The 72,089-nt window shown below is 36.2% G+C and overlaps 2 protein-coding genes and 1 long non-coding RNA gene across 4 annotated transcripts; 1 reads left to right on the forward strand and 2 right to left on the reverse strand.

The window, feature by feature from the left end:
- Nucleotides 1–3,250: 3,250 nt before the first annotated feature.
- LOC141679591 (uncharacterized) lies at nucleotides 3,251–5,085 on the reverse strand. Its single transcript, XM_074486054.1, has 4 exons — nucleotides 5,029–5,085; nucleotides 4,428–4,598; nucleotides 4,055–4,148; nucleotides 3,251–3,678 (listed from the first exon to the last, which is right to left on the reverse strand). The coding sequence occupies exons 1-4, from the start codon at nucleotides 5,083–5,085 to the stop codon at nucleotides 3,311–3,313; spliced, it is 690 nt and encodes a 229-aa protein (XP_074342155.1). The 3' UTR covers nucleotides 3,251–3,310.
- Nucleotides 5,086–7,853: 2,768 nt separating this feature from the next.
- LOC141679593 (uncharacterized) lies at nucleotides 7,854–8,396 on the forward strand. The gene has a single exon (XM_074486055.1). It carries the CDS (start codon nucleotides 7,854–7,856, stop codon nucleotides 8,394–8,396), a length of 543 nt encoding a protein of 180 aa, XP_074342156.1.
- Nucleotides 8,397–27,676: 19,280 nt separating this feature from the next.
- LOC141678909 (uncharacterized) lies at nucleotides 27,677–30,079 on the reverse strand. 2 transcript variants are annotated; one of them, XR_012557958.1, is made up of 5 exons: nucleotides 29,941–30,079; nucleotides 29,794–29,837; nucleotides 28,708–28,846; nucleotides 28,512–28,577; nucleotides 27,677–28,336 (listed from the first exon to the last, which is right to left on the reverse strand). It is a non-coding gene; the product is annotated as an uncharacterized LOC141678909 (long non-coding RNA). The 2 variants fall into 2 exon arrangements; XR_012557959.1 differs by lacking the exons at nucleotides 29,794–29,837; nucleotides 29,941–30,079 and adding an exon at nucleotides 28,965–29,063.
- Nucleotides 30,080–72,089: the final 42,010 nt, after the last annotated feature.

The raw sequence follows: 72,089 nt of genomic DNA on the forward strand, positions 1-72,089 counted from the left end.
TGGAATTCGAAGTCCGGTGAGCTCGATTTGGTGTCAAAACAGAACCGTTTGGTTCGATCCAAGCACCCATTCCATTCAAAATTTCCCCAGGAATTCAACCATAGCAATAACCCATCCTAACAAACTCTACATCGAATTCTCCGGCAAAATTCAAATATTTTCCGGCAAAAATCACAAGTATCAATTTCGTACATGAAAAATTGTAAATAATATCTCAAAATAAAGCTCATAACTTGTATAATATAACCCCTATCAACAAAGTAACCTCAGATTCTTGCAACTTTAAAAATGAATTAAAATAAAATTACATAAACTTGAAACTAAGAACTAACACTTAGAACATTAATTTGATGAGTTGAATAACATAAATCAATTGTAAACAAGTATATGAAACTATACCAAACATCAAATTCAACCCAGAACCCCACAATAAAAAATCCCCAAATTCAATTCATGAACCCTAAACTATGAATTGAAAATCGAAGCAACAAAATATAAATTGATGATATGAATAGAAAGTAGAGATCAAGAGGATCATTTTGCGTACTCACATGAAAGATTTGAGCAACATAATCACTATGAAATCGAAGGTTTAATTCTCTGCTTGTTCTTCACCAACACTTCTATTTCTTGATTTTTCTGATTTTTTTATAATTAATAATAATTAGCAAATAAATCAGCTATTTATACGATGGAAAATAATACCCCTAAATAAAATTAAGGGCCCAATTACACATCTAATAAAATTATTTGGGCCCAATTTTTATAATTTTTGGGTATTAATTATGAATTTTTAAGAATCCAGTAAATACAAAATATATGCCAAAAATTCCAAAAAATTGTGAATATTACAAAAATGCAAAGCAAAATGATGTTTGATAATTTCATGATCATATAAAAATAAAAATGTGATTTTGTGGGATTTCTGACTCCTGAAGGGGTCCGAAAAAGTCATTTTTCGCGAAAGAGGTAAATTTGTAAAACGTCTAGATGTTCAGAATAACACTACTAGAAATATGGGATCAGACATCGGTTCAAAACCGATGTTAAAAAAAATCTGAACCGATGTCTTCGCGTGTGATGTTAAATGTCATCAGCCTTTGACATCGGTTAACAACCGATGTCTATTACAGTGCTATACATCGGTTTTAAGATTAAATGTGATGTCTTTGCAACAAATTTCAGCTTATATTACAGTATTTTTATGTGAATATGAGTATATTATGAGGTATTTATCCATTAAAATATGAAACCTACAAGCTCTAAAAGCCATTTATTAAAATTCTTTTGAACAAACCGATGTGAAATGCTAGATCAGACATCGGTTAGATTAGTTGCCCGATGTGAAATGTTTGATCAGACATCGGTTAAATTAGACCCCCCGATGTGAAATTATGGATAAGACACGGGTTTTCTTCACGAGTCCGATGTTAAATCTTTTTGTTTAACATCAGCAAATTTCTCTAACCGATGTTATTTGACTTAAAATACATTGAGTTTTTTTCCAGAACCGATGTCAAATGACTATTTCACATCGGTTTTTTTAGTTCTTTTTCATTTAATATTATTTTGTATGATGTCTTTTGTACATTTTTTACATCGATTTACATGTACCATTGTGATGTTAATGTTCTGTAAATTGCATGTCATCCTGGTACTATTTATAGCCACAGGGAACCAAAATAATGCGACATCCCAACAAAAAACATCCAAACAGAAAAATAAAGCTACTCATCCATATTACAAATCTAATATCAAAATGTTACTCATATACCATACTATACATACATTTCAAATAAAATACAAGCATTCCCATAACCAACTCATACTATACTAATTTTTAAGTACTAAAAGCAAAAGCAACTTGCTCTGTGCTGCTGCCAGAAACTCACAGCCTCCTTCCTCTTCGACCACCCTTTATGCGAGTGCAGTAGGGATTGGAGTAACATCCTATGAGAAAAGGCAAATAGAAAGTCAATTATCAACTCCTTACATGGCTATAGTCTACTCATTTCCAAGTTCATACGCTAATCAGAAAAAAAGAATTACCAAAAATGTAGCACTATACCCAAAAATCTTATTATAATGCACATTATAATAAGAACACAAGAACTAGCACTTATCTTATTATAATGCACTGAAAATAAATGACCAATTTGTTCAGATTTAGCACATTACCTGGGCACACAGAGCAAATTACATCTGCAAACCGGGATATGGATTTAACTGGTTAGAGCCCATTTAGTGCTGGATCAACCATCTTAGCCAAAACATCAATATCATGGAGCTGGAGTGTCGCCCGCCGAATAAAAGACTGCTCTGACCTTGGCCTTGAGCTACATCAAAATCACAAGTTGCATTACATTCAAGCAACTTAAACACTCGTCAACATTTACAAGAATCTTTAGCATAAACAAGAAACCTGTCAAATGATTTTCGTCCGCTAAGAAGCTCCAACATGGACACTCCAAAACTGTATACATCTTTTTTTATAGTGTATTGGGCAGACATTGCAACCTCAGGTGTACTGTATCCAGAACCTGCATTGTTGTTCTAGCATAGGTATAACAGCAATCCTAGACATGTGCCTAATTACTCAAGAATAGCTCCTGTAGAAGACATGGTTCTTTTCAGGATCTAAATTTTGCAGAACCCATAATTTCCATGTTGTCAGGGACCTTTGAAATGCTTCTGTGATATTCATTGTCATGTTAATACTCTCGTTCTCTTAAAAATAGAATCCCCTGAAAATCCACACAAAAATCAGCAAAGTGCGACAGTCTTCTTCTATTCTATGACACGTTATAGCAGAGAATTATCGTCATCTAAGTTACATTTGATCATATATGATACTAATTTTATGTTTATTTAAATATCATTCATTTAACAGATTGAAGAAAAAAAGAGTTATATCAGATTGTGTTATAACGCATATCATGCAAAAGAGTTATATGCACCAACTCCATCTTTCTAAGCTTTCACTTGATTTACAATTTAGCCACTATGGAATCCCCTACCTAGCCTTAGCTATATTATCAAGCTTTCCATATTCCATCTCCTTAATTTTCATTACGAGGAATAAAGATGGTCAACTAACTACTACAAGACCCGCATATATGATTTTCAAGTGGTAACTCAAATTAAAAGAATAAGAAATGAGGATACTCCAAATCGCATAAGTGAATCATCTTTTCAAAATAAAACTGATAGCAGTTGCACATTGCCGAAAATAAAAAAAACATACGAGGAAGCGAACATAATATTTTGAAAATGACAAAAGCCTTAGTTTATCAAATGACTAACCCAGACTTCATCTACACTCAATGCCTACTTCAGCAGCCCTCTGAGGTTTATTTTTCCGCCTGCTTCCGTTTTGCCTGAACCCAACAGGCTTTACAGAATCATTACCATGGATTTTAATCTCACTGCCACTTTCGTCCTCAACCGTTCCATTATTTCCATTGATCTCTGAAGCTCTTCCCCTTTTTCTACCACTCTCCACACCAGATTCCGTGTTAGTATTCTCAGAGAGAACACCATTCATATTTTCCCCGTCATCAAAATTTTCAGCTTCTTCTTTATTCTTAGTTTCACTCTTGGATATCTTCAGTGGCCTTCCTCTTTTTTTAGCCGACATCTTTTCCTCCTCACCACTACCATGATCTTCATGAGCTGCTACTAGGGGTTATTTCTTCGCTTTCCCTCTGTTTCTGCCCATAGTACAACTGAAAAGAAAAACAACAAAAACACCTAACAAAAGTGATCTGCAACAGGTAATTAACACATAAATCAAGGCCTTAGCTTTAAACTAATCACATCCATACAACAAACAAGAAATGAAGCAAAAACAATACGAAAACAATCCATTCACCCTAAATACAAATTCAATCCTCCTATCAAGCATCCTAGAAAGATAGAATAACGGCTAATCAAAAGTCTCCATTATATAAATAGGAAACATAATCAGATTATGTCAAGCTAACTTAGTGAAAAGGTATATCCTAGAAAGTACTAATTAGGAATACAATTTGCCAACATGAATACTAATACATACAGAGCTCAAAAATCAAATCTTTATTTAACCACACTAATCCAAATACAGTGAAATGGTTAAATAAAACAAGGGTCCCTTTAATCAAATCTAAATACTAAATAAAAAAACAAAGAAAACTAAAATTAAGCATTAGTATCAATCTATCTAAACAATAAAGAATTAAATCCAAACATACTTAAAAGAACACTAGATAAACATAAATTCAAATAACTTATCTAAACAATTTAGATTTTTTAAAAAACAAGAAGAACATAAAACAAAATTTGATTTTTATAATGAATCTGTTGAGAAAGCAGATAAAATAAGATAAAGGGGTAGCATTAAACATAAAAAAGAAGAGATTTAAAACATACCCAAATGAAGCTAATCAAACACTAGTTGAAGGAGCGTAATGGAGTGCTGCACTTGGACCATCAGCTTTCACCACCTCGCCCAACTGTTTAGCTGCAACTGATAGTTTAATGACCACAGATTTCGCTTGCCCGAGAAATTGTTTCACCAAAGGAGGAGCGAGCTTGTCATATCCTTGTGCCGCTTCATCCACCTGCAATCGGCAAATCAACATATACATAAACCATTTAATCCGAAAAGAAAGGCCAAGAGGTTGAAGTTAGAAATATATACATATACATATGTGCTTCATAAATTTGTAATAGGCTCATGGAATAAACAAGGTCGCTAAAATTGTCAAAAAAAAAACAAACAGACATTTAACTATGTGTTCTGACTATTGGACTATAGACATTTCTTCCTTTTGAAACATAATTTAACTAGTTACAAGTCCTGCTATTTCAATAAGAACTCCCAGGGACTGAAATTAAATGTAAAGGCAGTCTCCATAAGTTGCACGAACAATAGATAATAGGTTAATTAATCACAATAGCATAATAAAAAAGAACAGTTTTGAAGTAAGAAACAAATTAAATATAGGATAGAGTTAGTGATCTTATAAGGGTCCCCGTAAATGATAGTACCAATCTCATTACATTCTTTATATTCTCTGTAATAGGTATCAAGACACCAAGATCCATGACCTCTTGGTGTGTTTGGGTCATAACAGTCTCCCCGGGCTATATGAAATGAAAATCTATCTTTCCTCCGCATGCGAAGTCTATGAATCTCTGAAGCTATGCATCTATTGCTGCAGCTGAAGCTACACACCATGTCGGAGGCGGAATCTGTATCGCCAAACAATCTAAATAGTTTAATTTGAATGCGTACTCATATTTTCAGGTGCATTTCAAATAATTCATGTTTTAGTATCAAGTAAAAGGAGCAAAAACTAAAAGGGAAAGATTGTTAACTTACATCACCATCTCTTTTTTTAGTCAATGTAGATTATTCACAAGTAGACCGTGCAAAGAGACCGAGTAAATTTCTATTTAGTCAATATTAAAAGAATGAAATATTAATACTCTAAAAAACCAAAAACTTGAGAAGATTGATAAAAAATCTTGTCTCTAACTCCGTCCCATCGAAACATCAGCTTTAAAAGTTTCCCCAACCTAAAAATATAAACAATTTCTTAGTATAATAAATTACATCTACAATAAACTAAAAAGTAAAGCATCCATCTACAATTAATAAACATAACTAACACAAACTCCTTACCTTTCATCAAAATATCCTCAATCGCTTTCATCAAGGCCCGAATCAGGGTTTATGGATTAAATTTGTGAAACTGTGAGTACTAAATTGTTAGAATACGGTAAATCAGTGTTTAAGATGTGTTGATAGGGAGATGGGAGAGGGAGAGTGAGATGCTGAGAGAGACGAAAGAAAAAAGAGAGAGAAAGATAAAACACAGAGAAAAAGCTCGATTTGGAGCTTAATTAGGTCCCTATATCTGAATAAGGGGGTTTATGGGAGGGAGGGTGAAAAAGGAAAGAAAGAGATGAAAGATGAGGGGGATGAAGTCGAGGCTTGAAAGGAACAGCCATGGTGTTTAAGATGGAGTCGATGTTTGTGAGAGAAAGCTATAATAGTGATTTGAGAAGAGAGAGAGAGTCGGGTGTGAGTAAAGGGGGCAAAGGGGGTGATATTCTAAAAGAAGGGGGAAATGAAAAATGAGTTGAAGGGGAGAAATTTTTAGTTAAGGGGGGAAATTGTATAATGAACTGGGGAAAAAATCATAACTTAAATTTTATTTTTTTAGAATTGGTTATAAACAACGACTTGTAAAAATAACCGATGTCAAAGTTCAAAACGTTTATTTGGTAATTCTAATATTTGAATATAGACAACGGTTACTATACGAAACCGATGTCAAAATTCTTATAAACATAGCTTAATTGCAAACTGATGTTAAAAAACCTTTTAACATCGGGTGCATTACGTGCCGATGTCTAAGTACCGATGTCGTATCCACTATTTTTAGTAGTATAACGATGTGGTATAGGCCATATTTGGAAAAATAAGGCCAATGATTTTATTTGAAATACGGGCTTTTAAAACACTGTTTGAGCTGTACGGATTTTGATAAAAACCTATAATTTATAATAAAACACTCAATAAATACCCGAAACACATTCCGATCAAAACATACAACACGTTACACATAAAAGTTAGGGTTTTACAACTCAACACGCTTAATCACATAATAATACACATAAATTATCTTTATTAAGATATAATACAAGCGTTATTTCTTGATCGTTACAGACCCTGTTGAGGACGTTATCCCATTTGAGCGCGACCCTACTCCCGAGCCGGAAGACCCACCTATTGATGACTCAGAGGATGACCCTACCGAGGATCCCCAGAGGATGAGACAGACTTTTCTACCCATATAGAAGACGATGTTGAGGAGCCCCAGGATGATGGTGTAGACTGGAAAGACATAGAGATGTACCATTTCCCTATTGTTCGCCCTCCTACCCCTCATCCAAGGATACTGAAACCCTTACCCTCCGCTAATGAATATGGGGATGATGAGATGGAGGCACGAACTTACGAAATCCATGACATATCCTCCAGTAACTCGAACTCCCACTGGCACCCCCGGTGACCATATAGGCAGTTCATGATTGGATTGTGGCTCAGCTGAATGTTAAGATCACTGTGGTATTTGCCCGCATTGTTAGGTTATGTTAGGCATTACTCGCTGAGAGAGCTACTAGACATGGATTCCCCGAGGACTTTAGGACTGCTTCCCTGACCCTAGCTCACCAAGAGATCGATGAGATTGAGATCCACACTCGGGTGCAGATGAGGACTACTACATTAGGCGGATACATTCCAGTAGTCGATATTGAGTTGATGCTGGTTGGAGCGATGGGGAGGGTCAGAGATCTCACCCGCCGTGACATAGATTGAGGAGAGCAATAGCTGTATATGGACCTTCTGAAGGTTGGGTGAGTTGTCACCAATGTTTTTAGGATAGCTGGTAATAGATAGCATTCCTAGCCCTCCAGGGTGCCCGATTTATGTATCTGATGTTCATTATTCAGGAATTATGTATCTGGTAATTTGTATTCAGGACATATGTATTTCACCCCAAGACATAGTCTGGGAGACCTTGTTATATGTTATCTAGAAATTATTAAAAAATTGTTTTACTTTATTATTGCACCCTCGAAGAAAGCATGCCAAATATTTAAATGTATGCGTACTTACCAATGAATTAATCAAAGTATATATATGCGTAACTGTATTAACACCACTTTCATTATCAGAACGATGCCACCCCGTAGGAGAGGAACTAGGGCTCAGTCCGCATAATCTGTTAATCAGAGGCAGGACGAACCTTCCCATATTGTAAATGAGGAAAATGAAGAAGACTTAGGTCTCAATAAATTCGATGAAGAAAAATATATGTAAAAAGAGGCTGAGGATACCCACCAAGGGGAACACCATAAATGAATTTATGGATCTCTTAAGGGCAAATATGAACCAACAAACCCTTCCACCATTACCACATGCTGCTTCGCAAACTACTGCTACCGCCTTCAGAGCATTTAAGTCCCTCAAACCCCCAGAGTTTCTAGAATCTGCCGACCTCGTTCAGGCACATGCTTGGCTTAAGGAGATAGAGAAGTCTTTCGAGATACTAGGTGTCGAAGAGCGACACAAGACCATCTTCACCTCCTACATGCTGAAGGGAGAAGCTAACTATTGGTGGGAGTCTAAGCGTAACCTCAAGACTGATGCTGTGATCCCATTAGTCAGATTCACACGATTGTTTCTAGAAAAGTACTTCCCTAAGTTTATGGAAACTCAGATGGAGATAAAATTCCTAGAGTTGAAACAGGATAAAATGACAACGGCGGAGTACGTGGCCAAGTTTACTGAGTTATCATGGTTTGTACCTGAATTCATGAATATGGAAGCGAAAAAAGCGTGAAGCTTTCAACTTGGTCTGAAAAATGGATTCAGAAATGAGTAGCGATGTTAGAACTGATAGATTATGCCACCCTAGTGTAGAAGGCCTCGATTATTGAAGCAGGCAGTGATCAGATTTTAAAAGAGAAGGAAAGTAGGAAAAGAAAGATAGATAGTCAAGGAGGAGGAGGAACCGGGAATAAGAGCCTTTCGAGCAGGTTTGTCAGGGGAGTTGTGTCCCAACCTGTGAGAGGCCCCGGGTTTAGGAAGGCCTCGAGTGAGAGCGTCGGCCAGGGCGGCCGATAATCTAGAGCGACGTTTCATAGTCAACCTCGCGCCCCTATACCAGATTGCGGAATATGCGGGAAGAGAGACCTCAGAGTGTGTGTCCAGGCAAGAGTCCCTCTAAAGTGTTTGAAATACAACCAACCAGGACACCTTGCCCCAAGTTTCCTACAACCAGGAATGACATGTTTCCATTACGAAAAGATAGGGAATGAAAGGAAGGATTGCCTCACAACAAGGCCTCCGGCCTCAGGGATGAGAAGAGCTGCTTCCAAACAGCCTCCAACTGCTAGGACTTTTAACATACCCATTTAGGACACTGTCTCGAACACAGATGTGATAGCAGGTACCCTTCTGTTAAATTCAAAATGTGCAAATGTCTTGTTTGATTCTAGAGCGACCAAGTCATTTATATCTTGAAATTTTGCTAAGAAGATAAATCTTAATGTTATACCTTTACGTGAAGTATTATAAGTAGAAATAGTGAACCAGGAGATCATTCATGTTAATCAAGTACATCCCAGATGCGAGTTAAAAGTAGAAGGGAAAGTCTTTGAGGTTGAATTAATCCCATTTATGTTAGAAGAATTCAATATGATCCTAGGAATGGATTGGTTATCCAGTAATGGAACGTAGATAGACTGTGAGAAAAAGAAAATAAAAATAAGAGTGCAAGATAGAAAATAGATAGTGTTTAAAGGGCAACGGCAGACCCAAAAATTTCTAACCATGGTCCAGACCAAGAGGTTGTTAAAAAAATATAGTGAGGCCTATTTGGCCTATGTGATGGACACCGGGAAGGAATTCCCTGACATACATAACATACCCATAGTGAATGAATTCGAGGATATTTTTCCGAAGGACTTACCAGGGTTACCATCCGACAGAGAGATAGAATTTGCTATAGAATTTTCTATAGAATTAGCACCAGGAACGACACCAGTATCTAAGGCCCCATATAGGATGACCCCAGTCAAGATGAAGGAACTAGCTTCTCAACTACAAGAATTACTAGACAAGGGGATGATAAGACCAAGTGTATCACCATAGGGAGCACCAGTGCTGTTTGTAAAGAAGAAGGATGGTAGCATGAGGCCATGGATAGACTATCGAGAGTTGAACAAACTAAACATCAAGAATAGGTACCCTCTCCATAGGATTGACAACCTATTCGATTCGACCAACTTAAAGGTACAGTGCACTTGTCCAAGATAAACTTGAGGATATGATAACACCAGTTAAAAATCAAGATCGAAGATATACAAAAGACTGCCTTTCGTACTAGGTATGGACACTGTGAGTTCTAAGTCATGTCATTCGGGTTAACCAATGCACCCACAACCTTTATGGATTTGATGAACAGAGTTTTCAAAAAGTCCCTAAATATATATGTCATAGTCTTCATAGATAATATTCTAATCTACACAAAGACAGGGAAAGAACACGCGGAATATTTGAGGATAGCCGTGGAGATCTTGAAGAATGAGAGGTCGTATGCCAAGTTCTCAAAGTGTGAGTTCTGGTAAAAGATATTCAGTTCTTAGGATATGTGGTAAGTAGCGAAGGAGTTCTATCCAACCACGCCACAATAGAGGCGGTATCCAATAGGGAAAGACCGACTACCCCAACCGAGGTTTGGAGTTTTGTGGACTTAGCTGGATATTACCGAAGATTTGTGCAAGACTTTGCCAAGATAGCTGGCCCACTGATAAGGCTTACCCGTAAGAAAGAGAAGTTTGTATGGACGGAGAAATATGAGGCAAGTTTTGAAGAGTTGAAAAAGAGACTAGTGTCAGCACCAGTAGTCGCTCTTCCCGATGGAAAGGGAAAGTTTGTGATATACAGCGATGGGTCGCACAAAGGGTTATGACATGGAAAAGGGATTGCATATGTCTCTTGGAAGTTGAAGGAAAACAAGATAAGGTACACTACCCATGACCTAGAACTAGCAGCCATAGTGTTTGCCCTGAATATCTTGAGGCATTAAGAGCCTCAATATATTTTCACCCAAAAGGAGTTGAACATGAGATAGAGGAGACGACTAGAGCTGATTAAGGACTATAATTATGAAATCATGTACCACCCGGGTAAAGCCAATGTGATGGTTGACGCCCTCAGTAGGAAGGAGAGACTTAAAATTTTAATGATATCTAAGGAGTTGGTTAAGGAATTTGAAAAGATGAAGATCGAAGTGAGGATAACCCGTAAGGGATCTGAAGGACTATTAGAAATCAGGTTATTCCCGGAACTAGCCGAGAAAATACGAGTGTGTCAGGAGAAAAAAATGAGTGAAGAAAGATAGGCACTGACCGCTGAAGAGGTCAGATGTGAGAGGAATCATGAGGTATGCATCACGAATTTGGACTTCGAATATGCAAGAACTGAAAGATGAGCTGTTGCACGAAGAACACATCTCCAGGTATTCCATCCACCCAGGAAGTATGAAAATGTACCGCGATCTAAAGGAATATTATTTATGGCCTAACATAAAGAGAGATTTAGCAGAGTGGGTCAGTAAGTGCTTGACTTGTCAGAGGGTAAAGGCTGAACAACAGCGACCGAGTGGATTATTACGGCCCCTGGAAATTCCGGAATGGAAGTGGGAGCATATAGCCATGGATTTTGTGATAGGCCTTCCAAGGACTAAAACCAATCACGATGCCATATGGGTTATCATATATAGGTTGACCAAGTCCGCGCACTTCCGACCAATTAATGAAAGGTACACCGTAGACAAGTTAGTGGAAATTTACATGAGAGAGATCCTAGTGAGGCGCTACCAAGGACTAAAATAAATCACGAGGTCATATGGGTCATCATAGATAGATTGACCAAGTTCACGCACTTCCTTCCAATTAACGAAAGGTACACCGTAGAAAATGGATATTTACCTGATAGAGATCATAGTAAGGCACGGGGTTCCCGTTGCTATAGTGTCAGATAGGGATCCAAGGTTTAACTCCCAATTTTGGAGGAGCTTTCAGGAATGCGTAGGCACCAGACTGAACATGAGTACAACTTACCACCCCAAAATAGATGGGCAAAGTGAAAGGACCATTCAGACCATAGAGGATATGGTAGGGGTCTGGGCCGTTGACTTTAAGGGAAGTTGGAATGATCACTTACCCCTGATCGAGTTTGCCTACAATAATAGCTATCACACTAGCTTAAAAATTCCATCGTAAGAAGCTCTTTACAGAAGAAAATGTTGCTCTTCCTTATGTTGGGATAAAGTTGGAGAACATAATATTCTATGGCACGAATTGGTCCAGCAGACACGAGAGATGGTGGGACTCATCAGGAAGAAGCTGGTAGCGGCTCAAGACAGACAGAAGAAGTACGCCGACCAGACCGGGAAAGATAGAGAGTATGAAGTAGGAGTTTCAATATGCTTGAAGTTATCCACGTGGAAAGGAGAGATGAGGGTCGGAAAGAAAGGGAAACTAAGTCCAAGATTCATTGGACCCTTTGAAATCCTGAGAAGGATAGGACCTTTAGCTTATGAGCTCGCCTTACCTCCTAACTTGAAATAAGTGCACAATGTATTCCATATGTCAATGCTAAGGAAATACCATGCTGATGAGAGACACGTGATAGAATATGAACATGTAGACTTTCAACCGGACCTGACCTATATTGAGCAACTGGTGAGAGTGATGGACCAGACGGAACAAGTGCTGAGGAACAAGACTGTCAAGTTGGTCAGAATCTTGTGGAGAAACCAGAATATCAAAGAATCAAATTGGGAACTAGAGGATACGATGAAAGAAAAATATCGCCATCTATTTTCTGTTTGATTCTGGAATAGAATCCTTTTAAGAGGGGAAGACTGAAATAACCCGAATTTCTGGGACTTTGTAAAACATTCGATGAATAGTAACCCCGACGATAGAGGAAAACATTTTATCCCACACTATGTTATACATGGAAAATTTAGTTTTCGAGTCGGTATTATGATTATACATACCAAATAAGTGTATGTAAAAGTCATTAGTTTCCAAAGAAAACCAACTTCGTAAAATGACATTATCTTACGAACTATCAAGGAATACGACAAACCATGTTACCCTCAAGAATATAGAGTTCAACAAATTAAAACCGAAGTACAAGATTAAAAATCATAAAGGACTTATAAGAAAATGATTTACCCAGCGAATCGCTTACGAGGATTTATCATAATAACGAATAAGCGACCAAACAAATACATAAGCGAATAAATAAATGTATCAAGCCCAAGAAACTTCCCATGCAAGAAATTCAAACTAATTAGTATGAAATGAAACCAAGGATTGGTAATCAAATAGTAACCATCTAAGAAGTATAATAACCTAGTTGTAATGAATAGTAAGAAGCATGTAGTAGTACTAGTACTTGGCAAGGTTTTTAGCCTTTGACAAAGGCCATGCTACTTGATTTGATTCAAATATATGTATATCTAGTGATATACACCAAATCAACCAACACTTATCCAAGAATCAAACAAGAAACACAAAAATTTTCTCCCCCTCTCCCCCTTCAAGCTTCATTCATCTTTTTAAGAAAAAAGGAAACCCAAATTCAAATCTCAACTTATAGCCATGGATAAATGCTACAAATAATTTCCAACCCTCCTCATCATCAAACTAAGGTAAGATAAATCTTTCAAAGCATTTCTTTGAGGTTTTGATGGTCAAATAAAATGGTGAAAGTGATGATGAATAGTGTCAAATAGTGACTTTTGTTGATTTTTTAAATTTCTTGGAAAGATCTAGGTTTCTTAAGCACACCAAGGACTCACCAAGCATCATCCATCAAGAATAGAACCTCCCAAGCTATCGAGAAAGATATAAACCTTCATCCAAATGTTTTTTAAGTTTTAAGTTACAAAAAAAGTAAGGATCTTGGATGTAAACCTAGTTTTGATTATTGTTTTGTGATTTCTTGAATATTAGTTTGTTAGATTCTAATGTTAATGATTTCAACCTCAAGAACTTTATGTTCTTGAGATGATTAAGTAGTTGAAGGTTGGAATTATAATTTTTGGTTGGTAATTAGTAGTTTAGAGTAAAAATGAAACACGGATCGTAAACGTAACGACGATAAAATGATCGAATAATGACATTAAGTTTCTGTAGAAAAAAAAAGATAAATTAAGACTTTATAATGATAAAGCTTGATGTAAGGATCATTTATGCGCTTGAATCGCATAATTTCAATTTACGGTTCAAAACTTAGGTCCGTATTAGTGAAAACGATTTATACGACAAAAATTGCTACAAATTATTCAAAACTCATGAAACCTTTGTAGAGAGTAGAAAATTGATATACTAACTTCCATAAAAATTTAAAGTGAAATTATGGATTTTTCAATTTTATAAAAATGCCGGAGCCTAGATCGCGCGTGTAGAAATCTTTAAGAATCGCGAGACGAGCCGAGTGGTAAAAAGAAAACGAGAATAATGGACATAAAGGATCATGAAAAGAATACGAAGTTAATGAATACTCATACATTATTAAAATGATGAGAGTAAAGCGAGTCGTGTAACTAATTATAAGCATTGCATATTTACCAAGTAATGATAAATACGATTAGAAGCTAACATATCGATAATGTTCTTAATTATAGATTACCGGACTAACTCGAGAGCGCCCTCCACCTCAAAATACCCAGACAAGTTTATGAACCCTACACCATATACTATTGCGTTGTGAAGATTGTTTTACTGTTTCATAGAAATGCCATATTTTCCATGATAGTAAAATACAATCGATATTGATTGAGATTATGATGCATATATCGTAAAATATATTAACGCTACTAAATAAGCGTGATGTATTAGTTATAAGACCGAGAATCGGTCAACTTTTATAAAATACAAACCCGAGAAATATTCTAGAGATATTTTGGATGATTAAAAGTCCGTTATTATAATATTCAAGGGGGCTCGATGTCCTCTTGCGAAGTATTAGTTACCTGGAATTTATTTTTAAACGATTTCCAAATATCGTATTCCCTCAACTATATTTAATTACTCAAAAAAAGAATATTATTACAGATATTCATTTAAGAAGGGAGAAGTATTCTCCAACGGTTATTTTATTTTAAAACTAATTATTTTATATTTATTAAAGATTAATTTAATCACTTAAACATGAAGTAGTTGCAGAATATTAATTTAAATAATCTTTTAAAAATAGAATTATTCAAGATTTAATTATTTAATAATTATTATTTAATTAATAAATATTTACTAAATGATTTAATATGATTTAAAAACCATAAAACCTATTTTAAATATTTTTTGAGTTCCAGAAAATCATTCTAATACTTTCGGATCATCGAATTTTTTTATTTTGGCATATTTTTAATATTTTGACTATAGTGTCAAAAACAACTCCCCCTTAAATACTTATATGTTTACAATGATGAACTCATATTATCTTAGTACTTTCTCTGAAAATTCTCGGAAGTACACACACACACACACATATATATATGTATGTACATATATATATATATATGTACATATGAGATGATCGGTGCCTATCAACAAGCGTAACACTTAGGGAACTTTGATGCAGTTCGAGTTCTTGGGATACGATAGGATTCTTCAAAGGAAAAGTAGGGGTAAACTCTAGTACTTTTTGTAGTGGAGCAACTACTGGTGTGCCACATGTAAACATGTGAATTATGTGGAAATCCTGGATGTATGGGCCACACATAATATGCCCGAATGCGTCAAGGTTGAAAACTAGATGTATGAGAGTCGTCCTTCTACATGTAGAGAATAATAAATATTTAATGTTATACAACCGATCATCATATATCGGGGGCTCCATTGAATGTCCTATTCTTCCAATTGGAATTGAGATGCAATACCGTAACACAAGCATAGGTGTTGGGTTTACCATTAAGGTATTTATAGACTAATAAGTCAATCAAAAATTGTTTTAAAAATAGGTGGGTATCACCAAGAAAAAAATCGCTTTAACGAAATATATATCCATAAACAGATTCAGATATAAATTCTTGTATAGTCTTTTCATACTGTAAATTAATATGTTGGGCATTATAGGTTACACTTGCTTTCTTACAATGACACAACACAACAGTGAACCAAGATGCCGGTCAGAATGCTCACAGCTCAGATGTGAGTAGGAAATGGCCAGCTTTTTCGTAGTTTATTTGGTGCAGTGCCACAAGTAGACCGTATGAGTTAGATTATTTTTTAGTTATTTTTAGTCGGGCTTATATATAAGTATGACTTATGTAAGGTAGTAATGAAGAAACATATATTTGGACACCGGTCTAATCTTAAGTAAAACTTACACCCGTGGTAAGACATAATTACTTTTGGTCTGTAATAACTATCATCTTGCGGATTTAATAACTCTAGTAATGTTTTGTTCATTTCCAAGACCATAACCTGTAAGTGTGTATGTGTGCATTGATAAGTGTGGGGTTGTAGATGCATGAGTATTTATAATTTTATGCAAATATAAATGTTTAAACATAATTCAAGATGGCGTGGCCTCCTAAATCCCCGACCCCGGATTTGGGGACGTCACACCCACCCCTCTACAAATTAACCTAAGTTGATTGTTAGTGAATAACAACGCATTCCATTATGGTAAATTGGAAGAAGAAGTCAATATACAACATCCTTCTGGCTTGAGGATCCAGAATTTCTAGATTTTATTTACACACTTCTAAAGGCTTTTTATGGTTTGAAGCAAGCTCCAAGAGCATGGTACGATACTTTGTCAGAATTTTTGATCAAGAATGGTTTCGCTATAGGAAAAATGGATAAAACTCTCTTCTTCAAGCAATATGGTAATGATATTATCCTAGTTCAAATTTATGTGGATGGTATCATTTTTGGTTATACTATTGAGAAGTTATGTTAAAATTCTCAAAATTCAAAGTGAATATGAGATGGGCATGATGGGGGGATAAAGTTACTTCCTTGGCGTACAAGTTAGTCAAAGAAGTGATGGAATTTTTGATCAGTCAAACTAAGTATGTTAAAGATCTTCTGAAGAAGTTTGGAATTATGGATTGCTCACTTGCATCAACTCCTATGTCTACAGCTACCAAATTCGATGAAGATAAGAAAGGGAAAAGTGTTGACATTTCAAGTTATAGGGGAATGATCGGATCTCTAATTTATTTGACTGCAATTAGACCAGACATCATGTTTTCTACATGTCTGTGTGTAAGATTTTAAGCTAATTCTAGAGAATTACACTTAATGGATGTCAAAAGGATTTTCAGATAGGGAAAAATCTCAAATTGGTCACTGAAGTGAAGCTGTATTATTAAAATTTGATTTAACTTAACGGGGTCTCAAGCGTACCACTCTAGTAACTGATAATGACATGTCCATTAGTTTGACCGGTTGACCAGACGGAAAGGTGACGTGGCCAACATTTCTTGGACAGAGTGGCTCGGTGGTGTTATGTGGATTGTGAGTCAAACCTGACAATTATAAATAAAACAAAAGAAAAATGAAATAAAAAAATCATAAATAAAACCCATTAAATAGACCCGATACATTCCAAATTAGGTATTAATTTGTCTTATCGGGGTGTGAGAGAAACCCTAAATATCAAATCCAGTGCGGAAACTTGTCCGGAGTTGGTTCAAATCATCTAAAACGAAAGAGGTATGTTCAATTGAATCTTAACAACACTTAAGTATGCATATTGAACTTTGATTGTTGTGTTTTCTGGGTATGTATGTATAGTATCATTTTGATATTTGATTTATTATGTTCGTATATGTAAGTTATGTTATTGTATTTAATCTAATTATGTATGTTGTAAGTTATGTGTTGTATCATTTTGATTAATCCGAAATTATGTGTTTCGTGCTTAGTTGTTGTATTTATTTGCAAGTTACAGTTCAATGTTGAAGGTTTCTTTATACATACACCACCATGGTGATTTTACGCATATTCCTGATGTCAAGTATGTGGGTGGTGAATTTGATGTTCTAGAGGATTTTGACACTGATTTGCTGTCTTTTAGACATTTGGATGAGTTTGCGGGTAAATTTAGGTATCACTCTAGTGAGTTAGTGTAGTTCAAAATAGATAGAAAAACATGGGAAAATGGTACAAGATTGTTATTTAATGATAATTCAGTGAGAGAGATCATTTAGTGGATCATTATGAGCTATATGAGGTGATCTATGGCAATGATAATGGGGGATGAGAGAAACAGTATAGTGATGACAATGATCCATCTGATCCTGAATATGATGTAAAAATAAAGAGGTCTATGTTAGGCCTCAATGATACTATAGAAGGGGGTTGAATATAGTATTTACAATCAATTCGATTATAAACAAAAGCATGTAATAGAAAACAAGTTTATTCAATATATCAAACTCTGTTACAGTAGGTTTAATCTACTCTCTCAGTGATGTATGATATCACCAAGAGCTGTTAGGGTTACAATGAATAATATTCTCGAGAATGATAACACTTATAGTGTAAACCCTAAGCTATGTTTATATAGTACACAGTTACAAGATATCTTCTAATTGATATGAAATATATCTCTTCCTAAAATATATCAATCATATATTATCTTCTCTGGTCCTTTAGCTGTCCAACTCTCCATGTATATCTTTATTTATTTAATCCAGATCCTCTCCTGTAAATCATCCGCTTTTCATCCCTGAAGTGTATCCGCACTTAAGTTTTGATATAAGTTCTGACGCCTTAAGTTCTGATAACTTCCTGTCTTCAGTAAGTTCTGATTTCCAGTTAAGTTCTGATATTCTGATAATAAGTTCTGAAACTAAACAAATCAGATTAGATATGACATCACAAATATATCTAACAATCTTCCCCAACTTGTAAATTATGAAAAATATACAAGTTAATAGATTTGATGATGTCAAAAACATTTAAGTACAAATGCAATGCGATATTATTTAAAACAGCTAAATACAACTTACAGTACATGTAGCTTTATCAATATCACTGGATCAATCTGAATCCAAAGTGATTTCTTGTAAAGTCTGTTACCAGCTTGTCCTCAGCATTTCTCAGAACTTCAACTAATCGTGCTTTGACTTGCATCAGTTCTTCATCTTCATTATCACCAATCTGATAAATGGCTGCTCTGAGTGCAGGAATTGATGTTCTTTCAAGTCCATCTCCAAGTCTGATAACTCTAGGATATGAAGAGTCTTTATTGTAGCATAAACATCTTCCTTTTAGAATTACTCCTACCTTAGCAGAATTCTTTCTCATAGGAATTTCTCGTCCATCATCCTCAGTGATTTTTGGAATGTATTCAGAGGCTTTTGACCCAGAAATTCTGAGAAGATCTCTTATAGCCTTCAAAATGTAATTGGACCACCTTCTTGTAACACCAAATTTTACTTCCAGAAGGTAGTGAATATGTTGAAGCTCTTTGACAGACTTCTTTAGCACATCAGAATCTGCTAATTTGTAAGTTCTGCCATCATTGAGAAACAGGATCAATTTTTCTTTAACTTCTGATTCATCATGAGTATCCATGACAATTTGAGCAGACAACACTTTGTCAAGGTGCTTTTGTTTGATTTCTTCATATGGTTTGTCTGTCAAAATGAAAGGATCACTGAGAGTAACTTCTACTCCTATTTGTATCTTTTCTTTGTCAGAACCTAATCCAGACTTGTCTCTAGCTTGCCTGGCTTTTAACCCAAATGTTGTAAATTGATTCAAGATTAGATTGGTCTTAGGTTCCACTGGAGTAGCTTTGTTCTATAACAGCTTCTTCTTATCAGCAATTGTCATCTTGCCCAAATCAACTTGAGCTCTGTCAGAGGTTGATGTCTTGATGACTTGTTCAGGATTTGCAGATTCTTCTGTAGCTTGCTGTTCTGAAATTTTCTCAGGATTTGTCAAGTTCTGAACTTCTTCACCCTGAACAACTTGAGCTATTTCAGAGGTTGTCTTAGATTTTTCTGTCATATTTCTTCTTTTCAGAGTTTCAACAGTTTCATCTTCTGTAGCAGCAGCATCAAAGACTTGAACCATCTTGCACACATGATTCATCAGAATTTGAGGAATTCTTATCTTCTGTTTCTTGACTATCTCCCCAACTTTTCCTTTTCCCTTGTCTTTGGGATCAATAGTAGTTTGAGATCTAGTACTTGATCTAGGAATCTCTGTGGCAGACCTTTCTTTTATCACAATCCCCTTTTATTTTGGCCTTGGTGGCTTTTTAGCATCAGAAGCTTTTTACTTTGGTTTGCTCTTTTCAGCAGCAAATTTATCTTCTTCTTCTCTTAATTCCTCTAAATCCACTCCTGGATTATCCTTAAGGAATAGTCTCTTGGCCAGTTCTTCATCAATAGTTTAAATTTTGGGATCCTCATAATTTGTGATCAACAAAGGAACATCCTGATTTGTAGGCTTCTTTCCTTCATTATTCCTCCTTTGAGTAGAACCAAAAAATCTCTGATGAGAACCTGTCTGTTGAGAAGGAATCCTGCTCAATTGTTCTCCTTGACTGTGACCTCTTCTCTTATCATAGTTTCCTTGGTCATCACCATGATCATCCTTTTTCTTCAGTGTCTTGATTGGTGAGCATTTGGACTTAACTACCTTCTCCCCCTTTTTGGCATCATCTATCAGGAGTAGAGAAAGAAGGAGTTCCACTGAAGATTGGATTTCATTGAGCTGTGTTTGTTGAGAGGCTTGATTCTGCAATACCTCATCCAGTTGGGCCTGCTGCTGGGATTGAACAAGCTCAATAGCCTCTACTTTTTCATGAATAGGTCTGATAAACCTGTTCTTGTCTAGTTTGAGTATCAGGTCTAGCTTATCAGCTGCTTCCTGAAGTTTATCAACCTTTTCATGAGTCTTGAAGTGTAGACCTTGAAGATTTTTAGTACTGAGAGCAGTGACTTTAAGTTGTGTTTTGAAGTCAGAATTTATCAGCAACTCATCAGCTTTTGAAACATGTTCAGACAGAACAGTTGAGCTAGGAATGAAGTCAGGTTCATTCCACTTCTTTGTACATTCAACTCCTCTAAAGGTTTCCTCCCATGGAACAAGAGCATCTTTTTCAAAAAATTTAAGCAGTGCCTCCTTGCCAAGAATTGGAGCATTAACTGGAGCACTTGCTGGAGCACTGTCTCCAGAATTTGTTAAAATCTCATCATCTTCTGATAACACCAAAGTGTGTGTAACTGAAGGAGATTCTGGAGCTTCTGTTTCCAAATTCTGATCTTCAGGTTCTAAATCCAGAATTGGTGTAGTAGGAATTTCAGCATTTAATATTGACTCCTTTGCTGGTGGTGCTTCCAGATACAAAACAATTGGAATATTCAACCTGTGAATATCAATTTCAGGACTTAACCTTGAATCTCCAACTGAGGTAGGTTCTTTGAATGGAGAGATAGGAGGTGTGATCACAGTGTCTTAAACAGTGTCTTCAGGTTGAGGTAGAGCTGTCAAAGCTTCAATGACTGTAAGTTCTGATGAGATCAGAGATTCCTGACCCCCTTCCTCAGCATCTTCAGTATCCTCAAATTGAATTTGTGCAATATGCACACCAGCTCTAGTCTTCCTTGATCTTCTAGATGGTGGAGTGATATGATCTGTATCAGAATTTGAAGATCTTTTCCTTTTCAAAATCCCAGAACCCTCAGCTTCATTCTCCTTCTGAAGAGTTGACTCTTCAGCTTCTAATGTCACAGGTTCTGATGCAGGAACCTGGACTTGTTCTTCTTCATCATATTTATCTCTCAGAATCATCCTTCTTCTTCTCCTTGGTGGAGATTTAGGCACAGAGGTAGTTCTTTTGGTTTTGGGCCTTAAGGATGTGTCAGATTTTACAACTAGCACCTTTTGAGAAGTACCAGAGGTTGGTTTGGTTTTGGATTTGAGAGGTGAGGTTCTGATAGTAGGTGCTGATGGTTGTGGTTGAGCGGATTGTACTGATTGATAGTAGGTTCTGATAGTAGGCTGTTGTTCAGTATTGGAAGGCTGGGTTGGTGGAGGTTGAGAAGTAGTAGGCTGTGTAGGTGCAACATCAGGATATATGGTTGTGTATGTGTGAGGATCAGAATTTACTAAGAACTGTTTGACAGATTGGGGAATTTGGAGGGGTCTTAGTATATCCTTTTTATTGTCAGCAGATAATAAGTCTGTGAAAGCCCTTTTGTGAAGTTTAAAGGGTTCAATTAACTCACTAAAGTTTTGAGGTGCATCAGAACAACAAAAACTATATATAAGCTGACAAAATCTAGCAAAATATACTATGTTGCTATCTTCTTTCATCCTATCACCTATAAAACCCAAAATAGCAGTAGCATAATCAAAATGAGTTTGATTAAGAAGTGCATACCCTATTTGCAGACTCATGATTGGAATACATCAAAATTTGAGCATTTGTTGGCAAAGGCTTTGGTAATACAATCGAAAAAGAAGCTCCACTCCCACCTGATGTAGGGCCTCTTCAGTTGTCCCAGCTTGGACAAAGACTTCTCATAGCCAAGATTTGCCATCATGTTTTGAAGAACTTACTCCCTAACTTGTGAATTGTGAGTACAGTTCTCTGGCAGATGCAATGCTTGTCAAATAGTTGACAAGGTAACCAAGTGCTCATCTTCCCCTGTTGTAAAAATTATGCTTGGAGACCCATCTTCACCACCATCATCATAGACTCCAGACCTCCAAAACTCCAGAATTTGCTTGCCTGAGAGAGTTTGTGGTTGGGTCAGAGCATACCCAATTTCACTTCGAGCAAGAAAATCTTGAATGAAGTGAAGTTCTGAAGGAGCCTCATCCTTGTTGAGAATAGCCATATAGTTGTTGGGGACAAACTTGGCTCCATCATAGATAAGATCCTTAGGTGCCATTTCTATGAAAATTAAGTGAAAATTGTGTGTTTGCAAAGTGTTTGATAAAATGCCTGTAAGAAAGTCCGTCAGAAAATAGAGAGAAAAAGAGAGAGAGAGTAAAAGAAATAAGAGATAAAGTAAGAGAGAAGGTAAAAGATTTGTATAATCTTTTACTCTAATATATATACTCTTTCCACTCAGCGGCTCTTTTGGAAGTAAAATCGGCATAGTTACACCTGTCACGCAGTAAATGGTCAAGGCAGTAATTAGTGGGCACGGGAAATGTGCAGTAATTATTGCACACATGCATATGAAAAAATCAACACGCAACCCATTAATCAAATGATTATTACTGTTTTTATCTCACTTAATTATTTTTTGATAAAATGATCGTTACAGTAAAAACTAATAATGAATCAACCAATTAAAATGTGACACGTAAGCATCAGAGTTTGTATCAGAACTTGACTAATATCAGAATTTAACGGTCATTAGAGCATGGCTTCTGTACTAAAAAAGTGAATGACTGTTTCTGTGTTTCTTCACACAAATACTGACTGGTTTCTTCAGAGTTTAATCATCAGAACATAATCAGAACTTGTCCTCAGAAACAACTTAATCACTATAGAAATTTTCATTACTCAAATGATCAGATAAAGATTAAAGTCTGATAAACTTCAGTATCTCTTAGAAATAAGGCATAACTAAGAAAAATGCTTAAAATATGTCTTGAATTGTGAAGTCTACTATAAAATAAAGTTATGGAAGAATCCAGCTCAACTGTTTATGCTTATTTTATGCATCTTTTGAAATTCTTTTGAATATGGCTTCTCAGTGTAAATGAGTTACAACTGTCATCCAAATTTATGCTGTTATCAGAATATTTCTCCAGTAATCAGAGAATGTGAAAAGTCACCAAGAAAAATCAATTTGCTTTTCTAATGCATATAACTTAATACCAGCAATGCACTTGGATCTTCCCTTTCACATATTTACTCTAGATCACAAAGGAGTACCTGATTTCAATTTTTCTTTTCTTTTATTTTCTTCAGATAAGTGAGGCTTATCAAGCATGTAGTTCATCCTTAGGATTTACTTACATCAGAATTTGACAGATAAGAAGCAATAATCTAGTTTGTGACTTAGTAATAAGATACACAAAGTAAATTTGACTAAGATCAAAATCAGAATTTGCTTGTGTTATTGATTTCCACGTAAATAACTAATTCAAGCATGGGATACATAGTTTGTTAAAGACTACTAAGTCAGCATCTAACACAATAATACTCATTGGATTGAATAGTCACAGAACATTCAAAACACTTTCAAAGTTTATAGAATCACATCAGATAATAGGCAGTGTTTAATATGTTACAATTTAAGCACATATTACATTGAGATAATAAAATCTGTGAACACTGATCATAAAGTCTGATGTATGAGGACAAAAACTAAACATATTTTAAGAAAGAACCTGAAACAATTCCAAGTTCATTTACTAGTCTTGTAAAAGTAGCTTCATATATTGTTTTTGTGAAGATATCTGCTAGTTGTTGATCAGTTGGAACAAAATGCAATTCCACTGTACCTTCCATCACATGTTCCCTTATGAAATGGTACCTAATCCTGATGTGCTTTATCATTGAGTGTTGAACTGGATTTCCTGTCATAGCAATAGTACTTTGATTATCACAGTAAATAGGTATTTTAGAAAATTCTAACCCATAGTCCAGTAACTGATTCTTCATCCAAAGAATTTGTGCACAACAGTTCCTGCAACAATATATTCTGCTTCTGCAGTTGATGTGGAAATTGGTTTCTGTTTCTTGCTAAACCAAGAAACTAATCTGCCTCCAAGAAATTGGCAACTTCCATTAGTGCTTTTCCTGTCTATTTTGCATCTTGTAAAATATGCATTTGAGTAACATATTAGCTTAAAATATGATTCCCTAGGATACCACAATCCTAGATCAGCTGTACCCTTGAGGTACTTGAAAATTCTTTTCACAGCTATTAGATGAGGTTCTCTTGGATCAGCCTGAAATCTTGCATAAAGATAGGTAGCATACATGATATCTGGTCTACTTGCAGTTAAATAGAGTAAAGAGCCAATCATACCTATGTAGTTAGTAATATCTACTGATGCTCCAGTATCTTTATCTAACTTGGTGGCAGTGGCCATGAGAGTTGATGCAGTAGAACTGTCTTGCATTCCAAATTTCTTGAGTAAGTTTCTGGTGTACTTGGATTGACAGATAAAAGTACCTTCTTCATTTTGTTTGACTTGAAATCCCAGAAAATAACTCAAATCTCCCATCATACCCTGTTAGATATATTTGTGATGTCATGTCTAATTTGATTTATTTAGTTTTAGAACATAATATCAGGACTTATCAGGACTTACTAGAAATCAGGATTTACTGAAGACAGGAAGATATCGGAACTTAAGATATCGGAACTTGTGATATCAGAACTTAAGGAAGGATATGCTTCAGAAGTAAAGTGCGGCTGATTTCTACGAGAGGATTGGGACTAAAACAAAGGATGATATGCTTTAGGAGTTGGACGACTAGAAGACTTGTAGAAGATAATATCTGATTGATATATTTTAGGAATAGATATATTTCATATCAATTAGAAGATATCTTGTAACTGTGTACTATATAAACACAGCTTAGGGTTTACACTATAAATGTTATCATTCACGAGAATATTATTCATTGTAACCCTAGCAGCTCTTAGTGATATTGTTCATCACTGAGAGAGTAGTTTAACCTACTGTAACAGAGTTTATTACGATTGAATAAACAATTACTTTGTGTTCTAAATCGATTTGATTGTATAAACACTATATTCAACTTCCTTCTCTAGTGTTGTGTGACCTAACAAGTGGTATCTGAGCCTCTCTGTTGATATACTAACAGTGAGATCCAGTTTACAATCATGTCTGATGAAACACAAACTCCACCTAAGCCCACCAAAACTCAAGATACTCAAAACAATCAAACCCACAGTCGATATGAGAGTATTAGGGTTCCCATACTGAGAGCATCTGAGTATCCTATATGGAAGGTAAAGATGGCCATGTTTCTGGAAGCCACAGATCTAGAATACCTTGATAGAATTAATCATGGACCATATAAGCCTACCAAGCTTTCTGTTGCAGTTGCTGATCAACCAGTAAAGACCATACTAAAGAAGAAAGGTGATTACACACCTGAAGACATCTCATCTATTGCCAAGGATGCAAGGGTAAGGCATTTACTTCATATTGCAATTGACAATGTCATGTCAAACAGGGTAATTGGATGCAAGACTGCAAAGGAAATATGGGATGCTTTGGAGACAAGATGGCAGGGAACTGAAGCCATCAAAAAGAACAGGAAGACAATACTCACACAGGAGTATAAGCACTTTGACTCAAAATCTGATGAGTCACTAACTGATTTATATGATAGATTTGCCAAACTCTTGATTGATCTATCACTGGTGGACAAATAATATGATCTTAAAGATTCAAATTTAAAATTCCTTTTAGCTCTTCCTGAAAATTGGGATTTAAATCTACTACCATAAGAGACAACTATGACCTTGATGAAACTACCCTGGATGAAATTTATGGTATGCTCAAGACTCATGAACTTGAGATTGATCAAAGGAGCAAAAGGAATGGAAGAAAGTCGAAGACAATTGCACTTAAAGCTGAGGAGGAATCTCCTAAAGTGGTTATCTCAAAGAGGGGCAAAGGAGATGCTCGCATCATACAGTCTGATTCAGATTCATCATATTCTGATGATGATGATTCAGAATCTGAAAATTTATCTAAAGTGGATGTTGATGCAGAGATGATGCAACTGTGTACTCTTATGGTGAAGGGTATCACAAAGATAACTTACAAGAAATTCAAAAAGGGTAAGAAGTTTTCCAGCAAAGGTGGAAGTTCTGGAAAGAAAGGGTTCAGAAAGACTGAAGGCAAAGGAGGAAAGTCTGACAGAGGAGACAACTCAAATGTCAAATGCTACAATTGTGGTGAAAGAGGCCACATCTCTCCTGAGTGCAAAAAAGGAAAAGGTGATAAAGGCCAGATACTTATCACAAAGAAGAAAAACTGGGCAGACACTTCAGATTCTGAAGAAGAGGTGAACTATCAATACACCATATTTGACCTGTAGCAACATCAAAAAAAGTGTTAAAATGACCAAAAAATAAGGGGGTGTTGGATTTGAGCCTGCTACAATAGGGGTCTATGGTTACTTTTTTAGAAATTTTGGTAACACCTCTCAATGTGTTACAATAGAGTACCTATAGTTATATTTTCTATTTCTATGGTAACAAGTCAAAAATGTAACCACAGTTATATTGCAACATACCTAACCCTTTAGTAACACCTAAATATGTGTTAGAATAGACTCTGTTGCAACACCATATTAGCTATTGTAACACTCAATTTAATTTTTTGGTAACATTTTTATATCTTATTATAACATTCTTTTTTAACACTCTGATATTATTATTTTTGGGTAAATGAGGTCTAAGCCTCGTAAAATATATAAAAGTGAAAGAATTTACACGAGTCACTTCTCAAAATTTCTCTTAGAACGGGCTCTAAGAAAAACAAAGAGAAAATACAAAAAACAAAAACAAATTACATAAAAAATCAAACCTAACTTAAAATAAGAAAGACAAAGCTAAAAGACTTAACCAAAAAGCCCACTAGCTAGCAATCTAAAAACAAACACCAGCCCGCCATCTCCAAAAAAGGGAGCCCAAACAAACATTTAAACAAAATCAGTATTGCAGGAAGGCTGAGAAACCAACTACATCAGCAAAACAAGATAAAAAAGCAAGCCAGTACAACATGGCGTCGGTGTGCTCTCCTTTGCTATGACCTACGTTAAGATCTTATTTCGTTTGATCTATCTTCAGTTGTACAAAGAGTCTAAGACTTAATTTCTAAGCACATGAAAAGAATTACTAATCTAATGGAAAAACATGCCAAAATGCCAAAACTTAGCCAATGCAATAAGGCAGCAAGGCTACCCAAGTAATTCTGATTTAAGACTAACATAAATCAAGTCTTAATCAGAAGACCAGCATAACAAACTTCAACCTTGCATAGATTCTACACTAAATTAATACTTTTGGATATGTCATCTATCTATATATAATGTTGTATATTATGTGAACACCACATGTACATAACATACAAGTTCTCACATGTAGATCGCTCAAATTTCCTCCCATTAAATAAATATATGACACAGACTCCTGGTGAAAAGGAAACTGGAGTACTATGTGCTTGATAATATAAACCTATTTAAACTATAAGGTACTCACTACATAAGAAATAGTATCCACGGGACACATAATTGTAAATAGTAGAATCCATAAACAGAAACTGATAATTACCTTGCATGGAAATTAACTAGATGATACGCCAATCTGATAAAATCCAAGACAACAACACAATCCGAATCCAGTTGTAACATCACAGCTTCAACCTTCCAAAATTACAAGATATGGTAGGTCAGTAAAAAACAAGTATAAGAACATGTAGAAATTATGCCAGCCATTGCATCATCTCCTTGAAGGCTTGCGAAAGAATGCAATGCAATTAGGTTGAAGGATCGCAAGTCCTACCACCACCACCACCACTGACTTTTCCTGCACAAATCCATACTGAAAGTAATATCCAGAGCAACCAAATTGCTTTCTTGGAAGCAATGAATTCCACTTGCAATCTGCTCTGATTTTCAAAGTACGGTGTTCTATGAAGTGTGCCTGTTTGCTCGCAAGCAGAATAGTTTGGCATTATTCAAAAGACTACCAATATATCATGGTGTACCCTGTTAAGCAATTTTATCAGACAATTAAGTCATAAAAGAACTCCAAAATGAAGTAATAGAACTTCTACCAGTACATTAATTAAAGTAGCAGAATAGTAATTATGATATATTTTCAATAAATATCAAGAACAGTTGAAATAAAGTGAAGTAAGAAATCTTAAACCAATTTTCTTACAAGACAGTCAGAGACTTCAATTCTTTGATGAGTTCTTCACCCGGGAAATACTTGCCGAGGAACAACCTTTTGCGTAAAAGAAATTACAGAGAAGTAAATAACATCATTGAATAGTGCACCAAATGCAGGTATCCGTGGAGTAAAAAGTAAACACTGTACTTTATTCATAGTTGAAGAGTAAGAACCACTGTTGTACCTCGCTATATTTTTTTTGGTCAATGAGGAATATTAGCACTAGTAGATAGCAGTAGATCTCGAGCTCAGGCATAATTAAGTTTCACAAGGGCTGTAGTTGCAGATGTCGCAGTGTCAACTTCCATATCTTGTTCATCTTCCTAAATATTATAAAACCATGTTATTAATGTATCAGATATAAACAAGCTATAATATTCAGTATAGTGACGCAAAGGTTACAAATTACAATAATACTAAAATTTGAATATAAGACTTAACTAGTTCAGTAACTTAGGCACATAAATCTTCAACCCATGACTAGAGGTATAATCCAATCCAAATGAAGCAAAAGTATATCTTAATAATGAGACACTTGTGGCCTGCTGTAAGCAATAATTATAAAGGGTTTAAAAGCCAGTTAGAAGTTGAGGTCACGGAATTGATTATAATCGGATGGTTATTAAGTTTTAGTCTGTTAGTCATGTTTTTTACCATGATTCTTGTTTAAACTTGGGAGCTCATTTTATAGCTTTATTTAATTGCAACATCTTAGATAATTGATTCCATTTCTTAACAAAAAGGTCTTTCATATTTGTACTTTGCATTTTACCTTTATATCATCAATTGTCTGTATAGACAAGAACTAAATACGGAATAAATATAAGGCTCAATTAAAAGTTAAATACATCAAAGTAAACAGTTGAGGAAGTAAAACTAATCAATCTCTCGCTTTTACACACACAAGAACTAGAACCTTACATATAGCGATGAAACTTAAGTCCTTTCAATACCAATAAAATTGACCTAAGCAAACATACATTAATTCTGCAATTAGAAACAAATATATGAATTAAAAGTGAAGAACAAAATTATTATATTTAGAAAAAAATTAACAAAACGTTCACACTAAATTGATTGAACAATTTACGAATATACGAACCATAGGAAGATATGAAACCAAGCGAGAGTGAACCTCAGATCCAGGAACAAGAGAGAAATTAAGAAATGCGTTAACAAGCCCACTCAAGTGTATATGTAAACATTTATGTCTTAAATCGTAAATAAACAAAATTGGTAAGAAGAATTATGGAAAGTGCGGTCGACTTACCATGAAGCTGATGAAAATCTTTCTTTATTACCATGAATGTACACCTACAAAAAGAAGAAACCAAATTGGTCAAAGCTCCATTTGCTGAAAAGCTAATAAATTCTAGTTGATGAAAACCCCAATTGAAATTAACCAACATAAATTCACCTAATCGTTGATAGCCCGCGTAGATGTGATTGCAGTGAAGACCCTTTGAAGACTCTACTTAATTAAACCGAATAATTTTTTGTCGATGATGGAGAGAGCTCTGACCCTAACTATTAGAACCCTAATCTCCAAGTTCTGACCCATCAAGAATATTTGAATGTACAAGACTGTTTATCTGTGAGTGCATATATTCGAGAGTGTATAGGTAAGTGGGCTAAAAATGAGCGGGTCAAATTTTTTATTTGGGCCGCCGCCCAAAATTTGGTGAAAATTTTGTAAAATTTGGCCCGGAAATACAATCCCGCCTAAATATTTAGTGTTGTGGTAACACTAATTGTAATATCATTGCTAACACTATTTTCTATGTTACAAAAACTATTTCATCATGTCTATGATAATATTTAGTATCTTCTACTGTAACATATAAAAACTGTTACCTTCGGTCAAATTTTAGTAATTTAAGGAAATATTTTTACTTGTAACACCAAAAAAAGTGTTGCAATAGGCCAAATATGGTGTTGTGTATGCTTTGATGGCAAATGTTGATAGCAGTTCTGGGACTGCTGAATTGAAGGCACCTCATTCAACTCTTGCTTTTCATACTGATGATATTTCTGAGCTAAGATTATATCTTAAAACCATGTTCATTAGTTTTAGAGATCAGACTTTAGAAAATGAAAGATTAAAATCTAAAAGTCTTGCTCTTAGAAACAGAAATGACTACTTATGAAAAGAGTTAGTTATATTTCATCAAACTCAGAAAGAAAGAGATGAGGCTTTGTATGTTAAAGATGAACTGCTAAAATTGAATAAATCTCTTAAATCTGAACTGGAAAAGGAAAATGAGATAATCAAAACTTGGTCTAACTCTGGAAGAACAACTCAGAAAATTTTAGAAAATGGAAATTGGAAAGAAGGACTAGGTTACCTAGATGATAAAGAAGAAAAGGAAACTGTGTCATCTAAACCAAATTTTACCAAGAAAGATAAAAAGCCTAAAGTTAATCCTGTCAAGTTTGTGTCAAATTCAGACAAATCAAAATCTGAAAATATTAAAGACTCTAAAATAGAAGACAAAGAAAAGTCAACTTGTGACAAATTAAAACAGGATAAACCAGCTGTAGTAAACATTGGCTTAATGACAAAGAAGCGGCTTAAGTATAAACTAAAAGAGATTAGAAAAGAGAACAAGGTAAAGGAAGCTAGGAAAAATAGGAATGGAAAGGAAGGTGTGAATAAAAGCAATAATTATATGCCTGTTCCTAATGCTCCTAGAAAGAAATGCTATAATTGTGGAAACTCTAACCATCTTGCTTCTTTTTGCAGGAAAAATAAAGATATAAACTCTTTACCTCCTAGATCAGGAGTTAAGAGTCAGTCTGTTAGGTTTAAACCACAAAATCCTTATTTTCATTGTGGTAGTTTATGGCATTCTATTTATACTTGTAAGAAATATCATAGTTTGTACTATGATTATTATCAAATAAAACCTTCTTTAAAGAAAGTTAGTGTAATTCCTTCTAGTGTAAATTCTGATGCAAAGTCTGATATAAAGTCTGATAAAAAACATGTTAGCATAAACTCTGAAACTAAATCCGCTGCAAATGCTAACAAACTTAAAAAGGCCAAAGGATCCAAGCAAGTCTGGGTCCTTAAAACTAACCAATAGTGGTCTTTGTGATTGCAGGGCAACAGGAAAAACATCCTGGTTCTGGATAGCGGATGTTCAGGACATATGTCTGGAAATAAAGCTCTTCTATCAGACTTTGTGGAGAAAGCTGGCCCAGGAGTTTCTTATGGAGATGGCAACAAGGGAAAGACTATGGGATATGGCAATATCAATCTTGGGAATGTCATAATTGGAACAGTAGCTCTTGTCTCAGGACTTAAACATAATCTGCTAAGTGTGAGTCAAATCTGTGACAGAGGTTATCATGTGGATTTCTGTTGGGAATATGTTATGAACTTGATGATTTCATTAGCAAAACACTTTAGTAGATTCAATTTAGTGAAAAATGTAGCACTCGACGGATAATCAAATATATTCCCGACGGATGACTCAATATAGTCCCGACGGATGATGATTTGACATTCATCGAGTGAGTAGCTTATGTAACAATAAGTCATGTAGCACATTTCTACAAACATCTTTGTATAGACTGTATAGTAGCATATAAGTCATGTTGACTTTAACTAGATATGAAGAATAGTTTGATTAATTGTAAATATAAGATGTCTTGTAATTCTGCATAAGTGAAATAAAGTCAAGTGTCAAATAGCTACCCGACGGATGATCAACAAAGCTATCGACGGATGATCAACAAAGCTACCGACGGATGATCAACAAGGCAACCCGATGGATGATAATCATGTACCCGACGGATGATCAATTCAAACATCCGTTGACAGTGACAACAGAGTCACATGCGTGGAGTGTTTGGAAAAGGAATGTGGCAACCTATTTAGCTGGGTTTTTGAGAAAAAAGAAGCATTACCATTTCCATGCTATTATGAAGATATTCAAAGATGCTGGAATAGAGTAGTGAAGCAGCATGGTATTAGACTTGATAGGTTTTGTTTTATTATCTTGTCTTATTACTATGTAATCTTGGTAATATATAAACCAAGAGTAGCAAGTAGAACAACAAGAAGACCAAGCAAATACATTCTCAGAGAAACAATTGTAAGTTGTATCCTGTAGCATTTCTCTGTAAGTTTAGTTGTTCATATTTGTAAGCAGCTGTGAGCTATTCAAGCTTCACAGGGTTCTCTCTCTCTCTCTCTCTCTCTCTCTCTATATATATATATATATATATATATATCTGGTGGATACATTCAAATCCACCAGAAAGTTTTTAAAGACTTCTGTTTTTAATTACTTGTATTTTGATTCATCTAACTCTTCATTCCGCATTTTGCAAATCAAACACTTATATATATTATTAAGTTAGAACCATTTTTCTTTAATCTGAAAAAGTAGCCAGAATTACATTCAACCCCCCCCCCTTCTGTAATTCTTGTTGTATTGTTAGGGACTAACAATTGGTATCAGAGCAAGCTCTTAAAGCACAAAGAGTTTAAAGATCACAACAAACAATAAGATGAACAAGAAGGATGTTGGAGTCAAGATTCCTTTTCTGGACAAAGATAATTACCATCACTGGAAGGTAAAGATGCATCTTCATTTACTTTCTCAAGATGAAGCCTATGTGGATTGCATAGAGAGAGGTCCTGATGTACCAATGAGAGCTGCAACTGGAAATGAGCCATCAGTTCCCAAGCCAAGGCATGAATGGTTAGACCTGATATTGAACAAGCCAGGAAATACAAGAAGGCCATGAATATTTTATTCAATGGAGTTGATGGTGACATGTTTGACAACATCATCAATTGCAAGACAGCCAAGGAGGTTTGGGACACCATTCAAATAATCTGTGATGGCACTGAACAAGTTAGAGAAAACAAGATACAGTTACTGATTTAGCAATATGAGCATTTCCACTATGAAGAAGGTGAAACTCTCACTGATATCTTTAGTTGATTTCAAAAGCTACTAAATGCTCTGAAGTTGCATGGAAGAGTCTACCAAACCAAAGACTCTAACCTCAAATTCCTGAGATCCCTTCCAAAAGAATGGAAACAAATGACAGTCTCCTTGAGAAATTCACAAGAATACAAGGAGTTTACACTAGAGAGACTGTATGGAATTCTAAAGACTTTTGAGCTTGAAATAGAGCAAGATGAAAGAATGGAGAAAGGGAGAAAGAAAGGAGGGTCCATTGCACTGGTTGCTGAGTTAGAGAAAGAAAATGAGATGAAGATAGAAGCTGTTGAGTCTACTTCAAAGGTCTGTGAAAATAAGGGCAAGGGGCTGGTAGCAGAAAATAAAGATTCTTTGAGCCAAGATGATATAGATGATATTGATGAACATCTTGCATTTCTTTCCAGAAGATTTTCCATGCTCAAGTTCAAGAAGAATTTTGGAGCAGCTAAGCCAAATAGAAACATGGTGGATAAATCAAAATTCAAATGTTTCAAATATGGCTTGGCAGGGCACTTTGCCAGTGAGTGTAGAAAGTTAGATTTCAGCAAAAAAAAGTTTGATCCTGTGGATTATAAACAGAAGTATTTTGAGTTGCTCAAACAAAATGAAAGGGCTTTTATTACACAAGAAAGTGACTGGCAGCAGATGGTCTGGATGAGGATGAAGATGTCAGCTATGTCAATCTAGCCCTAATGGTCAAGTCTGATGAAACAGAGACAAGTTCTTCAAGTAATCAGGTAATCACCACTAACCTTGCACATTTATCTAAAGCTAAGTGTAATGATGCAAAAAATGACATGTCTACATAATTATATCATTTTCGTGTTACACTTAAGTCCCTCAGTAAGGAAAATGCTAAAATCAAAGAAAACAATTTGTTTTTATGTGAGAGGAATACTGTGCTAGAGTCTCCGTTTATTGAATTTGAAAAATTGAGAATAGAGTGTAAGATTGCTAAGGAGGAATTAACTGAGTCCTTGAAGAAAGAAGAAATTTTCAAGCAGCTTGATCGTAAACAGGAGGTGATTAAGGCATGGAAATCTTCTAGAGATGTCCATGCTCAAATCACTAAAGTTCAAGGTATTGAGTCTTTCTGTGATGCAGCCTGGAAAAAGAGTAAAGAGAAGCTAGAATCCAATTTGGTTGAAGGATTGCTAACTGATGTGGACGCGACGGATGATGAGAGTCATCAGTCGGATAATCAAAAAGGTTATCCGTCGAGTGATATAAATCCTCATCCGTCGGCTGTGAGCAAATCTGTGAGTAAAGCCAAACTTGCCAAGTTAAATGAAAAATATGGATCAGTTTCCAAAAACTTTATTTCAGGAGAATCTAGTCAAGTGAAGAAGGAGAAGAAAGTAAATGTTGGTCATCTGTCCATCAAGCAATTGAATGACAGACCAGAAAAGATTGAGGTTAAAATAAAGGCTAAAAAGAAAAATAATAGAATTGGGAAAGTAGGAATTAACAAACATAACAACTACACACCTGATAAGTATGCTCCTAGAAAAATTTGTGTTAAGTGTGGTAGTGTTAATCATCTGTCTGTTAATTGCAAAGTTGCCATGCCTACTTCCATGACTGTACCACCTTCTTTTCCCAATATGAGTGCTATGCCTTCTATGCCTTTGAATGCTATTTCTACACAGAATATGAATGCACAATTTGCTAATATGCCATTTACACCTAATCTTTATTACGCTGCATTTAATATGCCTTAAATGCCATTTAGCATGCCCTACTGGAATAACATGTTTACATATAGCATGCAATTTCCTGTTAATCAAAATATGCATGATAATTCTGTTTTAATGAATGGTTTCAAAGGTCCAACTCAGATGACTAAGGATGAATCTGATATCCCCAAGTCAAATGAGATCAAACCTAAGAAATAAAAGAAGAAAGCTAACAAGGCAGGACCCAAGGAAACTTGGGTACCAAAATCAATTTGATTTGATTTTAATGTGTGCAGGGAAACAAAAAAAATATGTGGTACTTGGATATTGGTTGTTCAAGACACATGACTGGAGATTCTACCCTGCTCATAGAGTTCAAGGAAAGAGCTGGCCCAATAATTACTTTTGGAGATGACAACAAGGGTTATACTGTGAGATATTGCTTGATTTCAAAAGACAGTGTCATTATTGAGGAGGTTACCTTAGTGGATGGTCTCAAGCACAATTTATTGAGTATCAGCCAACTTTGTGATAAAGGCAATTCAGTAACCTTCACTACAGAAGCCTGTGTTGTGACAAACAAGAGGAGCAACAAAGTGGTTCTCACTGGAGTGAGAAAAGAAAATATGTACCTAGCTGACTTCAACTCATCAAATGCAGAATCTATTACTTGTCTTCTCAGTAAAGCAAGTTAAGATGAAAGTTGGCTATGGCACAAGAAGCTATCCCATCTGAACTTCAAGACCATGAATGAGCTTGTAAAGAAAGAATTGGTTAGAGGTATTCCTCAAGTGGAGTTTTCTAAGGATGGACTGTGTGATGCTTGCCAGAAGGGAAAATAAATCAAAGCATCATTCAGAAAGAAGCTTGATTCAACAATTGGAGAACCTTTGCAACTACTACACATGGATTTGTTTGGACCAGTCAATGTGTTGTCCATCTCAAGGAAAAGATTTTGCCTAGTAATTGTAGATGATTTCTCAAAGTTCTCTTGGACATATTTCTTAAAGTCTAAAAATGAGGCTAGTGAAATCATCATCAATCATATAAGGTAAGTCAACAATCATCCTGATTTCAAAGTTAGAAGAATCAGGATTGACAATGGAACTGAGTTCAAGAATTATATTATGAGAGTATTTTGTGAAGAGAATGGGATTATGCATGAGTTTTCAGCAGCAAGAACTCCACAACAAAATAGAGTAGTACAAAAAAAGAACAGATCACTTATTGAAGCTGCAAGGATAATGCTTGAAGAATCAAAGTTACCAACATATTTCTGGGATGAAGCTGTAAATACTGCATGCTACACTCAGAATATTTCTTTGGTTAATCAGGAAAAATGTATGACTCCCTACCAATTATTGAAGAATAAAAAGCCAACTCTAAATTTTCTTCATGTCTTTGGCTGCAAATGTTTTATCTTGAGAAATCAAACTGATCAAAATGGGAAGTTTGATGCTAAAGCAGATGAAGGAATTTTGTTGGATATGTTGTTGGTAAAGCATACAGAGTCTACAATCTGAGAACCAACATTGTTATGGAATCAATACATGTTGTGTTTGATGATAAAAATATTGAAGGACTACAAGATGGAGATTACCATGAGAGCCTCAAGTTTGACAATGTGGAGATGGTTAGTGATGACAGTGATGATGAAAGTGATCACGAAACTACAACTAAGGAAAGTGCAGAAAAATATACTACCAATGAAGCTAATAACTCAACATCCATCGAGTTACAAAATGCTTCATCCAACGGTAGACAATCTGCATCATCCATCGAGAGACAATCAGCTTCATCCTTCGAAACTCAAAATTTACTATCCGTCGGGTCATCAAAAGAAGCTGAAAGTCAGAATTGATCACTTATAGAAAGTCCCTCTTTCTTAAATCATAGATTTACAAACTCAGGGAGGTTTCTAACAATCAAAACTCAATCACACATCAAGACAACAATGAGGCCTCTTCATCTAGAGCTAATCTACCTCAACAAAGAAAATGGGCAAAGGATCACCCCTTTGAGCTTATCATTGGTGATGTATCTTCTAGAGTTCAAACAAGGAGAGCAACTCAGGAAGAGTATCTATATAGCAGTTTCCTATCCAAGGAAGAACCAAAGAAGGTAGAAGAAGCTTTGATGGATCCTGATTGGATTTTAGCTATGCACGAGGAGCTAAACCAATTTGAAAGGAATAATGTATGGAAGTTGGTACCCAAGCCTAAAGGAAAGAATCCAATAGACACCAAATGGTTATTCAGAAACAAGATGGATGAAAATGGCATAGTAGTCACGAACAAAGCTAGATTCGTTGATAAGGGCTATTATCAACAAGAAGGAATAGATTTTGATGAAACCTTTGCTCCTGTTGCAAGACTTGAAGCCATTAGAATCTTCTTAGCCTATGCAGCCCATGCCAATTTTAAGATCTATCAAATGGATGTCAAGAGTGCCTTTCTAAATAGAGATTTGGAGGAGGAAGTCTATGTCAGTCAGCCTACTGGTTTTGAAGATCCAAATCTACCTGATCATGTATACTATCTTTTGAAAGCACTCTATGGATTGAAGCAAGCACCTAGAGCCTGGTATGACACTTTGTCAAAGTTTCCTTTAGAGAATCACTTCACTAGAGGTACTGTAGACAAAACTTTATTCTTTAGAAATGTTAATGGCTCTAGCATACTTGTTCAAATTTATGTAGATGACATTATTTTTGGCTCTACAGATGAAAAACTTTGCAAAAAGTTTGCCAAATTGATGTAAAATAAATATGAAATGAGCATGATGGGAGAACTAACTTACTTTCTTGGTTTTCAAGTTAAACAAGTTAGTGATGGAATATTCATTGGTCAAACTAAATACATTTATGATCTTTTAAAGAAGTTTGAACTAATGGATTGCACATCTGCAAAAATTCTTATGGCCACTGCAACTAAACTTGAATTAAACACTACTGAAAACTCTGTGGATATTTCAAGTTATAAAGGCATGGTTAGCTCTCATCTATACTTAACAGCTAGTAGGCCAGATATAATATTTGCTACAAGTCTCTGTGCTAGATTTCAGGCTGATCCTAGAGAATCTCATTTAATTGTTATTAAGAGAATTTTCAGATTTCTCAAAGGTACACCAAAACTTGGTATTTGGTACCCTAGAGATTCTGGTTTTGATCTAACTAGTTATTCAGATATAGATTATATAGGTTGTAGAATTGATAGAAAAAGTACAACAGGAACCTGTCAATTTCTAGGAAACAAGCTTGTGTCCTAGTTCAGTTAAAAGCAAAATTCAGTTTCTACTTCTACAGCAGAAGCTGAATATATTGCTGCTGGCAGTTGCTGTGCACATATTTTGTGGATGAAAAACCAATTGCTAAACTATGGTCTGCAAGTGGAAAGAATTCCCATTTTCTGTGATAACATAAGTGCAATTGCCATCACTGAGAATCCAGTACAACATTCAAGAACAAAGCACATAGACATCAAGTATCACTTCATAAGGGAACATGTAATGAATGGTACTGTGGAACTACATTTTGTTCTAAGTGAAAAATAGCTTGCAGATATATTCACCAAGCCACTGGATGAATCCACCTTTTTAAGGTTGGTAAGTGAGTTAGGTATGCTTAATTACTCTTGAATCTTTTCAGATATTTTGCAAGTTGTAATGTACCAGAAATTTAATTGATTTTTCAGTCTTGGATGAAATTTTGGCTAAGTCAAAATCTACATCCCGACGGATGATCATTATCCATCGAGTTTGATCATCCGTCGATATACAATTTGTTAATAAAATCAATTATTTTTCTGGAATATTTTATATCTCGACGGATAATTGATTTATCCTCATCCGTCGAATTGTCTCATTCCTAGCCGTTGATTTTCTGATCATTATCCATCGAGTATACTTACAGTTTGTAAGCATAACACGACGAATAAGTGATGGAATTTTTACAGTTTATTTTTAAACGGCTATTTTGGGCAATTTTTATTGGTCACTTTATTTTACTTTATGACTTTTGACAGTTATTTTTGAGATAGTATAAAAGAAAAATTCATTTCCATTTCTTTTCTTTTATCATTCTGAATTCATCTTCTCTAACTTCTTTCTGTCTTAAAAGTAATTACCCTCTTTCTCTCTGCAATTTATATTCTCTAACAATGGCACCAGTCGTCAAAATCATGTCTCAAACTGGCTTTATCTATGAAAAGAACAACTTCACGGCTCTGGTGAACAAGGGGATTCAGCAGTCTGGCAACTACCACAAAATGATGGATTTTGTGCAAGGCTGTAAGCTCAAATATGCCATGTTGGAGTCTCCCACTATCTACTGTGAGGTTGTGGAGGAAATATGGATGACTGTAATGTACAACTCAACTGACAAGACCATCACCTTCACTATTAAAGGTAAGGAATTCTGTGTTAATAGTGATATTGTTGAAGCATACTTTAAGATTCCTGATAATACTGTCACTACTCCACACACAGACACTGATATTGTTAACATGTTAAACTCCATGGGTTATGCACTTACCATCCCTAAATTAAGTGAAATTAGGAGATTGGGTCTTAGGAAAAAATGGAGTTATATGTGTGATGTAGTTACTAAAGTATTTTCTGGTAAAATTAGCAATTTTGATTCTGTTAATATCTCCATGCTCAACATGCTTTACATGCTAGTAACTGATAAATACTTCAATTTTAGTGATCTAGTCTTGTTTGAGTTGGGGTTTAAGTTAGGGGAGCTTAATAAGAGGGGTAAGAATGTTTATTATGCTAGATTTCTAATAATGCTTGCTAACCACCTCTCTGAGGATATTGTGCTTGAGAACCCAACCAACAAGTTAGATTTTTGGTTCAAGAAAGGAGAATTATTGCAGATCTCAATAGAGCAGATCACCACAAAGAGGTACCACTCTTCTAGTTTCCTATAATGGAAGCACCTCAGGGAAGTGAGGTAACTTCAACTGTCTCTACTCTTCCAACCTCAACCATTTCTTTGCCTTCTAGTGCAGCAGTGGCATCTGTGTCAATGACCAGACAAATGCCTACCCAAGCTACCAAAACCAAAGTTTCAGAACCAAAGACAAAGAAAGCCCCATCTGGTGTCTCTCAAAAGATGCCAGTTGTAAAATCCACTAAACACAAAGAGGGGAGTGTGAAGGTGGGAAAGACAGGTGAGGGACATGGTGAAAATCAAAGAAGCCCTAGGATAAGGATGGCGAGCATAGTGTACCCAAACCAAGCCACACCACAGTTTCCCAAAAAACTGTGGTTGTTAATAAGGATAAAAGCTCAATTCTAGTTTCATCCTCCCAAAAGGATGTAACTATTGAAACAAGCTCTCAACCAGGAGCACAGAACAAAAGGGGTAGGGACACAAGTTCACCACAAACCTACACTAGAAAGAACAAATCTAAAACCCTTGGGGATGCACAGGGTACACACAGTGCAAACTGTAGCTAAAGACCCAGTCACTGCACCATCTCAAAGTCAAATTGATGTGGCTCCAACAAATATGGAGTCACAGCCAAAATCTGTACAAATTGAGACACCTCAAACACCAAATTCTCCAACACAATTTTTGGATGTTGACATGATTCAAACATCACAACCATATTCACCATCTTTAACTCTGTTGGAGAAGCCAAAAATCCATGCAAGTGAGCATCATCTTCTAGATGATTTGTCGGCTCACTTGCCATTTCTTTCTGAAACTGTTGAGACATCTGTGCCAAAATTTTCATCAATCTGCACAGATTCTACAATAGTTTCCACTCCAAACTCATTCATTTCTACTCACTCGATGGATATTGTTCATCCGTCGAGTAGTGATTGTATCCCGACGGATGTGCCTAACAGCAGTCATCCGTCAGATAGTCAAATTACTATCCCGATGGATATTTCTCATCCGTCGGGTGTCTCTGCACAACTCCAAAGTTCAACTATAGTAACAAGTGCAGATGAATTAGTAATTTTGCAATCACTATTAGGATTGAGGGAAGGTAGTAACATGAGTGAGAGTCTGGGTTGCTACCAGGAAAAGGAGAGAAAAAGAGTGATCCAATGCAGTCCATTTCTTCAGGACTGGCAAAAGTGAGTGTGAGGAGTCCCACCTTAGATGGTGAAGGTGAGGGTGTGAGGGTGGGGAGCCAAGGTGAGACCTTGATGCAAGAAAAGAGAGATTATGAGAGAAATGCAGGTATGGGAGATATAAGGGTGAATGTCATTGTAAGTGAGTTAATGAATGTACAGGATGCAGACAGGGAGGGACTATCTCAGCAAACTCAAGTTGTTATAGATTCTACCTCCTTAGATGCTGAGACATTTACTCACCCTGTTCCAGCCTATAAACTTCTAGATGGACAGGGCAATGACAATGCGGAAATGATGCTAACTTGGTGCACTCCACACAGTCCATGCAAAGAGCTACGGATGCCATCACAGCTTTGCCTTCAACAGCTGGTGATGTTAATTATGAGACCGGTGGTTCAGAAGAATTCTTTGGAGGTGAAGGTGGAGATAGTGAAGAAGAGCCATTGGACATAGGGGAAGAATTAGGCCGTAGTTCAAGATCAAGTATGCCATCTTGGGCATTTTCAAAGCAATCTGATGAACACTACTTTAAGATAACCCTGATTCAACTTATAAATCAGAAAAATTCTGCTCTTCAAACCACCACAAATGCCAGCACCAAAAAGCTCCTTCAAGCACATCTTGCTTCTCTGCAACTACAACGAATCCAAGGTCTTCAACATGCTTAAGATGTCAACACTATCAAAGGTGATATTGATCAGATGAAAAAGGACATTTCTGACAGGATGGACTCTAAACTTCCAGAAGCTACAATTCTTGACATTAAGAGACAACTCAGGAAAAATTCTGATCTTCCCATAAAGATAGATGCCTTGGATACAAGAATGACAGTAATGGAAGCATCTCTTATAGCAATCCATCTACACCAAGCTCAATAAACAGACTTGCTTCAAAAACTGGTGGCTGCACAAACCTCCTCCTCTACTCAGCTTGATGATAAAAAAAAGGGGGAGAAAGAGAGTTCTAGGAGTGAGGGGGAACAAAAAGTGCTCAACATTCAAGTGAGTAAAGCAATTGTGCCAACAATTGCTTTGACAAAGTCACTAGCTAAAGATAGCATTGATCTAATTAATGAAGCAGCAGCCACTTTGAGAGCAGCTGAGAAGAAGCAGTTTAGTACAATAAACTGGGAGAAAATTAATGAGGACATTCAAAATAAATTTGGTCTAGCAAAGAAGCCAGAAAAATCAGCCATTCATCACTCTCAAGTCAGGCTAATTTCTGTGAATGAAATAAGCATGAACTATCTGGAAAGAGGCCAGACATCCCGCATCAAGTCTCCAAAGGCAGATCTAATCATGAAGCCAAAGGTGAACTACCCAAAATCTTCACTAAAGAATCCTTTGGATACAGTGTATGAGACACCAAAGCCTAATGAGAAGAAACTGTTGCTAGGATCTATTGCATTCTACAAGGATCTAGCTGATTCAGCATTGAAAAGGAGAATTGCCAAAGTTTTCAGAAATGGTAATGAAATTTGTGTGGTGGCTGGACACCCTCAATTTGCTTAAGTAAAAAGGGAAGAAAAGGCAAGATTAAAGCAAGAAAAGAAGCAAGCTGCTCTAGAAGCTAAAAAGCTCAAGCAGAAGAAGGAGCAAGCTGCTATCTTGGCCAAGCTACAAGCTATGAAACCCACATAACTAATTCCTGAACAGCCATCTAGAACCACTGGATCTAAGGATCTGAAAATGCAAGAAGAATCTCAATAGAAAAGAAGGTTTAGATATAAACTTCACTCCAAGAGAAAAGTGAACTTTGATGAATGTGGCGCCCAAAAATCCGGGGTCAGGAATCTCGGAGACCACGCTTTCTAAACTACTACAACCACACAACTTACACCACAATATATAAATACTCACGCTTCACGACCCCACACTTATCACACATACACACACTTATAGGTTATTTTGTCTTGGAAACGAACCATTCATAACTAGAGTGATTTCAACCATCAAGTGATAATTATTACAACCCAAAAGTGATTAAGTCTTACCGAGGAGTAACCTTTAAGTAAGGCTGGTCCTCCGGCCAAATATACGCTTCTTGTTTATTACCTTACATAAGTCATACTTATAAATAAGTCGAACTAAAAACAACTAAAAACTAATCCAGCTTATTCGAACTACCTGTGGTACAGCACCAAACAATCTACGGAACAGCTGGCCATTTCCAATCCATTTCCTAGCTGTGGTTCTCATGGCATGCATCTTGATTCACTGTTGTGTTGTGTCAATTTAAGAAAACAAGTGTGAGCTATAATGTGCAGCATAATAATGTATAGTGTGAAAATGACTGTATGATAACCTACATAAAACATCATATATGATAATTATGTTTTATTTGAATAAAGTTTTTCCTTAGTGATACACACCTTCTTATGAAAACAGTTCTTTAGGGGATTTTATTATCCTGCGAATACCTTAATAGGAAACCCAGCACCTAGGCGTGGGTTACTGTATTACATCACAATTTCCAATTGGAAGAAATTAGGACACTCGTTGGAGCCACCGTATACGATGATCATTCGTAATATGATAATAGTAACCTTTTCTACTAGTAGAAGGATGACACCTTCGTATCCCGGTTATCACCCTTGCCGCATTCGGGATACGTGTTCCATTTTTGGGTATACACATACTTCACAAGTTCCTGAGTACACAGAGTACCTTTGCCTGCGGTACCTTTGGTAGTCCATCTAGCACACATAGTACCAGAGTCTACCCCTCCCTTGTCCTTTAAAAAGAATTCTATCAATCTCGAGAACTCGAACCACATCTAAGTTCTCCAAGCGTTTTACTTGTTGATAGAAACAGTTTATCTTACTAAGATATAAAGTTATATATGCATATACGTACTTCCGAGATTTTCGGAGGAAGTACTAAGGATGTGAGTTGACCGTTGTCAACAGATAATTAAATAAGGGAGAAAAGTTTCTCCTTGAAACTATATTCAAATTATTAAATAAGTCGGGATAATATTCACCGAAGATATGAAATTATTCGAATGATGTTCTGAAATCAGGAAGTATATTTTAAATCAGGATCTATGATTTTTAAATCAATAATAAACCCTTTGTGAATAATAATTAATTAAATAATAATCGATAAATAAATAAACCTCGAATGAGTTTACTCTCTAAAAGAATATTTAAAATAACATTCCTCAACTAGTTTATGTATACATAGTTAATAATCTTAAATGTTTAATCAGGTTTGAAATAAATAATCGTTGGAGTATACTACTCCCATAATAAAGGATTAGGTATATAGTATTTATTATTCGAACCATAAAATATAGTTGAGGTAATATGATGGTTGGGAAATCGTTTTAATAAAAGTTCGAGGTATTTTTAATGTTTCGTAAGTGGACGTTAAGTCCCTTTAAAACGTACTACTATGGACTTGTAATCGTCCTATAATATCATCGGATTGTATCCCGGGTTTTCATCTTAAAATCCCGACCGACTCTCGGTCTTATAATCATACGTCATGCTTAAAGCGGAATTAAATATTTTATGATATATACTTATCGTACAACATCGCTACATTAAGCGAAAATTCAACAACTACGTATCATGGCAAGCATGGTATTTATGCAATGATAGTAAAACAATCCTTTCACAACACAACAGTAAAATGAAGTTGGGTTTGTAAACTTTCCTGGGTATCTCGAGGTGGAGGATGCTCTAGGTTCCGCTCGGAAATCTATAACCATAAACACAATTCGCTTCGTTAGGTCCCGTTCTAATTTACGACGACTCGTACTCATGTGATACTTATTATGCACCCTCTCAACTTGTATTACCCTTATTATTCCTTTAAGTAATTATTAACATCATGGTCGCTTTATTTTTCTAAGTATCTTAGGTTCATTTTCATTTTCGTCGTCGGCTCCGCTTATGGATTCTACATTTTATAATCGCGCGGCCTCGGCTCTGATATTTTTATAAAACTGAAAAATCATTATTTTTACTTGAAATTTTTATGGAAGTTAGGAAACTCAATATTTACTCTCTGTAAAAATTGCATGATTTATGAACTCTTTTAACTCGACCCTTTATATTTTCAAAATTCGTAATTCGTAGCAGTTTTTGTCGCGTAAATCACTTTTAGTAAAACGATCATAACTTTTGATCCGTAAATCAGAATCAAGGGATTCAAGCGCCTAAACAATCCTTATAACATTGTCTATCATAAATAAGGATTATTTTTTCAAGAAACTACTGTTTACATCTCCGGTACTTTCTGCAGAAACGTAAAGTTACGATTTGTTGGTTTTAACGGAATTACGTTTACGATCGGGGTTTCGTTTACGCCCTAACTCTTAACACAACCACCAACAATCATCATGTCATCATCAACACACAAACTCCTCTCAAGAACATCATGTTCTTCAGGCAACAACAATCAACCTTAAATCTACTTAACTAAATATCAAGATTTCATCACTACCACTTCAAAACTAGGTTTATAACTTCATACTAAATGGATCTTGAAAATAAATCTTAAATACAGTTGGGCCAAAGATTTTTACCTTTCTTGAAAGCTTGAGATGTGTTCTTGAGGATGGTGGAGTCTTGGAAGTGCTTGGTATAATTTTTGGAACCTAAAACCACCATGGAAATTAAGAAACCAAAGAGGAGTTACTATTCATTAAATATTTTACAATGTCTCAAAAATTCGAGTTATTACAGTCTTCCCCTCTAACAAGGATTCCGTCCCGGAATCAATTAGAAAATAATTGGGGATATCTATTCCTCATTGCATCTTCAAGTTCCCAAGTTAATTCCTCAACATTTTGATTTCTCCATAAGATTCTAACCAGCTTCAGAATCTTATTTCTCAGCACCTATTCTTTTTGGTCCATTATCCTTACTGGCTGCTCGATGTAGGTCAGGTCTGGTTGTAAATCTACCTTCTCGTATTCTATTATATGTCATGCATCTGCGTGGTCTTCCTTAACATGGACACGTGGAACACGTTGTGCACTTGTTGCAGATTAGGAGGCAAGGCGAGCTCGTAAGCTAGAGGTCCTATTCTCCTCAAACTTTTAAAGGGTCCTATGAATCTGGGACTCAGCTTCCCTTTCTTTCCAAACCTCATCACTCCTTTCCACGGAGATACCTTCAATAGCATAAAATCTCTTACTTCGTATTCCCTATCCTTCCTGGTCTGGTCGGCGTACTTCTTTTGTCTGTCCTGAGCTACTACTAGTCTTTTTTTGATGAGTCTCACCATTTCCCTGGTCTATTGGACTAACTCTGGCCCTAATATCTTGTGTTTTCCAACTTCGTCCCAATATAGGGGAGAGCGACATTTCCTTCCGTAAAGAGCTTTATACGGAGGCATTCCTATGCTAGCGTGATAACTGTTGTTGTAAGCAAATTCGATCAGGGGTAAGTGGTCATCCCAATTTCCTTTGAAATCAATGGCACATACTCGTAGCATATCTTCTAGGGTCTGAATAGTCCTTTCGCTTTGTCCATCAGTATGGGGCTGGTAAGCGGTACTCATGTTTAGTCTGGTGCCTCCGTATTCTTTGAAGCTTCTCCAAAATCGGGAATTAAACCTTGGGTCTCTATCTGACACTATGGCTACGGGAACACCGTGTCTCACTACAATTTCCTTCAAGTAGATATCCGCCAACTTGTCTATGGTGTACCTTTCGTTGATTGGTAGGAAGTGTGCGGACTTGGTCAATCTATCTATGATAACCCATATGGCATCATGATTGGTCTTTGTCCTTGGTAAGCCTGTCACAAAATCCATGGCTATATGCTCCCATTTCTATTCCAGAATTTCCAGGGGCCGTAATAGTCCACTAGGTCGCTGATGTTCAGCCTTCACTCTCTGGCATGTCAAGCACTTGCTGACCCACTTTGCCACTTCTCTTTTCATGTTAGGCCACCAATAATATTCCTTAAGGTCACGGTACATCTTCGTACTTCCCGGGTGGATTGAATATCTAGAGTTGTGCCCTTCATGTAGCAGCTCATCCTTTAACTCTTGCATATTTGGAATCCAAATTCGGGACGCGTAGCTCATGATCCCTTTCTCGTCCTTCTCGCATCTCACTTCTTCACCGGTCAATATTCCTCTTTCTTCGCTCATCTTCTTTTCCTGACATACTCGTATTTTTTCAGTCAGTTCAGGCACTAGCTTAATCTCAAATAATCCTTATATTCCTTTACCGGTCGTCCTCACGTCAATTTCCATTTTCACAAATTCTTTAATCAATTTCTCAGATGTCATTATCATTTTGAGTCTTTCCTTCCTACTAAGGGCATCAACCACCATATTGGCTTTACCCGGGTGATATAAAATTTCACCGTCATAGTCTTTTATTATCTCTAACCATCTCCTCTGTCTCATGTTCAATTCTTTCTGAGTGAAAATATATTTGAGGCTCTTATGGTCTGTGTAAATCTCGCATTTCTCACCGTATAGGTATTGTTTCCAAATTTTTAGGGCAAACACTATGGCTTCTAGTTCTAGATCGTGCGTCGGATATATGCTCTCATACTCCTTTAATTGTCGAGAGGCATATGCTATAACTTTGCCGTGCTATATTAGTACACATCCTAATCCTTTAAGTGATGCGTCACTGTATATCACAAACTCTCATTTTCCATCGGAAAGAGCGAGCACTGGTGCTGACACCAGCCTCCTTTTCAGCTCTTGAAAACTCTCCTCACATTTCTCTGTCCATACAAACTTGTCTGTTTTCCGGGTAAGTCTAGTCAGTGGACCGGATATCTAAGCAAAGTCTTGCACGAATCTTCGGTAATATCCTGCTAAACCCACAAAACTCCTAACCTCTGTTGGGGTAGTTGGTCTTTTCCAATTGTATACCACCTCTATTTTGGCAGGGTCAACTAAAACTCCTTTTCTAATCACCACATGTCCCAAAAACTGAACTTCTCTTAACCAAAATTCGCACTTCGAGAACTTGGCATACAATTCCTCAAGATTTCTAAGACTATCCTCAAATGTTCTGCATGTTCTTGCTCTGTCTTTGAGTAGATCAGAATATCATCTATAAAAACTATCATACATATATCTAGGTACTTTTTGAACACTCTGTTCATCAAATCCATAAAGGTTGCGGGTGCATTGGTTAGCACAAACGACATGACTAAGAACTCATAGTGCCCATACTAGTGCGAAAAGCAGTCGTCGGTATATCTTCCGGCTTGATTTTCAACTGGCAATATCCTGTTCTCAAATATATTTTGGAAAAATGTACAACTCTTTTGAGTTGGTCGAGTAGGTCATCGATCCTGGGGAGAGGGTACCTATTCTTAATAGTCAACTTATTCAGCTCTCGATAGTCTATGTATAGTCTCATACCGCCGTCCTTTTTCTTTACAAACAGTATTGGCGCTCCCCATGGCGACACACTGGGTCTTATCATTCCATTATCTAATAACTCTTGCAGTTGAGAAGCTAGTTCCTTCATCTCAACTGAGGCTAGCCTATATGGGGCCTTGGATACTGGTGCTATTCCTGGTGCTAATTCTATAGCGAACTCTATTTCCCGGTCAGGTGGCAATCCTGGTAAGTTCTCTGAAAATACATTCTCGAATTCGTTTACTATGGGTATGTCCTGTATATTAGGGACTTCCTTCTTGGTATCTACCACATAAGCCAAATAGGCCTCGTTTCCCATCCTTAACAATCTTTCTGCCTGTAGCATGGTCAGAAATTTCTGGTTCTATCGTTGACCTTTAAACACTACGTCTTTTTCATTTTGCACTCTTATCTTTACCCACTTCCGTTCACAATCTATTTGTGCTCCGTTACTGGATAACCAATCCATTATCAAGAATACATCGAATTCTCCTAACACAAATGGGATTAGGTCAACCTCGAAGACCTTCCCTTCTAAGTTCAACTTGCACTTAGGGTGTACTTAATCTACATAAATTATTTCTTTGTTTGCTATTTCCACTTGTAATATCTCACGTAAGGGTATGGCATTAAATTTTAACTTTTTAGAAAAATCTTGAGATATAAATGACTTGGTTGTTCCAGAATCAAATAGGACATTTGCATGTTTGGAATTTAACAAAAGGGTACCTGCTATCACGTCAGTGTTTCGGACAACATCCTGAATAGTCATGTTGAAGGTCCTAGCAGCTGGGGGTCGGTTGGAGGCAGCTTTGCTCATCCCTGAGGCTGGGGGCTTCAACGTCGGGGAATCCTTTCTCATGTGTCCTACCTTCCCATATTGAAAACACGTTACATTGGGTCGGGTGCAGTTGTTGGCAACGTGTCCGATTTGGTCACACTGGTAACATTTCAGAGGGGTTCTTGTCTGGGTACACACTCCAAGGTGTCTTCTCTTACAGGTTTGACACTCTGGTATTGGGGCACGGGGTTGGCTATAAAATGTGGCCCTAGATTGTCCGCCGCCCTGGCCAACACTCTCACTCGGGGCCTTTCTGAATCCGGGGCCTCGTGCAGGTTGGGACGCCGCTCCCTGACGAACCTGCTTGGAAGGCTCCTATTCCCAGTTCCTATTCCTTGGCTTCCCATCTTTCTCTTCCTATTTTCCTTTTCCTTCACACTCTACTCACTGCCAGCTTCAACAATCGAGGCTTTCTGTACTAAGATCGCATAGTCTATCAGCTCTAACACCGCCACTCGATTCTGTATCCACTGTTTCAGACCAAGCTGAAACCTTCGCGCTTTCTTCTCTTCGGTATTCACAAACTCCGACAACTCAGTAAATTTGGCCTCATATTTTGCTACAGTCATCTTATCCTGTTTCAACTCCAGAAACTTAATCTCCATCTGGGTCTCCATAAACCGAGGGAAATACTTGTCTAAGAACAGTCGGGTAAATCTATCCCATGGAATCACGGCATCAGTCTCTAGGTTTTGTTTGGACTCCCACCAGTAGTTAGCTTCTCCTTTCAGCATGTAAGAAGCAAAAATGGTCTTGTGTCGTTCCTCAGCACCTAGTATCTCGAAGGACTTTTCTATCTCTTTGAGCCAGGCCCGTGCTTCAACGGGGTCGGCCGATCCTAGAAATTTTGGGAGTTTGAGAGATTTGAAGGCCCTAAAGGCAGTAGCTGCAGTCTGTTGGGCAGCATGTGGCTGTGGTGGAATAGGCTGTTGGTTCAGATTTGCTCTTAACAGTTCCATAAATTCATTCATGGGGTTCCCTCCCTGATGGGTATCCTCGGCCTCTTCTTCTATATATTCTTCCTCATCGTATTCATTATAGTCTAGATCCTCTTCACTTTCTTCATTTACTACAGGGTCAGGTTCATTCCGTTGTTGGTTAACAGATTCAGCGAGCTGTGCCCTGGTTCCTCTTCTACGGGGTGGCATTATTCTGATAATGAAAATTGGTAAATACAATTGCAATATTTTAGAATTTGTTCATATGTAAGCATGTCATTTATTACCTAGCAGGTTTTTATAAAGTGCAATAATATGGACATCATTTTCTTAATAAATGCTTAGATATATATTCATAAGATCTCCCACTTATATCTTGGGGATGAAACAACTAGCCGAGTTTATACATGCCTGATTATAATACATTATTACTTGTCCTGAATACTGGAATGAAAATACATAAGCCGTGTTCCCTGAAGGGCTAGGAACGCTATCTACTACTAGCTATCCTATCAAAATTGGTGACAAGTCACCTAGCCTTCTTCAAGGTCCATATCTAGTCACTAGTCCCTCAGTCACTATCACTGTGCGTGAGGTCACGCACCCTCCTCATCGCTCCTGCCAACATCATCTCTACATCAACCGCCGGGATGTTTCCTCCAATAGCTGTCATCCTCATCTGAACCCTGGTACGGAGCTCGATCTCATCGATCTCTCTGCGGGCTATGGCTGGGGAAGCAGATGTAAAATCCCCTAGGTATCCAAGTCGGGTGGCTCTCTCAGCTGTCAGTGCCTGGCGTAACTCCACAATGCGAACAGATGATGCAATAATCTCAGCGTTAATCTGAGCCACCATCCAGTCGTGTACAACTACATGTATGGTCGTCGGGGGTGGTAGAGGTGAATCTGGGTCGCTAGAGGATATGTCATAAGCCTTGTAGATCTGTGAACGTATCCCCTCCTCCTCATCATCATCAGTATAGGGCATAGGGATTTGAATCCCTGGGGGTGGGGTAGGAGAGCAAATAGTCGGGTGAGGGTACATCTCTACATCCCTCCAGCCTACGCCATCTCCCTGAGTCATCTCAACGCCATTAGCTATGGGGACAGGAAGTTCAGTCTCCTCCTCTAGGACATCCTCAGTAGGGTCATCGTCTGAATCATCAATGGGTGGGTTCTCTGGCTCGGGAGTAGGATCACGCTCAAGAACCATAACATCATCAACAGGGTCAACCTCCCTCATAGGCTCCACTGGTACTTTACTCAATTGGCAAGGTGTTACTAACTAAGAGTCGGAATTCCCTTGAGGGGAAAACTGTCAAGACTACCCGTGTAGCCCAACGACGAACTCAACTTGAGTTCTAATTGATTATTTTATTATTCCTATGTCTACATATTTTATGTCCTATCGTTTCCAAGATTTGATAACCTAAGGCTCTGATACCATTTCTGTGGCGCCCCAAAATTCAGGGTCAGGAATTTCGGAGACCATGCTTTCTAAACTACTAAAACCACACAACATACACCACAATATAAAAATACTCATGCTTCACGACCCCACACTTATCACACACACACACACACACACACTTAAAGGTTATTTTCTTCGAAATAAACCATTCATAACTAGAGTGATTTCAACCATCAAGTGATAATTATTACAACCCAAAAGTGATTAAGTCTTACCGGGGAGTAACCTTTAAGTAAGGCTGGTCCTCCGGCCAAATATAAGCTTCTTGTTTATTACCTTACATAAGTCATACTTATAAATAAGCTGAACTAAAATAACTAAAAACTAATCCAGCTTATTCGAACAACCTGTGGTACAGCACCAAACAGTCTACGGAACAACTGGCCATTTCCTACCCGTTTCCTAGCTGTGGTTCTCATGGCAGGCATCTTGATTCACTGTTGTGTTGTGTCAATTTAAGAAAACAAGTGTGAGCTATAATGCTCAGCATAATAATGTACAGTATGAAAACGACTGTATGATAACCTACATAAAACATCATATATGATAATTATGTTTTATTCAAAAATAGTTTTCCTTTGGTGATACACACCTTCTTATGTAAACAGTTCTTTAGGGGATTCATGCGAAATTCAGCACCTAGGCTTGGGTTACGGTATTGCATCACAATTTCTAATTGGAAGAAATTAGGACACTCGTTGGAGCCAGCGTATATGATGATCAGTCGTAATACGATAATAGTAACCTTTTGTACTAGTAGGATGATGACACATTCGTATCCCGATTATCGCCCTTGCCGCATTCGGGCTAGTGTCCCAATTTTGGGTATACACATACTTCACAAGTTCATGAGTACACAGAGGACCTTCCCCTGCGGTACGTTTGGTAATCCATCTATCACACATAGTACCATAGTCTACCCCTCCCTTGTCCTTTAAAAAGAATTCTATCAATCTCGAGAACTCGAACCACATCAAAGTTCCCCAAGCGTTTTGGTTATTGATAGAAACAGTTTATCTTACTAAGATATAAATGTATATATGTATATACGTACTTCCGAGATTTTCGGAGGAAGTACTAAGGATGTGAGTTGACCGTTGTTAACAGATAATTAAATAAGGGGGAAAAGTTTCTCCTTGAAACTATATTCAAATTATTAAATAAGTCGCGATAATATTCACCGACGATCTGAAATTATTCGAATGATGTTCTGAAATCGGGAAGTATTTTTTAAATCAGGATCTATGATTTTTAAATCAATAATAAACCCTTTCTGAATAATAATTAATTAAATAATAATCGATAAATAAATAAACCTCGAATGAGTTTACTCTCTAAAAGAATATTTAAAATAATATTCCTCAACTAGTTTATGTCTACGTAGTTAATAATCTCTAATGTTTAATCAGGTTTGAAATAAATAATCGTTAGAGTATACTAATCCCATAATAAAGGATTAGGTATATAGTATTTATTATTCGAACCATAAAAGATATTTGAGGTAAAATGATCATTGGGAAATCGTTTTAATAAAAGTTCGAGGTATTTTTAATGTTTCGTAAGTGGACGTTAAGTCCCTTTAAAACGTACTATTATGGACTTGTAATTGTCCTATAATATCACCGGAATGAATCCCGGGTTTTCATCTTAAAATCCCGACCGACTCTCAGTCTTATAATCATAAGTCATGCTTAAAGTGGAATTAAATATTTTATGATATATACTTATCGTACAACATCGCTACATTATGTGAAAATTCAACAACTATGTATCATGGCAAGCATGGTATTTATGCAATGATAGTAAAACAATCCTTTCACAATACAACAATAAAATGGAGTTGGGTTTGTAAACTTGTCTGGGTATCTCGAGGTGGAGGATGCTCTAGGTTCCGCTCGGAAATCTATAACCATAAACACAATTCGCTTTGTTAGTTCCCGTTCTAATTTAATGCGACTCGTACTCATGTGCTACTTATTATGCACCCTCTCAACTTGTATTACCCTTATTATTCCTTTAAGTCATTATTCACATCATGGTCGCTTTATTTTTCAAAGTATCTTAGGTTCATTTTCATTTTCGCCGTCGGCTCCGCTTATGGATTCTACGTTTTTTAATCGCGCGGCCTCGGCTCCGATATTTTTATTAAACTGAAAAATCATTATTTTTACTTGAACTTTGTATGACAGCTAGGAAACTCAATATTCTACTCTCTGTAAAAATTTCATGATTTACGAACACTTTTAAGTTGACACTTTATATTTTCAAAGTTCGTAATTCGTAGCAGTTTTTGTCGCGTAAATCACTTTTAGTAAAATGACCATAACTTTTGATCCGTAAATCGGAATCAAGCAATTCAAGCTCCTAAATGATCCTCATAACATTGTCTATCATAAACAAGGGTTATTTTTCAAGAAACTATAGTTTAAATCTCCTGGAATTTCTGCAGAAATTTAAAGTTATGATTTGTTGGTTTTAACGGAATTACGTTTACGATCGGGGTTTCGTTTACGCCCTAACTCTTAACACAACCACCAACAATCATAATTTCAACATCAACACACAAACTCCTCTCAAGAACATCATGTTCTTGAGGCAACAACAATTAACCTTAAATCTACTTAACTAAATATCAAGATTTCATCACTATCACTTCTAAAACTAGGTTTATAACTTCATACTAAATGGATCTTGAAAATGAATCTTAAATAAAGTTGGGACAAAGATTTTTACCTTTCTTGAAAGCTTGAGATGTGTTCTTGAGGATGGTGGAGTCTTGGAAGTGCTTGGTATGATTTTTGGAACCTAAAACCACCATGGAAATCAAGAAACCAAAGAGGAGTTAGTATTCATTAAACGTTTTACAAGGTCTCAAAAATCTGAGTTATTACATTGAAGAAGGATTGGAAGATCAATTTCCCAAAAAGTCTACTTTTACATCAACTCAAACATCCATGCCCTCTGTGGCACATAAAGAATTCAAGATAGATCCATCCAAGCACTTCCATGGTGAACATATCATTCCAAAGGATGAGCCAATAGACTGGGATAGTCTACCAATTCCTGAACTCAATCTACCTCATTTCATGAAGCCAAAGAAGACGAAGACCAGGGCAGTCAAGAAAGTAAAGCCCTCAACTCTCAGATCCAAGTCCCTAACCAAAGCTCAAACCAAGGTCAACAAGGGAGATATCATGTACATCTGTGACATCAAGGAATTCTCTCATCTAAACCTCTATCTGGATGAACTGGAAGAAGTTAGAGGGATTAATGCTTACAGGAATCTACCTGAAAGGTTAGTATTCAAGTACAAGGGAGGAAAAGAGATACAATGGCTACTTCACAGGATTCTTCAAGAGAGCCCATCTGTACTGATAAAAATTTACTCATCTTTCAAAAAAAACTTTGGATTCAATATGACAGCTAGAAGATTAGTTCTAAAGAAGATTGAAGAACTGAGGAGTATTAGAGCCAAAGATGCACTCCCAAAGACTTTAACTATTCCTTACACAGGAAATAGAGTGCATCTAAGGCCCTACTGGCTAATGGAATTAATGGATGATAAGGGAGTTAGAAGATTCTTTAGATTAGAAGACCAATTGAGCATCTATAGCAATGAGACTCTTCTGGAAATGTAAGGAATGCTAGATCTCTCAGAATCTGATGAACTTGAATTCCACAGATAGCTCTAAAATCAGATTGAAGAAAACAACAGGAAGCTTGGGAAGAAATCCTGACAATCAAGGAAATAGATCAATCTGCTCAGACTAGAGGAGAACCTTGAAAATGATTGTGAGCAAATCCTTGTACACTTTATCTTTTAAATTTTCAATAACTAATGCAACACTTTTCAGTTTTATCTACTACTTTTTAAATCTGTATTCTTAGAGTGTTTTGTCATCATCAAGTTTCTCTTAATTTATGGCTACAATTCTAGTAGACGTAAATTGGGGGAGATTGTTGGGAATATGTTGTGAACTTGATGATTTCATTAGCAAAACACTTTAGTAGATTCAATTTAGTGAAAAATGTAGCACTCGACGTGTAATAACCCCAATTTTTGGGAAATTTTTGAAACCCTTATGAATAGTGTTTTTGCTGAATGAGAAAACTTTTCATGCCACACTATGTAGGGGTTCTGTTATTGATCTTCTGGGATATTATTAGTACTCTATGTGGTATATAAGTGTATGTAAAGATCGTCAGAATCCAATTTCCGAACACTTTGATTTTTCCCGGAAATCCACTAGATACGGAAAGAATTGAGAAAAAGGTAACAGGATAAAAAGGATTTAAATTAAAGGATTATAAGAGAGGATCATAAAAAGGAATATAATGTATTGAGATAGGTTAAGGGAACCTAAGTAATAAGATCCCGGGTATGATCCCTCAAACGATAAATGAAAACGAAAGTTAAGCGAACCGTATAACAGATCAGCGGTCATTAGGCAAACAATTAAAAGCTAATCAAAGGGATTAGTGGGGATGATGTCATCCAACTAATAGAAAGAGGACAAAGGAGGGGTGATGACATCATAGCATGACACAAGCATGACATAGAAGGGAAGGAAGTGTGGTTGAATTATAACCACACAAATTCAAGGTTAATTAAGTCATTAACCAAAAACAACACAAAAATCAACCAACCAAGCAAACATTTCATTTTTTCACCAAACAAAACACAAACCCCCCATTTTCTTCTTCATGCTCTCGGCCCATTTCTTAAAAAATTGAAGATCCAAGCTCCACCACTTACTATTTAGCAAGGTAATTATCTAAGCTTCCCCATGGATAGTTACATACTTCCTATAAGTTTAAGCTTCTAATTCCAAGCCAATATTTTTCTATAAATCATGGAAGAAGATGGTGAATAGTGTTTTTCAAGAAATAAAATTTGTGTTCTTGAAGTTTTGTTTAGATTAAGCTTGGATAAGGACTTTAAGGGTGATTCCAAGCCATTCTCTTGATTCTCCACTCTCCAAGGAAGGTATAAACTACAAACCCTAGCTTTAGTTTTGAGTAATTAGGAATGAATATGTTTGATATAGTATATGTGAAGCATGATGCTTGATTGTTTGAAGTTTGGTTGAGTTTGTAGAGATTAGTTGGTTTTGTGGTATTGTTGGAGTTGTAAATCTTGATAATTAGTTAAAGAACCTAAGTAAAGCTTTTAGTTCATGTGGGGAATAAGTATAAATGGTTAATGTGGATTTGTTGGGGCTGTTATGATGTGGTTTGGATGGATGTTGGTTGTGTGTTTGATTTGAGGTTGAATTGTGGTTGGTTTTGAATGGTTTAAATTTGGGAAATCACGTAAACATAGCCGTCGTAACGTCCGATTTTCTGTAGACTTTTTTGTGCATAACATTAGGACCCGAGAACCCCCTACTAGATTATGACCACTGCCATGTTTATATAGCTCATGTTACGAGCTTCGTTTTGATATGTAGTTCGTTCGATTCCGATGCACGGTTTAGGAGAAACGACCGTTTCAAGTAACGGTGTTTCGCGAACAAAACTTTTCCCCTCGCCTTACTTTGAAACATAGGTTAAAGACCAAAAAGGGTTAATTAATGTATGAAACATTTATGGTAAGTGTGTTAGGCAGTTGGTAAGACACTCGCGAAGGAATCGCCTTAGAACTCGTAAAGGTTAAATTACTAAAAATGGTGGAGCCGAGGGTACTCGAGTGACTTAAGAAAATCAGTAAGCGCAAAGCAAGCGTTAGAGTCTAAGTTAGTTAAAGTATAGATTTACAAATGACTTTTGTTTAATTCCAACTTACTTGTTGTTTATAGGTTACCAGACTCGTCCCGAGCCGTTTTTCACCCCAAGTTGCTCAGGCAAGTTTTCTACCCGTTATCACTGTTGTTGTGATGAATATATGTATTTGCATTATCTTGCGATAGATGCATGTTGGTTAATTAGCAAATGTTGCAATATATTGAAGCATGCTGCTATGGTATATATATATGCATGCCTGTTTCGCATTCTTTCCATATATATCTGTTGATTCAGTTGATAATATCTATGCTAGAGGATAGCGGTAATTTGCATATACCCTTAGTACAGGGACCCAAAGGTGAAAATATTTTCTAAAACCGGGAGTCGAGGATCCCGAGTAGATTTTGTATATATGGATATAAATATATATATATACTTATATATATATATATGGTCATAGTTTTCAAAACTATTAATCGAATAAGGTTTATTCGATAACTTTAACTTTATTTTATTATTGAATATTATTTCGAATATTATTCGAAGGCGTATGACTCCTTTATATTAAATGAATATTATTTTGAATATTCATTCGAGGACTTATGACTCCTTTGATTTTATTATCTGAATATTATTTGAATATTCATTCGAGGGCTTATGACTCTTTTATATTATTTATTGAATATTATTTGAATATTCATTCGAGGGCTTATGACTCAGTTTATATTATTTAATGAATATTATTTGAATATTCATTTGAGGATCTATGACTCCGATTATTTGCTGAGATATATTCTTTATTTTATTAAAGAATAAGGTGTCAATAATCAAACTTATTTTCGATTATTCAAATAAAGATAGTACTTTCATATAAGTATATCTTTGGTTATTTAATACTCGTTTCAAGTATAAGTTTTAATACTTCTACTTCAATTATTTTTATAAAGATTATTCTTTATGGGAATATTATTTAAATAATAATATTCAGCCATTTTCTAAATATTCTGGGGACTGATTTACATCATTAAATCAGCTTTACTCCAAACACTCTTTAAAGTGTTTTCGAGTCTTCAAAATGATTTTTAAAAGTTAGACCGGATCCCAAAACTCATTTTTATATTTAAGATCTTCCTTTTTAAGGGGATTTAAATACTCGCTCAAAACCTGAGGGATCCGGCTCTGTGGTGTATTTTATATTCGCAACACGGTTGCAGTTTTGGTAAATGAATTGATTACTTACCCAACGTTCGGGAAGTAAGTCCATCTATTGAGTCGGCATAAGCAACATGGGCTCAGTGGGCGTCCATGATAGTGTAAGTGGCTCAGTGGGAGTCCATCAAATGCATAAGTGGCTGAGTGGCAGTCCAGCATAAGGTCCTATTACGACCAGGGTGATGACCAGTGGGGAATTCGTCCATCTACTAGTAGAAAAGGTTACTTATGGGTATCTTTGCCTGATCAGCAAGATATCTGGTTTATGCCAAATTCTTTTCCTTTCCAAATTTATTGGATATTGCAATTCTGTTCATACTTTACTTGACAGAGGTTTTCAGGAAATTGTATAAAGAAGATGTATATGTGGATATATATATATATATATCAGAACTTAATGAAGTATATCATAACTTCATTTCCTTTAATAATATTTCAAAGATTTAATCTATTCAAATCTTGTCTTGTAGTCTCATCTATGTGATGAACTGTTGAAAACTCATTATACTTTGAACAATGGTAGTTCAAGTAGCTTTATAAATGATATAAGTGTAGTGAAGTATTTGGTAACTTCGTCTTTTAAACTTATATCTAGTTAATAATTGTCTTATGAATGACAAAGATTTTCAGAAAAATGTTGAGACAAGGTTAGATATATGAGATCACCTTGCAACGATATTTTTTATACAGTTATACACTGGAACTCTGTGTGTATTATGCATGGAAGAGGACTTCCAAGATTTTGAAAAGTATATATGTATATATACTAAATATTTTGCGACTTCATCGCATTAAGATATCAACTTGGTTCATTTCTTTTGACCAAGACTTTCATGAGTACTATGAGAAGGCTCATATAATATTAATCATTATACATATTATTTTGGTGGGCTTGCTGCTCACCCTTGCTTTCTTCTTTCATCACACAACAACATATAGAAAAGATGAACAGGACTAAGCTCCCAATTCGCAGGCGGATAGGAAACATTCCGCAGTTTCCTGTAGGCGTGGATGTCGCTGTAGCTGAGGTAGGAACTACCAATAGGCTAGGTTTTCAACTTATGATGTACCAGACTTATGTATATTTATGAATTGTAATAATGGCAAAGAAAATGTAAATTTATTCAGAAAACCTTTTAAGGTGTATTGGCAGATAATTGTGGAATAAAATGACTTGTGATTATTTTTGGATGTTCATCTCTGAGACTATAACGTGTGGTGTGTGTGTTTATTGTGGGGTCACAGTACAGAATAGTTGATTTATTATTAAGATTGGGTGTTATTAGGGGAAATGGAACTCGTGACAACCCGGATCCCTGACCCCGGATCTGGGGGTGTTACAGAAGTGGTATCAGAGCTAAGCGTTATAAACCTCAGAGATGATGTGACGTTAAGATAATAAGTTCACAAAGATAATAAGAACTCTTGACAAGTTCATGGTCGGGCTACCTAACGTAGTACTGACAGTTAAAACCCTTATGAGAACCCTTATAAATATCGTGATAGGAGCGTAGTTCGTTATCGTATATGGTAGCGGGACTCCGAACCCTGAGGTTGAGGAGCAACAGCGCGATGATGTTTTATTACTAATTGGAGATCGGATTGTGGATCCGATAGAGTGTCCTAATGCAGGACCAGATGATGTTGATATTGAGGATGTAGCGGTTGAGGATGTTGTCCTAGAAGGGATAGTTGTTGAGGAGGATCCCATGGAGGATCCTGACAAGATTGGATAAAGGACCACTAATGAATTGATGACCATGGTTAGGTCGACTACCAGAGGTAGGATTGGCCGGTCACTACCGGAGGTTCGTTCAAGTTTGTGAAGATAGTAGCCCCTTTAACGCGGCTTACTCGTAAGACTGAGAAGTTTGAATGGACAGAGAAATGCGAGAACAGCTTTCAAGAACTGAAGCAGAGGTTGGTGATGGCCCCTATGCTGGCGTTGCCAGATGGAAAAGGAGATTTTGTGAAGTGTAGTGACGCTTCGCACAAGGGCTTAGGGTGCGTGCTTATGCAGCACGGTAAGGTAATCGCGTACATGTCAAGACAATTAAGGTAATATGAAATTCGATATCCCCGTCCATGAGCTTAGGTTCATGGCAATAGTTTTACCCTAAAGATTGGAGGCACTACTTGTATGGAGAGAAGTGCGAGAATTACCTAAGCCATAAGTGCTCTAGTACATTTTCACGTAGAAAGAGCTCAACATATGCCAGAGGAGGCAGTTAGAGCTAATCAAGAATAATGATTGGGAGATTCTTTATCATTCGGGGACAGCCAATGTGGTGGCTGATGCCCTTAGTAAAAAGGAGAGACTCAAGATGATAATGTCTTTGGGAGAGTTTATAAGAGATTTTGAAAATAGTAGTGAAGGTAACCGGAGCCGGTACCGAAAAGCTGTTTGAGATTGCAATACAGTCCGAATTATCGGAAAAGAACATATTGTGCGAGAAAAAGTGAAGAATGAAGGCAGAGAGCCAACAAATAGATATGAGATTAATACCGAGAAAAATGATAAGGGAATAATGAGGTATTCCTATAGAATTTGGGTTCCAAATGTTCAAGAGCTTAAAGATGAGATCTTAGATGAAAGTCATAGTTCAAGGAATAAGATTAAGGGCAAACCCTGAATGTGATAGTCAGGGAGGACGCCATTAAGATAGAAGGAACCCATAACATAATGAAGTGGAAAATGAGGATTTTAACGTATAAGATAACCCAAAGTATGGGAGAAGGATGAAACATTTCATACTAAGGAAACAGAAAGTCGAGTAAGGAAAGGAGACCCGAGACGGTACTCCTATACGGCAATTCATGGACCTGTCTAAAAAGAACTTAGACTATTATCCCCAACCACCACCTTGAGGAAACAATGCGGTATGAAATTCTTTCATGACCTTTAACTCGCTAAGCTCTTAGAGTTCTAAGGAACAAGCTGACCCAGTCGAGGCAAGGGCCTGGCTAAAGGAAATATAGGAATCATTTGAGATTCTAAATGATTGACGAACCACAAAAGACTGTTTTTGTCACTTACCCTCCTAAGAGAGAGACCACCCGCTGGTGAAAGACCAAGAAAGGCACGGAGCCAGAGGTTAGAATAAACTGATTTAGGTTCAGTCAATTGTTTTCGGGAAAGTAATTCCCAAAGATAAGGAGATAGTGTAAAAGCTTTGGAGCTAGAACAAAAGTGGATGAGTATGATGAATTATGAATCTAAGTTGTAAAAGTTATCAAGATTCGTTCTGAGGACACGAATCCAGAATGACGGGATGTTTGGAATCAATACTTATGTTGTGTTAGTTCATGAAATAATGATAAGAGAAAGGAAAATAAAAAAGAAACTGAAGTGGAAAGGAATATAAAGGCAATAGAGTTTGAGGTATGATAAGGGAGTTGGGCATGAGGAAACCCTAAAGACTCGTAGAAATAGACATAGAAAAGTATGTAATCGTCAGGATGAGGGTGATTCACCATGAGTTAAAATAGACGGTTGAAGGCATAAGAGATACATATATAATTATCCCCTGTAAGTTGGGAGAATTCAATGAAACCTTGAGATAATTCGAAGGGTAAATAATGAGACGCGGATAGACTAAGGAGACAAGGAAGTAAGAAATTAAGAAAATTGGATGAAGGAAGTGACCTTCAAGAATGGGAAGTGTAAGACCGGTGGCATGATACCCAGAAAGGGAGACGCCAGGTATGAAAGATATCCCAACATTGAGGTGACTGTTGAGATAAACAACAAAAGTACATAAGGAATTATTAAGAAAAAGTTCATGTTGAACATGACCAATATCTTCCAAGACATCCATGTTATCATTACCAAATCAGGAAAGAAAAGCGGATGACCATTGTTATCTTTTGGAGGCCATATGGATTGACCTCAATTTGAATAAGGATGCTATTATGAAGTTAGGTATAGACTATCGAGGTGGGAATGATTGAATAAGACACCCTTATCAGGGATATATGACTTGATTTATCCATGGAAGAAGGCATGTACCTTTTAAAGGTGGAATTAAGGATAGAACATCGGTAACTTAAAATGAATCCTCGGGGAATGCATAAAAGTTGGAATTTCACCCTTAATAGGGATAGTGTGAGTTTTGACAGTATGAATTGGAAATGATTAAGGTAATAACAACCTTTAAGAATCAGTGGAGAAATTTTTCAGAAGTATATAGACAATGATTCTGGTATTAATAAATGGTATCTTGATATGCCCTGTATCTAGGGAATACAGGAGGAACGATTGAAGGATAACCTTAGAGGTTTTACAAGGAGAAAGGTAATATTCAAAATTCTCAAGAATAGAAATGTTGATAAAGGAAATATGACATAATTATAATATTGCCAAGTGGGGCACGTGTTAAACCACGAGAAAGTATGGATCGAACCAGTAATGGTCGAAATTGTTCAGGGCAATTAGGACTTAAGATAAAAGATGTTCTAAGTATGATTGAGAGTCAGTCTTGACAGTGATTAGCCTCTAAAGACTGAGGCAATAACTTATGGAAAAATGGTGATATTTTGTTTTTATTTACTCATCAGATATTAAAGAAAAGCATTTTCACATAAGCTGTGATTGAAATAAGGTAGAAAATTTATTTGGAGGTGGTTAAAATGACATTGACTGTAAGGAAATTTTACTATCAGGAAAGGCCAAAGAGGTGGCCGACACTTTAAAGGTAAGTGGATAATTATAGGCGCGTGTGCCAAAAGAATACAGTGATGATGGTTAAAACTGTGAAGGTTGTATTATGGTTTGGAAGATTGACATTCCTTCTGATGACTGTGCAATACCCAACCGTAATAGTAGTTGGTAAAGGTATAATTCGTGTAATCGCCATGAACGGGCTATCTATCTTAGAAGGTCCTATCTTGAGATAAGCCAGGACCATGTTTCAAAAAGGACTAGACGAACCTTTGAGTAAGTCTTCTATTTAGGGCATATGATTTAGAATGGTATTAACCTGCTATCGTTGCTTTGATTGAAACTCTTCTGTAATTTTATCTGCTTCATGTCATGTATGTATGTCAGGATCAGGAGTGTTCTTCATGAATCAGGAATGGTGATTATGTTACCTCCTTAGAATGATTTGATACGACATGTATGGACTCCGTATGGTTAGATATTAAGATTTTATGGAAAAGTGAATGACGACAGTAGGTTAGTGGTGGACCATAGTAAGGCAGCAATGATTCTGCGAGTAGTGAGCTGATTACAACCATGAGAGTTGTATTGGAATGGGTGTTGAGATTGAGTACCACTAATCGGGTCATGGTAGTGTATAAGTTATCATTGATAGACTAATTAAGTAGAGTATCTACCTATTGTATATTTATTCTTTCTTATCAATAGAGAGCCGTATTATTATACGAGGAAGGTTACGGTGCAAGCATAGAATTCTAGTAACGATGATGTCTAGAATGAGATCCCAGGTTCGATTTTCGATATCGAGGGAGTTTCAATGGTGATTGTGTATAAGCTCGAGGAAGAGCATGGGTCCATAGAATGATGGACGGAATAGCAAAAAATATTTAAGCATGCAAAATGCGATGCGATAATACTTGATGTCGATATAAATACATATGTTTTGTTCTCCTATGACAAACCTCTATAGTTCAGAGGTAGGTTCCAAGCCAGATATTTTGTGGCAGTATATTTTTTTCATATATACAATTCTCTTCAATTCGTTCTTTTCTCTTCTTTTCATTTCATGTAAGCTGAGAAGAACAACCCTTCCAGAAAGGGGAGGTATTGCCGAATGACTATCTATCTGTGTGATAGAAGCCTAGTAGGATACCATCTATTGTTTAATTGCTTGTCAAGTACTAAAGGCTGGCCACCTTCTGTACTAACTATGCGATATAACAAGTGTTCATGATCATAGTGATCTCTCAATAAATTCTTTTACTTCTATATGAAGGATTAAGCTTTCGAAGATAGAAGCAGCTGAAAAAGGATAATAAAATTGTGATAGTATTCGGGATGGAAACACATTCGTGATACTAAGGTTGACGTGGTTATTAAAAGGTTATAGAACGCTAGCGAGCAAAAGTATAACCCGTATAATATTAGGAACGGAAGGTAGTAGCGATTACGAACTGGAAAAGAATGGGTATTGAGAAGCAAAAGTTCTAATGATAAAAGCTATATTGAGAGTCTGTGCAATATACTTGAAAGAATTTGGAATGATCACTTAACGCGGATTAAGTTATCTTACGACAATAGATCATATGTCAGTATTGAGGTATCGCCTTATGAGATCCTTGAGGGAAGACAATGTCGATCTCCCTTATGTTAGGATGAAGTTGTAGAGCGCAAGATGCTCGGACCCGCAGTAGTCCAAAGGACCAGGGATATAATAGATCTAATCAGAGGACGGCTGGTAGTAGCCCCAGATGGACATAAGAAGTATGTTGAATTGACACGAAAGGACAAAGAATAGGAAGTAGGGGACCTAGTGTTGTTATAGGTATTCCCTTGGAAAGGAAGGATGAGGTTTGGAAAGAAATGAAAGCTAAGTCCACGAATTGTTGGACCCTTGGATATATTAAGATGTATTGGGAGGATAGCATATGAGCTAGCCCTAACCCTGAACATGTAGTAGGTCGTAACGTGTTTCACGTATCAATGTTAAGGAAGTGTAATTCAGATGCCAGATAAATAGGGACATATGAGCGCATAGACATGCAACCCGACGTAACCTATATGGAGCAACCCGGAAGGGTATAGATTAAGAAGGAACGAGTGCTTAGGAGAAGGATTATCAAACTAGGCAGAGTTTGGTGGTAGAACCACAATGTGGGAAAATTGACTTGAGAGTTAGAAAGTGCAATACTAAGAAGGTATCCCTATTCATTTCTATCTGATTCCGGGACGGAATCCTTTTAAGGAGGGGAGACTGTAATAACCCCAATTTTTGGGAAATTTTTGAAACCCTTATGAATAGTGTTTTTGCTGAATGAGAAAACTTTTCATGCCACACTATGTATGGGTTCTGTTATTGATCTTCTGGGATATTATTAGTACTCTATGTGGTATATAAGTGTATGTAAAGATCGTCAGAATCCAATTTCCGAACACTTTGATTTTTCCCGGAAATCCACTAGATACGGAAAGAATTGAGAAAAAGGTAACAGGATAAAAAGGATTTAAATTAAAGGATTATAAGAGAGGATCATAAAAAGGAATATAATGTATTGAGATAGGTTAAGGGAACCTAAGTAATAAGATCCCGGGTATGATCCCTCAAACGATAAACGAAAACGAAAGTTAAGCGAACCGTATAACAGATCAGCGGTCATTAGGCAAACAATTAAAAGCTAATCAAAGGGATTAGTGGGGATGATGTCATCCAACCAATAGAAAGAGGACAAAGGAGGGGTGATGACATCATAGCATGACACAAGCATGACATAGAAGGGAAGGAAGTGTGGTTGAATTATAACCACACAAATTCAAGGTTAATTAAGTCATTAACCAAAAACAACACAAAAATCAACCAACCAAGCAAACATTTCATTTTTTCACCAAACAAAACACAAACCCCCCATTTTCTTCTTCATGCTCTCGGCCCATTTCTTAAAAAATTAAAGATCCAAGCTCCACCACTTACTATTTAGCAAGGTAATTATCTAAGCTTCCCCATGGATAGTTACATACTTCCTATAAGTTTAAGCTTCAAATTCCAAGCCAATCTTTTTCTATAAATCATGGAAGAAGATGGTGAATAGTGTTTTTCAAGAAATAAAATTTGTGTTCTTGAAGTTTTGTTTAGATTAAGCTTGGATAAGGACTTTAAGGGTGATTCCAAGCCATTCTCTTGATTCTCCACTCTCCAAGGAAGGTATAAACTACAAACCCTAGCTTTAGTTTTGAGTAATGAGGAATGAATATGTTTGATATAGTATATGTGAAGCATGATGCTTGATTGTTTGAAGTTTGGTTGAGTTTGTAGAGATTAGTTGGTTTTGCGGTATTGTTGGAGTTGTAAATCTTGATAATTAGTTAAAGAACCTAAGTAAAGATTTTAGTTCATGTGGGGAATAAGTATAAATGGTTAATGTGGATTTGTTGGGGCTGTTATGATGTGGTTTGGATGGATGTTGGTTGTGTGTTTGATTTGAGGTTGAATTGTGGTTGGTTTTGAATGGTTTAAATTTGGGAAATCACGTAAACATAGCCGTCGTAACGTCCGATTTTCTGTAGACTGTTTTTGTGCATAACATTAGGACCCGAGAACCCCCTACTAGATTATGACCACTGCCATGTTTAGATAGCTCATGTTACGAGCTTCGTTTTGATATGTAGTTCGTTCGATTCCGATGCACGGTTTAGGAGAAACGACCGTTTCAAGTAACGGTGTTTCGCGAACGAAACTTTTCCCCTCGCCTTACTTTGAAACATAGGTTAAAGACCAAAAAGGGTTAATTAATGTATGAAACATTTATGGTAAGTGTGTTAGGCAGTTGGTAAGACACTCGCGAAGGAATCGCCTTAGAACTCGTAAAGGTTAAATTACTAAAAATGGTGGAGCCGAGGGTACTCGAGTGACTTAAGAAAATCAGTAAGCGCAAAACAAGCGTTAGAGTCTAAGTTAGTTAAAGTATAGATTTACAAGTGACTTTGGTTTAATTCCAACTTACTTGTTGTTTATAGGTTACCAGACTCGTCCCGAGCCTTTTTTCACCCCAAGTTGCTCAGGCAAGTTTTCTACCCGTTATAACTGTTGTTGTGATGAATATATGTATTTGCATTATCTTGCGATAGATGCATGTTGGTTAATTAGCAAATGTTGCAATATATTGAAGCATGCTGCTATGGTATATATATATGCATGCCTGTTTCGCATTCTTTCCATATATATCTGTTGATTCAGTTGATAATACCTATGCTAGAGGATAGCGGTAATTTGCATATACCCTTAGTACAGGGACCCAAAGGTGAAAATATTTTCTAAAACCGGGAGTCGAGGATCCCGAGTAGATTTTGTATATATGGATATAAATATATATATATATACTTATATATATATATATATATATGGTCATAGTTTTCAAAACTATTAATCGAATAAGGTTTATTCGATAACTTTAACTTTATTTTATTATTGAATATTATTTCGAATATTATTCGAAGGCGTATGACTCCTTTATATTAAATGAATATTATTTTGAAAATTCATTTGAGGACTTATGACTCCTTTGATTTTATTATCTGAATATTATTTGAATATGCATTCGAGGGCTTATGACTCTTTTATATTATTTATTGAATATTATTTGAATATTCATTCGAGGGCTTATGACTCAGTTTATATTATTTAATGAATATTATTTGAATATTCATTTGAGGATCTATGACTCCGATTATTTGCTGAGATATATTCTTTATTTTATTAAAGAATAAGGTGTCAATAATCAAACTTATTTTTAATTATTCAAATAAAGATAGTACTTTCATATAAGTATATCTTTGGTTATTTAATACTCGTTTCAAGTATAAGTTTTAATACTTCTACTTCAATTATTTTTATAAAGATTATTCTTTATGGGAATATTATTTAAATAATAATATTCAGTCATTTTCTAAATATTCTGGGGACTGATTTACTTCATTAAATCAGCTTTACTCCAAACACTCTTTAAAGTGTTTTCGAGTCTTCAAAATGATTTTTAAAAGTTAGACCGGATCCCAAAACTCATTTTTATATTTAAGATCTTCCTTTTTAAGGGGATTTAAATACTCGCTCAAAACCTGAGGGATCCGGCTCTGTGGTTTATTTTATATTCGCAACACGGTTGCAGTTTTGGTAAATGAATTGATTACTTACCCAACGTTCGGGAAGTAAGTCCATCTATTGAGTCGGCATAAGCAACATGGGCTCAGTGGGCGTCCATGATAGTGTAAGTGGCTCAGTGGGAGTCCATCAAATGCATAAGTGGCTGAGTGGCAGTCCAGCATAAGGTCCTATTATGACCAGGGTGATGACCAGTGGGGAATTCGTCCATCTACTAGTAGAAAAGGTTACTTATGGGTATCTTTGCCTGATCAGCAAGATATCTGGTTTATGCCAAATTCTTTTCCTTTCCAAATTTATTGGATATTGCAATTCTGTTCATACTTTACTTGACAGAGGTTTTCAGGAAATTGTATAAAGAAGATGTATATGTGGATATATATATATATATCAGAACTTAATGAAGTATATCATAACTTCATTTCTTTTAATAATATTTCAAAGATTTAATCTATTCAAATCTTGTCTTGTAGTCTCATCTATGTGATGAACTGTTGAAAGCTCATTGTACTTTGAACAATGGTAGTTCAAGTAGCTTTATAAATGATATAAGTGTAGTGAAGTATTTGGTAACTTCATCTTTTAAACTTATATCTAGTTAATAATTGTCTTATGAATGACAAAGATTTTCAGAAAAATGTTGAGACAAGGTTAGATATATGAGATCACCTTGCAACGATATTTTTTATACAATTATACACTGGAACTCTGTGTGTATTATGCATGGAAGAGGACTTCCAAGATTTTGAAAAGTATATATGTATATATACTAAATATTTTGCGACTTCATCGCATTAAGATATCAACTTGGTTCATTTCTTTTGACCAAGACTTTCATGAGTACTATGAGATGGCTCATATACTATTAATCATTATACATATTATTTTGGTGGGCTTGCTGCTCACCCTTGCTTTCTTCTTTCATCACACAACAACAGATAGAAAAGATGAACATGACTAAGCTCCCAATTCGCAGGCGGATAGGAAACATTCCGCAGTTTCCTGTAGGCGTGGATGTCGCTGTAGCTGAGGTAGGAACTACCAATAGGCTAGGTTTTCAACTTATGATGTACCAGACTTATGTATATTTATGAATTGTAATAATGGCAAAGAAAATGTAAATTTATTCAGAAAACCTTTTAAGGTGTATTGGCAGATAATTGTGGAATAAAATGACTTGTGATTATTTTTGGATGTTCATCTCTGAGACTATAACGTGTGGTGTGTGTTTATTGTGGGGTCACAGTACAGAATAGTTGATTTATTATTAAGATTGGGTGTTATTAAGGGAAATGGAACTCGTGACAACCCGGATCCCCGACCCCGGATCTGGGGGTGTTACACGACGGATAATCAAATATAGTCCCGACGGATGACTCAATATAGTCCCGACGGATGATGATTTGACATCCATCGAGTGGGTAGCTTATGTAACAATAAGTCATGTAGCACATTTCTGTAAACATCTTTTTATAGACTCTGTAGTAGCATATAAGTCATGTTGACTTTAACTAGATATGCAGAATAGGTTGATTAATTGTAAATATAAGATGTCTTGTAATTCTGTATAAGTGAAATGAAGTCAAGTGTCAACTAGCTACCCGACGGATGATCAACAAAGCTACTGACGGATGATCAACAAAGCTACCGACGTATGATCAACAAGGCAACCCGACGGATGATAATCATGTACCCGACGAATGATCAATTCAAACATCTATTGACGGTGACAACACAGTCACAGGCACTGAGTGTTTGCAAAAGGAATGTGGCACCTTATTCAGCTGGGTTTTTGAGAACAAAGAAGCATTACCATTTCCATGCTATTATGAAGATATTCAAAGATGCTGGAATAGAGTAGTGAAGCAGCATAGTATTAGACTTGATAGGTTTTTTTTTATTATCTTGTCTTATTACTATGTAATCTTGGTAATATATAAACCAAGAGTAGCAAGTAGAATAACAAGAAGACCAAGCAAATACATTCTCAGAGAAACAATTGTAAGCTGTATCATGTAGCATTTCTCTGTAAGTTTAGTTGTTCATATTTGTAAGCAGCTGTGAGCTATTCAAGATTCACAGGGTTCTCTTGATATATATATATATATATATATATATATATATATATCTGGTGGATACATTCAAATCCACCAGATGGTTTTTTAAGACTTGTGTTTTTAATTACTTGTGTTTTGATTCATCTAACTCTTTATTCCGCATATTGCAAATCAAACACTAATATATATTATTAAGTTATAACCATTTTTCTTTAATCTGAAAAAGTAGCTAGAATTACATTCAACCCCCCCTTCTGTAATTCTTATTGTATTGTTAGGGACTAACAATTTCTTTGAAGAACAGTGTGAAGTTGTAAGTAATTCTACAAGCAAAGTGGTTCTGAAATGTTACAGACATGGTAACATATATGAAGCCAGACTTTCAACAAATTCTGAGGGTTCTGAAATCTGTCTATTAAGCAGAGCATCAATTGAAGAAAGCTGGAATTGGAACAAGAGACTCTCTCATTTAAATTTCAATAATATAAATGAGCTGGTAAAGAAAGATCTTGTGAAAGGACTGCCAAAATCAGTATTTGCTCCTGATGGTCTTTGTGACTCATGTCAAAAGGAAAAACAAAGAAAATCTTCATTCAAGAGCAAAACTGAATCCTCAATTCTTGAGCCTTATCACTTACTGCATGTTGATCTATTTGGTCAAGTCAATGTTATAGCCATTGCAAAGAAGAAATATGCTATGGTTATAGTGGATGAGTTCACAAGGTACACTTGGGTGTATTTCTTGCACAGGAAGAATGAAACTGCATCTACTCTAACTGATCATGTTAGACAGTTGGATAAGTTAGTCAAAGATTCTGTTAAAATAATAAGAAGTGATAATGGCACTGAGTTCAAGAATTCAATTATGGAAGAATTCTGCAAAGAGCATGGAATAAAGAAGGAATTTTCCGCACCTGGAACTCCACAGCAGAATGGAGTTGTAGAAAGAAAGAACAGGACTCTTATTGAAGCTGCATGAACTATGCTTGATGAAGCAAAGCTACCAATCTATTTTTGGGCTGAAGCTGTGCAGACTGCTTGTTTTACACAGAATGCTACACTCATAAACAAGAATGGAAAAACACCATATGAGATGGTGAAGAAAAAAAAGCCAAATCTGAAATACTTTCATGTATTTGGATGCAAGTGTTTTGTTCTTAAGACTCATCCTGAACAGCTGTCAAAATTTGATCTAATAGCTGATGAAGGAATTTTTGTTGGATATCCACTTTCCACAAAAGCCTTCAGATTCTAAAATTTAAGAACAAGGGTTGTCATGGAATCTATCAGTGTATCTTTTGATGATAAAAAGATTACTAGACTTGAATATTTTAATGATCATGATCAGCTGAGATTTGAAAATAAAGATGTAAATTCTGATTTTGTAAATTCTGATGACCTAAATCCTTATCCTGTAAATTCTGACGGGATA

Source organism: Apium graveolens, chromosome 8 (assembly GCF_009905375.1).
Source record: "Apium graveolens cultivar Ventura chromosome 8, ASM990537v1, whole genome shotgun sequence".
NCBI classification, from domain to species: Eukaryota; Viridiplantae; Streptophyta; class Magnoliopsida; order Apiales; family Apiaceae; genus Apium; species Apium graveolens.

Excerpts from the sequence above, each read along its gene's own strand:
- LOC141679591 (XM_074486054.1), bottom strand. The coding sequence starts at position 5,085 with ATGGATCTTGGTGTCTTGATACCTATTACAGAGAATATAAAGAATGTA. Across the intron at positions 4,149-4,427 it reads ATTACGCTCCTTCAACTAGT|TATTTAGATTTGATTAAAGG; the intron begins GTTTGATTAGCT and ends TTTTTTATTTAG. Across the intron at positions 3,679-4,054 it reads AGATTTGATTTTTGAGCTCT|TAGCAGCTCATGAAGATCAT; the intron begins GTATGTATTAGT and ends AATAACCCCTAG.
- LOC141679593 (XM_074486055.1), top strand. The coding sequence starts at position 7,854 with ATGAAGAAAAATATATGTAAAAAGAGGCTGAGGATACCCACCAAGGGG.